Source organism: Pristiophorus japonicus, chromosome 4 (genome assembly GCF_044704955.1).
Source record: "Pristiophorus japonicus isolate sPriJap1 chromosome 4, sPriJap1.hap1, whole genome shotgun sequence".
Lineage (NCBI taxonomy): Eukaryota > Metazoa > Chordata > Chondrichthyes > Pristiophoridae > Pristiophorus > Pristiophorus japonicus.
In genome coordinates this window covers 257,552,916-257,625,004 of record NC_091980.1, presented here as the reverse complement: position 1 = coordinate 257,625,004, position 72,089 = coordinate 257,552,916, and the positions used below count along the sequence as shown (strand labels likewise).

Genomic DNA, 72,089 nt, shown 5'->3' with positions numbered 1-72,089 from the left:
TTAACTTTAACGGGATGAGACAGAGACTGATGACAGCAAACTAGTCAAAATGATTGTTGGATAAAACTACAGATGAGCAGGTGTTCCCAAAAGCATTTAGCTTAATACAGAACCAGTATATACCTCGAATGGGAAAAAGCTCTACTTACCAATAAAATAGCCATGCTCGACAAAAGAGGTGAGAGATAACATAAAACTAAAGGAAAGAACATAAAAGTACAACAAATAGTGTAACTCCAGGGGACTGGGAGCAATATAAAGTATAACAAATAGTGTAACTCCAGGGGACTGGGAGCAATATAAAGAACAACAAATAGTGTAACTCCAGGAGACTGGGAGCAATATAAAGAACAGTAAAGGAAGACAAAAAGATTTGCAAAAAGGGAATATGAAAAGAAATTTGCAAGAGATATCAAGAGTAACAAAAAATTATTTTGCAATTATATTAGAAGAAAAAAGGTAGTCAAGGGTAATAGGCCCTTTAAAACAGATGGGGTAATATTGCAAATGAAAATAAGGAAATTGCAGACTTGTTGATAATGACTTTGTGTCAGTCTTCATAGTAGAGGTAGAGGATTACATAGCTGACATTCCAGGGAAATTAATAATGAATCAAGGATTGGAACTCCACTAAAGATAAAGTAAGCGAGGAAACAGTATTAGAAAAATAATGGCACTAAACATAAGAAATAAGAGCAGGAGTAGGCCATATGCCTCCTTGAGCCTGCTCCATCATTCAATAACAGCATGGCTGATCATCGACCTCAACTCAACTTTCCTGCCTATTCCCCATAACTCTTTTGATTCCCCTATAGTTCAAGAATCTGTCTATCTCAGCCTTGAACATATTCAATGATCCAGCCTCCACAGCTCTCTGGGGTAGAGAATTCTAAAGATTCACGACTCTCTGAGAGAAGAAATTCCTTCTCAGCTCCATCTTAAATGTGTGACCCCTTATTCTGAAACTATGGGCTAGATTTTCCACTTTTGTGCAGATCGCCCAAAAATGGGTGTTATTTCCGGCATGGGTGGTAAATATGGGTTTTCAGATCGTTGGATTCTCGCCCATTTTCAAACCCCCTAGTTTCCATTTTTTAAAGTGGGCGTTACCACGAGCGATCTGAAATGGGCGGTAGCGTTAAATCTCTGACCTTCTGCCGTAAAGTGTCGCCGTCCTTAGCAATGGCATGGAAACGCTCATTTCCCGCAATTCAAGAGGTCAGGGGTCATCATTACATGCACATAAGAGGAGACAAAGAGGGAGGGAGCAGAGAGGGAGTGAAGGCGTGTGTGGGTGTGGTGTGTGCTTGTTTGGCTGCTTTGGGAGGTAGGAGGGAGAGTTTCGAGTTTTATACAAAATTGTGAGAAAAAAGTTAGCTGTTACCTGCCAGATATTTTGTCTAATTTGATGCCTATAATGGAGGGAGTGGAGGAGGTGACCCAGCATGCTGTGGATACTGACGCTGACAAGAGCAGTGAGCTGGGAGAGGAACAAATGGGAGGACGAAAGAAAGTGAGGAGGTTCTCGGACGAGGCAAATGCCTCTCACATGCAGGAGGTCGAGTCACGCTGGGGTCAATTGACCCAGGGAGGATGTGGGAAGCCCACCCCAAAGGCCTACCAGACGATATGGGCCAAGATAGCCGAGGTGGTCTCGTCGGCGGCCAAGGAGGTGCGTGAGGGCAACCAATGCCGAAAATGATGGAACAACCTTGTCAGATCCGCCAGAGTAAATATTACATTTATTTATATGTACTTATATATTTATATAATTTGATTTGTAAGTGTCATGAGTGACTATAATCAAATGAGAGGTCTTTCACTTTTACCAGGAATGTTGTACTCAAAGCCTGCTGTCACAGTGTACTTTTTTAGGTAAAGAATGATCATTTTCATTATAATCATGATTACATCTGTCAGTTATGTGTTGTATCAGTCTCTGTGACAGTACCTAGCAATGATATCATGCAGTGATCTCATGCCATGTCGTCCTGTTGTTGCCTTTTACAGAAGAAGTTTTCGAGGAATAGGGCCGAACAGAGGCAAACGGGTGGGGGCCACCAGTCATCATCGACCTAACTGACATCGAAGAGTGGATGCTCGCACTCATGGGGTCCCACCCCCAGTCGGCCACGCAGGAAGCTGTAGAACCTGAAGTGATGCCACGTGAGTAAGGTATACACCATTGTGTGATGTAAAGTCAATAGATGCCACACCCACTCATCCGAACAATAATATATGATAGATAATTGCTAAAAGTGTCCTCTAAATAGTGCTGACCTCATGAGAATCATTGCAATTCAGAATGTGTTGATTGTCATGAAATGTGATGTCTATGATGATTTTGATAGCGATGGTGCTTTTGTCGTGCATATGCTGTGTGTAGCGCTGGACTCACCTTGTGATCCTAGCACCCCCTTCTCCTCTAATAACCTCACTTGTGTTTTGCAGCTCAGCCAGCAGCGCTTCCCCTAGCAAGACCACCGAGCCCAGAAGGTTGGGGCCTGGGGCTGGACTCGCTGAACGATCCTACATCTGGTGCTAAGGAGCACCGATTCTCGCCCGTCAATCTGCTGGGTCTGTTCTCTACGGATGACAGCGCGGACTTTGAGGAGCCTGCATCGCCCGGCTCCAGAAGGCATTCGACCCCAAGGCCATCTAGCGCTCCTCTGGCCATTCCCACCTCCACTCTGGAGGTACCGGGCCCAAGCACCTCGCCACAGTGCACCCCAGTTGTCCCCAGGACAGCGCCGACCCCGCGGAGGTTTTGTAGACGCGGCAGGTCTGCTCCATAAGTGCCAGATGAGACCAGCGACATGGTAGAGTTGTCCAGAAGGACTATAGACATAGGTTACCAGATCCTCCAGACACTGGGGGGCATATCCCGATAGCTGGCCAGCACCTCCGGCACCATGATGGAGTACGTTCCATGGATGGCAGAGGCCCTGGAGGCTATAGCCAGGAACACTGGTGGCACAGGCCTCCCAGTGGTCCCGGAGCGCGACACTCCATCCCTCGGTTCCGCACCCCCTGCGCCAACAACACATGAGAGGCAGGAGCAAGATCTTGCTTCTGGATCTAAGAATGTTCCCACCTCGGTACCCCCCCGCCACCCCCCTCCTCCCGTATCCATGCAACTACCAGCTCTGCCTTCATCCCCTGCAATGAGGCGCCGCCTAAGGAGCGCCTCGGCCAGGCGCGTGGAGAGAGGAAGGGAAGGGGTAGAGGTGAGGGGAAGGGGTAGAGGTGAGGAGAAGGGCGGGGCGGGAAAGTGAGGTGCATGTCCGCAGGTGATGGCTTGTTATATCTCCCTCTGGGTGTATGCAATTTGTTGTAAGGTATGGGGGGAGGGGGCCACCCTGTTGGTTTGCATTTGTGTTCGGTGTTGCTGGACATGTTGACCATTTGATTGATCTCATTGTTCTAAAATGTGTTGTGGGGTGGGGTGTTTTTGACCATTATACTTATGATTTCAGACCAATGGTCGTATTAAATGTTTTTTATTTAACATAACCTTGCTGCGCATTGCCTCAGATAGCTGGATCGTTACACACTTGTGATTGCTTAACATGAAAGGGTATAATTAAACTTAACTTGAATCAACTTAAACTTTAACTGGCACCAAGGTGATGCCCGCCATTGATATCTGAGCTGCACACACAGCAGTGTGTCAGCTTTGTCAATAACAGCAACGTTCTTTCAGGCAAAGTGCTCATTTATGAGCTGCTGACATAAGAGTCCTGCAGCTGTGTAGGCACCACAGGCCCTTTCCTGCGATCTAGAGGGGGGCATGGGCATGGTTGCAGATTCAGCCTGATTGTCTGGCCTGAGGTCAGCGTCCAGCTCCTTGTCCTCTTCCTCTCTCTCCTGAGGTGGACCATCAGTCCCTTCTGGCAATTCTTGCCCCCTCCTGATCGCCAACTTGTGCAGCATGGAGCACACGACCACGAATTGAGCTACCTGTTCAAGGTTTTTTGTAGCTCTGCTCCTGAGTGCTCCAGGCATCTAAAGTGCTGCTTAAGCATACCAATGGTTTTCTGGACCACATTGCGTGTTGCTCTGTGGCTCTCCTTTGTATCGCTTCTCGGCCTCGATGTGGCTGTCACGCAGGGTGGTCATCAGCCAGGTGGCTAGGCCATATCCTTTGTCACCAAGCATCCAGCATTGACCTTATGGCTGACTGTTAAACATGTCAGATACAGTGCTCTGACGCAGGATGTGAGACTCATTGATGCTGCCCGGAAACTTGGCATTCACTGCCATAATTATCTGGTTGTGGTTGACAACGAGTTGGACCTTCAGGGAGTGAAATCCTTTTCGGTTGCGAAAAACCTCTGCATCCCGAAAAGGTGTCCGCATGGCGATGTGCGTACAGTCTATTGCTCCCTGCACCCTTGGGTAGAATCCTAGAGCCCTGTCAGTCTGAGCCTCCGTGGTTATAGGGAAGCTGGTAAACTCCATCCTACATGCGTACAGGGCTTCAGTGACCTGTCTAATGCAGCAATGTGTGTGTGGCATGCTGAGATATAATGCAAATGTCGACCGCGGAGGCCTGAAAGGAACCCGACACGTAGAACGACAGTGCCACGGTAACCTTGACCTCGACGAACAGTGAGGTTCTGAAAGTGCTGGCAGGCTGCTGATCTACCCTAATGAGTTGGCATATCTCACTGATAACTATTTTGTGGAAGCGCAATCTCCGAAGGCAGGTGTTCGCGGATAAGTTGAGGTAAGACCACTTCTCCCTGTAAGTGCGGGGGGTGTATCGTCTGGTCCTCCTCATCAGTCCGGCACATCTTAGATTGGGCACATAATGCTGTGGATTAGACGTTGTGCCAGTTGTACTCTGCAGTCTCTGCATTGTCATCAAGGCAGGCTGAGAAATGGCTGGCCCCATTCTAATAACTATAAGTATAATGCCGATTGATCCCAAGCAATAAATTTCCTCACGAAGACACCTAAAGTAAAATCCAATCGTCCACAGTATGATAAGATGCCTGTTCAGATGGTCACATCATCTGAAAAGAACTCCAGAACTCCAAACTCCCCCGAAGTTGAAGCAGTCTTTTCAATGAAGTGACCTGCGATTTATAAAATGGCGTCCACACTGCTGTGATTAGTTCAGATCAGTTCAAGTTTTTCAGAGCGGTGTTTTCGGCGAGCGAGATTGTGGGCGATATGTGTGAGGGGTGCTGAAAATTACGCTGGGCGATATACTGGGCGTTAGTTTCGACAAACGTGATGTTTACGACAAAAAAAAGTGGGCGGTCGGTTATTATTGAATCTTGGCGTTCATGACGTGCCGAAAGTAACGCTGGACGATATTATGGGCGTTGGGTTCGCCCATTCTGATGATTCCATCCAAAAAAAGTGGGCGGGCAATATTATTTTTTATCAGCGTTACGTATATGCAAAAGTAATGCTCGGCTATAAGTGACCGAGAAATGGGCGTCAGTTTCCAGTTTGTGGCTAAATGGGCGATATATGGACATTACACCTCATTTCAGCATTAAAATGTTTTAATAAGATCATCTCTCATTCTTCTAAACTCCAATAATTACAGGCCCAACCTACTCAACCTTTCCTCATAAGACAAGCCCTTCATCCCAGGAATCAACCTAGTGAACCTTCTCTGAACTTTCTCCAATGCAAGTATATCCTTCCTTAAATAAGGAGACCAAAACTGTACACAGTACTCCTGGTGTGGCCTCATCAATACCCTGTACAGTCGCAGCAGGATTTCTCTACTTTTATAGTCCATCCCCCTTGCAATAAAGACCAACATTCAATTTGCCTTCCTAATTACTTGCTGTACCTGCATGCTAACTTTTTGTGTTTCATGAACGAGGACACCTAGATCCCTCTGTACCATAGCTTTTTGTAATCTTTCTCCATTTAATGTGGTCACAGTCCCCAAAGGTTTAGGAAAGGACAGTAACTGTTCATAAAATCCTAGTGCCACACATGATGGAGGGTGCCCTCAGTGTGAAGACGGGACTTTGTCTCCACAAGGACGTGCGGTGATCACTGCTACCAATCATCTTCTTCTTAATCAGTCCCCCGGAGTCGAGGATGACTTGCTTCCACATTAAAATGGGTTCTAAGGTGACTGATGAGACCGATGTGGGATCTACAGGCTATGTCACAGGTGGGGCAGACGGTGGTTGAAGGGACGGGTGGGCAGGGTGCTTGATTTGTCTGTTGTTTGTACTTGGGTTCCGTGTGCTCCCGGCGAAGTGTTCGCCACCTTCTCGGATGCTTCTCCTCCACTTTTAGCGTTCTTGGGCCAGGGATTCCCAAGAGTCGGTGGGGATGTTATATTTTTTCAAGGAGGCTTTGAGGGTATCCTTGAAGCGTTTTCTCTGGCCTCCAGGGGCTCGCACTGTCATGACGTAGCTTGGAGTAGAGTGCTTGTTTCGGACGTCTAGTATTGGGCAGTGGACAATGTGGCCTGTCCATCGGAGCTGATCGAGTGTGGTCAATGCCTTGATGCTGGGGATGTTGGCCTGAGAGAGAATGCTGACGTTGGTGTGCCTATCCTGCCAATGAATTTGCAGGATTTTGCAGAGGCAGCGTTGGTGGTAATTCTCCAATGCTTCGAGGTGCTTACTGTATATAGTCCATGGCTCTGAAGCATATAGGGGGGTGGGTATCACCACTGCTCTGTAGACCATGAGCTTGGTGCCGGGTTTGAGATCCTGGTCTTCGAGCACTCTTTTCCTCAGGCGGCCGAAGGCTGCACTGGCACACTGAAGGTGGTGTTGGACTTCATCATCGATGTCTGTCCTTGCTGATAGTAGGCTCCCAAGATATGTAAAGTGGTCCACATTGTCCAAGGTCTCATTATGGATTGATAATCAAGGAGCAGTACTGTGTGGCGGGGGCAGGTTGGTCGAGAACCTTTGTCTTACTGATGTTTAATGTAAGGCCCAGACTCTCGTACGCTTCAGTGAAGGTGTCAACAATGGTTTGGAGTTCGGACTCCGAGTTTGCACAAACGGAAGTGTCATCTGCGTACTGTAATCCAATGACAGAGGATGGACAACCTCGGAACTGGACTGGAGGCGTCAGAGGTTGAACAATTTCCCCCTTGTCCTGTAGATTAACTCCACTCCAGCTTGGTAAAGGTGAGATGAAGCATTGCAGCGAGGAAGATTGAGAAGAGCGTTGGTGCGATAACACAGCCTTGCTTGACCCCATTCTGCACTATGCTACCAATACTGTCATGGACAGATGCATCTGCGACAAGTTGGTGAGGATGAGGTCAAGTAGGTTTTTCCCTCGTGTTGGTTCTCTCACCACCTGCCGCAGGCCCATCTGGCAGCTATATCCTTCAGGACTTGGCCAGCAGTGGTGCTACAGAGCCATTATTGGTGATAGACATTGAAGTCCTCCACCCAGAGTACATTCTGTGCCCTTGATACATTCAATGCTTCTTCCAAGTAGTGTTCAACATGGAGGAGTACTGATTCATCAGCTGAGGGAGGGCGTGTTGTGTCCGAATCCGATGCATGGTTTTATTCTCAGTTACAGCAGTTTGATACAACTGAGTTGTTTGCTAGACCATTTCAGAGGATAGTTAAGAGTCAACCACATTGTTGTGTGTCTGGGGTCACAGACTGGGTAAGAACGGCAGTTTTCTTTCCCTAAAGGACATTAGTGAAATAGTTGGGTTTTTATGACAATCATGATGCTAGCTTTTTTAATTTCAGATTTTTTTTATTAACTGAATTCAAATTCAGAAACTGTTATGGTAGGATTTGAACTCATGTCTCTGGATCATTATTCCAAGTCTCTAGATTACTAGTCCAGTAACATAACTACTTTGCTACCATACCGGTAAAAATTGTTTCCAAATCCCAGGTCTGTTTGTCACTTTCATTTCTATGCATATAATGTACTGACATATCTTACAACTCACCAAAAGCAATGCCATGGATAGCCATAGTGTGCTATTATTTATAAAGAGTTTTCAGGATCAAGTTTTAGGATTTAGAAACATGTATTTGTATTGGCACTAAAGTACCATTAAACAACTGGAATATGTTTGGCTTTTTCTTTTAAACTTTTAATGCATCATAAGCTTTTATTTTAGAGCCACAATAAGTCCAGCAAAATATTTTCAAAGATCCTGACCCGAGAAATGCAGCAATCAAATTTAATAACTGGCTCACAAAAAAATAAAGCAATTCAGAAACAATTTTAATATAAGTGTGCTTGGATATGGAAATGACAGAATCTGTAAGGCCTTTACACAACAAAATTACATTAAATTTAAAAGAACAGGTTTTGTGACATTTTAGTGCACAGGTTTCGGAAAATTCCACTTCCTTCGTGCATAGCTTGCAATTCCCAAATCAACAGGTTCAGACTTTAAATATCTTGGCCACCAGGCAGAATAAACAAAAGGGCAATTTAGTAATAGAAGGGAATATGGATGACTCTGATGTTGAACAAACACACACCTCAAAAACTTGTACCTAGTTCAAAGGCTGCTAGCCTTACATAATATGCATCGATCATACCACTGAACTGCGCTTTAAGAATCCCTCTGGCTAGCTATTGCTTACCTTTCAGTGAGTTATGTGGCATTCTGTCTAGCCAGAATACAGTAGACTTTAAACATCAAATCGTGTGTTTATTTTGAGAACTCTAGTGGCCAACTAATCAAGCGGTGATTATTTTCGTGTGATGCCATGTTTCATATTATTTCACTTCTGCTCCTTAATCGTTTATTTTAATCTTTTTTTATGCGTTAGTACAGAAATATAAAAATTTAAATTGGGATCGAATGCTTAAAGAAGCTAAACATTTCCTCCCAGCTTCTGGCACATTGACAAGTAATATTGTATAAATTATAGTTGTGATTGTTTTAAATTAAAACCACAATATAACAGCAAAGAGGCTACTGCCAGTTTAAATCACTGCCAAATTTACTGATTCTCCAAATTCCTTAAAAATCATAATCATGGCATTCAAAGCATGTTGGCCTAACCATCACAAGAAACTTATCCCGATCATTTCTGTAGTATTATTTTGGGATGTTTAGGTTATGCAAAGAAATTAAGAACAGACTGAGTTATTGGCCTAGAATTTGAGGCAGCACAGGGAGCAATCACTGTGTCTGAATATCTAGGCCTGAGGCACACACAATATTGGGCCTCAGATTTCATTATCATAGAGCTGGCGAGCTGTAAGCACTTAATGAGCGTCCCCAGGCAGCTCACCGGATAAGAGGACATGAAGGTTGGGCTGCTGCGATGGGGGTGGAGGGGGGGTGCGGGGGACCGGTAGTGGTGACTAGCAGCGACCCACATGCTTTGTGTTGGGTAAGTCCTTTACCTTTAACAGATTTATAAAGCTAAAGACAGTGATATGTCTGATAATTCACTTCATTTATTATTGACAAAACATTAATCCTAAACACTCATACAGAGCAGAGTTAGCCTCACGTCCGACACTTGCGTGTGAAGATTTTAAGAGGAATCGTGAAGATGACATCTCCAAGCCTGTTCATGCCACCAGGTCTCGAAGGTAGCAAGAGGTCTCTTTCCTTCTAAGTAAAAACATTGCATCACTTTTATACCATTTTTATTATGGTCTTCTTCCTGCTGGATGCAACATTATCTGATGTTTTATGTTGTTTGAACCGATTGCCAAATCGAGATGAGAGGCCCATGCCTTTTCACACCATGCTATTAATTCTTATCATTGCTTTTCCCCGAACTATAGCTTTATTGTAAACAACATTTGAAGCATGCTCTTATAGCAACAGCCAACAGCCTTTCATATTGTCACAATCTCTTATAGCGTTTTATATAGCAGGAGCAATTTCCTGCTCATACACTACGCCCTGCTGTGGTGAAAAGTTTGTGTTTCAAAAGCTTATGTGTTTCAATTTTAATAATTCTTTATGCTCAATATTTCTCCACCTAGCTTAATTATTCTTATGTGCCTATCTTTACGGTAGTATGACCTTGGTCCTGAAATTCATCTTTCTCCAATGTTATCAGCAACATTGAGGGGAAAAGACGGGCTTTTCAAGAACACGATTTAAATCAATTCTGTCTACATTAGTGTTCTGCCTTTGTTAGAAATAAAAGCAATGTAAAAACATATCAATATCCTTACAGTTTGAATCCCCATGATTCTATGGGGATGAAATGCAACTTCGGAAGATGAAAAATGGGTGGTTGCAGATTGACGTCAATGGGAGGAAAAATCAGACAGTCTGCTTCCACCCGTTTTACACCCCCGTTTTGAATTTTACCCCTTATGTTTTTGTTTGCGAAGCTAACACTGCCTTTCAGAAATTCGGGTAGATGGTCCCCAGGTACATGGCAGCATTTGCAAGGGGTCCCCCACACAGAAAAGTTTGAAAATCATTGGTCGAAAGCCAAGCCAACTGTACTCGTGCAAAAATATTTGCTTGATTTTGCCTCTAGATGTCAGCCTACCCATAGAACTCGGTGTTCAAAGGAAGCATCTCATTTACACCAGCATCTTTTGGAGTATGAAAACAAGACCAATAATTTCAAATAGGTATTACTATAAATAACTATGTATCAGGAATGTTTCCTCAGTTCATTTTACAACAGAAGATGACTTACTATTACTTTTTGTAGGAATAGTTACTGATCACTTTCTTAAAGATTTGCACCTAACAGCTATAGAAAAACTTAGTTAAAGCATGAAAAAATATGTAATATTTGTAAATTGGAGCTTATTCATTACACAAAGAGAGTATTTAACTTTAGCAACCTGGAAGACTGAAAAACTACTTGCTAGAGAAAGTGAAAGAAAAATGGGGGCCTAGAACTCAGCCGCACAGCGCCTATTTTTCAGACACTAACTGGCTGACTAAAGTCCCAATATGGTGGACAGGAATTTCTTGCCAGAAGTCTATCTCCTGCCATATTAGTGAAGGCAGATGCCCTAGAGTCACATCCGGATTATTTAAAGGCAGAATATTTTATTTAAATTAGGGTCCTGTGCTTCTTGCAGGTCCCGTTTTCAATTTTTGAATGTCTAAGCGCGTCACTTGCCAAGTGGTGAACTTACACGCACAACATGGCACTAGCAGGTGGGTAGGCCCCCTCACCAGTGATGTCACTGAGCTATGTCACCTGCAACAGGCACAATTCGAGCCTCGTACCAGGGCAAGGACAGCACTATCTATGGCTGTCCAGGTCACCATGGCCCTTAATTGTTATGACACGGGCTCCTTTCAGGCTGCAACAGGTAACATCAATGATATCTCCTCCAGTTGCCACTTGCCACAGGCATGATGCTCCCCCTCCCCATGATGGGCAGGGGGGAAGAGGGTATGCAGGCAAGCTCGGCCTCTTCCAGTGGCAGCCTCCTGGCACAGGTTGTGCGGGACCTTCTCCTGCAGGAAAGAACCGTATTAGTGACGGGCTTGTGATGAATTTTGAGAATGTGGCTTTCACGGTGGACTTGTTGGCATGCAGTGTGTAAGATGTGAGGAATTAGGGTTGCAATAGTGGTGAGTGTGAGAGTATGAGGAGAAAAAGGTGTAGTGAGCAATATTCTTACCTTGACAACTCTGGTGAGGTTACTGAACTTATTTCGGCATGTCTTGGATTCCGGCATGTCCAGGGAGTTAAGCTCCTTGCACTGACCTCCTTTGTGACCTCTAGTGTCAGCTGTGGCTCAGTGGGTAGTACTCTCGCCTCTGGGTTAGAAGGTTGTGGGTTCAAGTCCCACTCCAGGGACTTGAGCACAAAAACCTAGGCTGACACTCCAGGGGAGTGCCTGGGCCCTGTCTGCTCCTTCAAGTGGACATAATAGATCCCACGGCACTATTTTTAAGTAAGAGCAGGGGAGTTATCCCCAATATCCTGGCCAATATTTATCTCTCAATCAACATAACAAAAACAGATTATCTGGTCATTGTCACATTGCTTTCTGTGGGAGTTTGCTGTGCGCAAATTGGCTGCCATGTTTCCTACATTATAACAGTGACTACACGCCAAAAGTACTTCATTTGCTGTAAAATGTTTTGAGATGTCTGGTGGTCGTGAAAGGAGTTATATACATCCAAGCCTTTCTTTTCTCTTCCCACTGATGGCGGAGGTGTTGCCAGGAGGGCTTGCTGCCCCCTGGTGGGACCAAGATTTTGCTCTTCCTGACCACTACCTGCACCAGGACCTCCAATGCAGCATCAAAGAACCTGTGGAATTCTCTCCCACAAAATGTTGTTGAGGCCAATTCACTAAATATATTCAAAAAGGAGTTAGATGTAGTCCTTACTACTAGGGGGATCAAGGGGTATGGCGAGAAAGCAGGAATGGGGTACTGAAGTTGCATGTTCAGCCATGAACTCATTGAATGGCGGTGCAGGCTCGAAGGGCCGAATGGCCTACTCCTGCACCTATTTTCTATGTTTCTATGAGTGCCTTGCCTGGACCTTTAGGAATCCTATCTAGCCCTTTGACAACATTTCCTGTTGTCTGCCTGAGTGCACCTCCCCTTTAAGAGGGTCTGGCTGCCTTTAAGTGGCATCAAAGTTGCCTGATTTTGTCTCCCCCACCCTCACCCCCACCACCCCGCAAACCACCACCACCACCACCAACAACACAGGGTTGCAGCCATTAAACAGTATGGGTATGTTTGCTGCATAGTTAATAAGGACCAAGTACCAATTTAACGTGCTACCTGGAATCACATGTACAGGCACATACAGCGCGCGCCCCATGCGGCCCGTTTTCAGATGCAATCGAATTTCTAGGCTGCCATCTTTTGGATGAGACATTAAACGAACACTTTATCCTAACCCTTCGCATGGATGTAAAAGATTCCACGGCACTATTTCGAAGAAGAGCAGGGGAGTTATCCTGGTGTCTTGGCCAATATTTATCCCTCAACCAACATCACTAACACTAAAAATGATTTGGTCATCTATCTCATTGCTATTTGCAAGATCCTGTTCTGTGGAAATTGGCTGCTCTGTTTTCTTCCATTACATCAATAATCTATTGACTGGGACATCCTGAGGTCATGGATGGCACTATATAAATGCAAGTTCTTTCTTTCTAATTTCACTTGTCTCCTTTTGCAGTTATTTGTGTGGATTAACTTATCTCACATTATTGGCTGGGATTTGGACCTATGAGTCCAGAAATATGGAGTTAGCCTCGTGACACAATTCTAACTGAAGGCTTGCTGAGTAGCATACTAAATGAACAATTCACCTTGCAAATAGACATCACTGACTACATAGTGCCATTTATTCAATGCCACTGCATTTAAGTACATTGTATGACAGTCAAAATTAAGTATTTATTTGGCCAATGGCTCTTAAATTAAGTCTTGTATATAATTCTGAAGCAAAATGAACGCTGTCACAATACTGTTCGGCTGTCATTAAAGTAAAGTGCCAAGTTACGTAAATACATGAACATCTTAAGCACTTCAATGTTTTAACGTTTATAGATAAATATATTGCAGCATACTGTATAAACTATGAATTCAGACTCAAATAGGATAGTTGTTTTACTTCCAGTAGATTTTTACACAATTAAAAGGGGATTTAATTCTTTGCTATCACCATTCTGCAGGTTACAAAACCGTGGGAATTTAAAAATACCATCATGCCAAATCTTGTTCAAAACCTTGGACTAATACTTCACATATTTATAAACATATACATGTATTTATGACAAATATCAGAAACATTTAAACAATACAGGTCAAGTTGTTAATAAAATGCTTGATTATGCTGTAACAATTGTAAACATCCTTAAATAATGCAACACACTATCAATGTTTGATTTACAAAAAACAATAATAAAACTTCAGATAGATGTATAATTTTTTCCATTGTTTGTCAATTTATTCATGTTTGGAAATATAATTTTGACCGAAAGGTCTTCGCTTCTGTCTTGGAGGAGATGTTTTCTCTGTTTCCAGAGGAGATGCCGATATTTAGCATTTTCTAGCCACATTTCACATTTGGAGAAGTAGATGATCCCTGTAGTCCCCAGGATCACAAGACATGCCAATAATCCAAGCACAATAAAGCAGATCACTTGACTACTATTCAGCAGGGAGCTGGATGTGTGGATGGTTTCTTTGACTGTGATCTTGAGCATGCCATTACCTTGCTGGTGTGTTGATTTATGAGGGGCATGCAGTGGTGGATGGAAAGGCTTGCCACGTCTGACCCAAATTTCTCCTGCATGCTTGGATGCATTTTGCTTCACATCCCGAGTAAAGCTCTCAAATGCTTGGTGTTGACAGGTTTCTCCTCCATACTCAGGCAAGCACGTGCAATCAAAGCCTCCCCCAGGATGATCATGGCAAGTGCCTCCATTTTGACATGGATGGCTAAGGCAAGATGTGACCGAATAATCACAGGATTTGCCAGTGAACCCACCAGGACAAAAACAGCTGAAGCTAGAAACAAGATCTGTGCAGGTTCCATTATTGGCACAAGGGTTTGGATTGCAGTTATTGATGCTTATTTCACAGTAGTCCCCAGTAAAACCAGGCAAGCATAGACAGTAAGCCTTGATTGCAAACCCATTATCATCAAAGCAACTTCCTCCATTCTGACAAAGTGGCCTGCAAGCAAATAGATAACAGATAATTGAATTGGTCTATCTATAATTTGTCATTATCTTTAAAACCAGTCCATTTGAAATCCATGGTTAGCATGTAAAGGTAATACCTGCTATTTTTACTTCCTCAAAAAATGGGCATTGTTACCTTAAAAAAAAATTGGCAGAGATTTTGCTGTTCGTATGCCTGGGCAATTTGATCACCTGGGCACAGTCAATGCAGGAAAGTTGGGCGGGGACGAGTATATTCCGTGAACTGAGCCATCCATTTTTTTGTCCATTAATTTAAATACGTTTTTTTTTTAATCACACTGGCTCCCTTAGGGTCATGAACTTCTCTATGCCTTGTTTCCCGGCATTAGGAGCATCTAAGTGAACCAATTGCTGCAGACACAGGAAAAGGAAAATCTGCTCTAATATTACAAGAGCGTCTGCTATTCTTCCTTTCTCCAGAGGTGGTGCTGTAACCTCTCTCAGCCTGTTGCAACAAACTCGAAGTTGTACCATTGTTTTCCGATTAACTGTGGGCAAGACTATGGGAGATTCACTACTAATATATTAAAAGTATTGCGTATAGCACCTACATCCTGTAAGTGTCACACTTTCGATATCACACTTTAGTATATCTTCTGACTTATAGGATTATAGAAACAGGAGTAGGCCATTCAGCCCCTCGAGCCTGTTACGACATTCAATGACATCATGGCTGATCTGAAACCTAACTCCATATACCCGCCTTTGGTCCATATCTCTTAATACTTAGGGGTATTAAAATTGAAATTGGGTATCGCGCCAGGCGCTAATCATTTCAAACTTTTAAAAAATGTGATGTTTGCGCTCCAATAAGGAAGTGGAGAGTTCAATCAAGCTAAATCAAGCACTCCACTTCCTTCCTGGAGCACAATCGGCAGCAGGCGGGGCGGTGAATTCAGCAGCGCTACCATGTTGAAAGGCTCCTTCCTTCCTTTAAAGGGAAGTGCCATTGCTGCAGGCGCTGCAAAGGAAAAGCAACTTACCTTCTCCACAAAGGCAGCTGTGACCCTGCGCGATCAGCCCAGTCCAGCAGGAACCCGGGAAAACAGCTGTAGGAGAGAAGGTAAGTTCTGTTTTACTTACCACGGACACTCGGCTTTAAGCATCGCAGCCAAAACAACCGGGCACCCGATGCTCGCCTCCTGCAGCTGTCGGTGTTTTTGTCCGGCGATGCGGCAGGGGACGGAACGTAATTTCGGGCCCGGTGCATGACCGGGGCAATGCGCACGGTGATGACATCATGATATCCGCAAAACTCCCGCCGAATTTAGCGGGAGTCGCTGATCTTGCCACGCCTGTTCGCAAAACCATTTGTGCGTCAGTGCCGCCCCACCCCCGGAGAAGCTAACGGGAGGCGCAGAGTAACCCAATTTCACCCCTTATCAATTGCCGATTTAAAACTAACAGTTGATTCAACATCAATTGCTGTTTGCGGAAGAGAGATCCAAACTTCTACCACCCTTTGGGCTGGATTTTCAGCTTTTTTCCGTTTTCACCCATTTCCGGACACGATTCGCGGCGGATTCAAAAATTTAGCACCGGGTTAGCGTTAGCGCCAGAGTGTGCAACTTTCGCTAAATGAAAGTTCACGAGAAGTGTTAACTCCACATTGCACCACACAATTTGTGTGCCGGAGCCGAAAATTCCGGCGCTAAAAAATATCGGCCGTTCTGCGCATGAACAAATGTTTTTTTTTCCCGCGCTTCTGGTCTGCTGTCTGAAAGCAAACACTAATGCAGGGCACGGCCATGCACATGCGCAGTACACCTGGGGCTGAATCAGCCATTTTACAGTGGGATTTTGATGATGGAGGATGACGATTCCAGACAGAGTGCCAGGCAATTCAGCTAATGAAGCTCAAACGGGGGCTGTGGAAAGAAGATGGCAGGAGTTGCATTGTAGGGGTGGATCTAGACCACTGCCATCCAGTTTTAAAAGGATTTGGAGGGAAATCGCTGAGGTCTCTGCCTTCAAAGGATGTGCAGAAAAAGCTTTACTCACCACGTCTCTGATGAGTTGGCTGATCACCGGAGCTCCGACACAGATGAAGGTGAAGTTGCTCAACCCATGGAAGAAGAGTATGGAACTCATACCTGCTCCACCGGAAGTTCTCCGTGGACGATGAAAGTAGACGTCGATGGGGTCCCAGTTTCTATGGAGAGCAACACAGGGGCGAGCCAGTCTGCAACGAGCCAAGCGACCTTTGAAAAACTTTGGATGAATCCCGCCAATCAACCTCGAACATGGATCCATCACTGCATCCGGAGGTTCCACTGTCCAGCTCGACGGCACGGCGACAACTCCACAGCATCCCAGCGAAATCTCCAGGACTGAGGATCCAAACTCCACTTTCCGGGCCGAGGCAGGACTCCAAGAAGTGAACATCGACAAAAGAAATGGATTCCTAACATCCAGGATCGAACCTGTGGAAGAAAAGACCACTACAGCCTACCTGCAAAAGGGCCAGAAGATGGCTGCCGCACCACAAGCAGCAGAACCTAAAATCAAAATGGCCACGGCCATACCACAAGGAGCATTGGAGGAGCATCACGTGACACCGAGCAGCCAATCAGATTTGAATGCTCCCTTAAAGGAGACCAGTAACCAAAAAAATTTAAAGGGGAAGTTTCAACTATTTGAGTACACGGACTTTAAAACTAAAGATGCAATTAAAGGGTGCAAATATGAAAATGTATGCAATGTAACCATGAATTGTGATGCTTGTTTGACTAATGTGACTAATGAGATGAATGCAGCTGTCAGTAAGGTTAAGAACAAATTTATTATGCTTAACAATAATGATAGAGAATGTGATGCCCCTTGCAGGACACACACACAGCCAGTGGGAGCACACCCACTATAGGGACAGTGGTCAATGGGCAGCCCAGCCACCACCAATGGCAACTTGCGCTAGACCAGCCCTACAACCCCTGGCCACCAGGGCCAACACCAGGAGCATGAGGCCAATATTTTCCAGCTTCCCTGACAAACCCTGGGATGACCTGACCCTCATCCCAATTTGGTGGACAAGGAGCCCACCCTGTCTTGTGGCCCTGCCCACCACCCCACAACAACAGTGGACAAGGAGCCCACCCAGTCTTGTGGCCCTGCCCACAACTACCCACATCACAATGTATACACACCACCCACTGCTGCCATGGCTATCCCCGCTGAGGGATCCCACAACAGCAACACCCACATGGTCTGTGTGTGAGGGAGGGGAAATGTACGGGGCCAGCCTCAAGCACAGGGGTCACACCTGGCAACCACACAACCCTCACCACAACCTCCCATAGCCCACCACTGATCACCTCCCCTGGGCATGACAAGGATATGAAAAATGCTTAGGGGGGAGTGTTGTTGTGGATGCATGCTTGTTTACTGTCTGATATCTGTAACACTGTTATGCCACACTGAATGTACCCTTATACTGTACACACCTTACCTGTACACCAGAGGGTGCTGCTGCTGGAGACCTAAGGGTTACCTGCACACTGGTAACCCAGTATAAAAAGGAACTCATAATTTGTTGTCCTCACTCAGGTGCTGCAAATAAAGGACTACAGGTCTACACAGTTTAAGTATCATACCCTGCCTTGTGGAGTCATTACTAAAAGTGCCTACATACACAACAGGTTCCTCGCCAGGCTCCTCTTCCTCATCTTCCTCCTCCTCCTCCTCTCCCCTCTCTCCTGAGGTGGTCCTTCAATCCCCATTGGCAATTCACGTCCCCTCATGATGGCTAAGTTGTGTAGAATGCAGCAAGGAGGTGAGGCCGTCACTTTTGTCCCCAAGCATCCAGCTCTAGTCTTGTGGTTGACGCTGGAACATGCATGAGACACTGCTCTCACGCAAGATGAAAGCATCATGGATGCTCCCTGGATATTGGGCATTGACTACCATGATGCGCTGAGTATGATTGCAGATGATCTGTACAATCATGGAGTGGAATCCCTTTCCGTTTCAGAAAACCTCTGCATTCTGTAAAGGTGCTCACAGGCCGATGTGTTTACAGTCAAGGGCACCCTGAACCTTGGGGAAGCCAGCAAATCATTCAAAACATATAGCCTTCTCTTTTTAGATCTGCTTGATCATTGGGAAGTTTATGAAGTCCATTCTGCATGCGTACAGTGCATTAGTCACCTGGTGAATGCAGCAATGTGTAGCATGCTGTGAGATGAAGCATATGTCCCACGCTGATGCATGAAAGGAGCTGGAGGCATAGAAGGCAAGTGCCACAGTCACCTTCACCTCGACGGGCAGTGCAGTCCTGTTGTCGCTGGTAGGCTGAAGGTTTGCCTGTATGAACTGGCATATCTCTGTGACCACCTCTTTTCAGAAGCGCAGCCTTCTAACACACTGTGCCTCAGAGAGCTAGAGTTATGAGCGATGTTCCCTGTAAACTCGTGGGGGGTAAGTCCTCCTCCTCATACATCTGTGACCTCTTCGATTACATTGCAAATGATCAGCAATACACCTTCCTCCAGCTTGAAGCCATATTAATATAGCAGCCAGGTTACTGGCTCCTGACCTAGCATGGCCCCCTCTTTTAAAATATCCTGAAATGTCCTTTAAAACAAACTAGAATCTCACATAAACTTCAAAATCAAAAGTATGCAGTAATGCAGCGTTCTTCTCTCAATCCTTTTAATCACTTACAATTGCGACTTCCTCCTCCGTTTACAAGATGGTGCCGTTAGCGCCTGGTATGCCCTGGTTCTGACTGTTTTTTCTTGGCGGGTTCTCGAGCGGACGCTAAATCAGGCAAAATGCTCGAAAGTTCTGCCCGGGGCGCTAGTACAGCGATGCATGACAATTTACGTCATCCAAAAAGGTCAAAACAGTGGCGGGGCAGTAAGTATTAAAACCATTGCTGAAAATTCTATCTGGGCGCAAAATCTTGTGCGCCTTGTGTCACACCCAAAAAATAATTCTAGTGTCCCGCCGAGGCACTAAATGGGGCGCAAATGAGCTGAAAACCCAGCCCTAAGTGTGTAGAAGTGTTTCCAAATTTCGTTCCTGAAAGATCTGGCTCTAATATTTTGACTATGCCCCCTAGACCTAGAAACCCCAACCAGCACATATAGTTTCTCCCTATCTATCCTATCTGTTCCCCATTGATATCTTGAAAACTGCAATCAAATTATCTATTAACCTTCTAATTTCAAGGGAATACACCCCTAATTTGTGTAATCTCTCCTTGTAACTTAACCCTTGAAGTCCGCGTATCATCCTGGTAAACCTATGCTGCAATCCTTCCAAGACCAATATATCCTTCTTAAGGTGTGGCACCCAGAGCTGGTCACAGTACTCCAGGTGTGGTCTATCCAGGGTTTTGTATAGCTGCAGCATAACTTCTACCCCCTTATATGCTAGTCTTCCAAATAAAAAGGTCAACATTCCATTAGTCTTTTTGATTATTTTCTGTACCTGTTCATGGCATTTTAATGATCGATTTACCTGGACCCCCAAGTCTCTTTGGATCTTTAACTCACCGCTCCACTCCCACTCCGACATCTCCATCCTCAGCCTTCTACACTATCTCAATAAAACTCAACGCAAGCTCGAGGAACAACACCTCATCTTTCGTTTAGGCACTTTACAGCCTTCTGGACTCAACATCGAGTTCAATAATTTCAGACAATAAACTCTGCCCATATTTGGCTCCCTTCCCTCCTTTTTTTAACCCCCCCCCCACCCCCTCTATCTTATGTAATTTTTTTTTCTCTGTCTCCCATGGCAATTGTAATTATTCCACCATTTACCTATCTAGAATAACCTTTTTCTAACTTCTGTCATTACCATCTCAAGTCGACCATCATCCCTTTTGTCTCTCTAATATCTCCTGTCTTCCACCCTATCACCGACCTTCCCTTTTGTTCTTTCCTCCCCTCTCCCTTTCAGTGCTCCTTAAGAATCTGTTCATTTCGAACATTCACCAGTTCTGACGAAGGGTCATTGACCTGAAATGTTAACTCTGATTTTCTCTCCACAGATGCTGCCTGACCTGTTGAGATTTCCAGCATTTTCTGTTTTTATTTCAGATTCCAGCATCCGCAGTATTTTGCTTTTGTCTCTTTGGACCTCCACTGTTTTTAGCTTTTCACCATTTAGGAAGTACCCTGTTCTATCTTTTTTAGGTCTAAAGTGGATGACCTCACATTTGCCTACATTGAAATCCATTTGCCACAGTTTTGTCCATTCACTTAATCTGTTGATATCCTTTGTAATTTGATGCTTTCATCTACAGTGCCGACAATGCCGCCTATCTTTGTGTCACCGTCAAATTTGGATATATGACTTACTATGCCATCATCTAAGTCGTTAATAAATACTGTGAATAGTTGCGGCCCCAACGCAGAACCCTGCGGGACACCACTAGTCACATCCTGCCAATTTGAGTACCGACCCATTATCCCTATTGCCCGTCTCCTGCCACTCAGCCAATTTCCTAACCAGGTCAATAATTTGCCCTCCATTCTGTAGGCTTCCACCTTAGTTAACAGTCTTTTATGTGGGACTTTATTAAATGCCTTCTGGAAGCTCTTATAAATAAGATCCATAGACAATCCCCTGTCCACTACTTTATTTACCGCCTCAAAAAATGTAATCAGGTTTGACAGGCAAGAACTACCTTTCACAAATCCATGCTGGCTCTCTCTGATCAACTGAAAATTTGAGCTGTCCAGTAACCCTGTCTTTACTTATAGACTCATGCAATTTCCCAACAATAGATGGTCTATAATTCCCTGGTTTCCCTCTCTCACCATTCATAAATAGCGGAGATACATGCATAATTTTCCAATCTAAAGGTACAGTTCCTGAATTGCAAGAACTTTGGAAGATTATAGTTAGGGTATCTGCAATGTGCTCACCTACTTCCTTTAAAACCCTGGGATGGAAAGCATCTGATCCTGGGGATTTATCACTCTTTTAGTGCCATTATTTTTGTCATTACTGTTAATTTACTTACATTCATTTTATTGAGTCCCTGTCTCTGATTCAATATTATTTTCCTTGGGATTTCTGGCATGCTATCCTTTTCCTCCAGTGTAAAAACTGACACAAAGTAATTATTCAATATGTCCACCATTTCCTTATTATCATTGACAATATTATCACTTTCAGTTTTTAAGGGCCCAACATTGCTGCTGACTACCCACTTTTTCCTAATATAATTGTAAAAATTCTTTGTATTGATTTTGATATCCTTTGCAAGTTTCTTTTCATACTCCCTTTTTGGAGCTCTTACTGTCTGTTTTGTGACCCTTTGCTATTCTTTGTATCTTTTCCATTCACCAGGATCTGTGCTGATTTTTGCATTTTTGTATGCTGCTTCCGTTAGTTTTATGGGGCTCAAATTTCCCGAACCTGTTTTTCTGGCGCCCTCACTCGAGCTGCACCACTTTTGTCCGCCTCCATGCCGTCCCTAGCCCTTGCCGAATGGGCTCCCTCATCAGTGGCCAGAGTGTGCTCTGCAGGCTGTATCATCTGATTGTTTTCTTCCCTTCATGTCAAAAGATGATTTGATTCCTTTCAGCCTTGGATTAGGGGATTTACAGATTAGAAACACTTTAAGAAAATCAAGATGGAACTTTGGCCTGGGAGGGGCAAGTGGTGATGGTTCTTGAATCCACCAGTGGCGACGCCTCTGACCTGATTGTAAAACTCCTGAAGAGTTTCTGGGGGTCTGGGTTTGTAACTCTCGACCAGATGAACTGGGGATTCATGCGGGTGTTTGATGCCATGCAGGACATCAGTCTAGACGTGCTTCGCAAGAGGGTACTTCCACCTCCCCCCCTCCTCTCTACCCCCTCTCCTTTCCCCCCCCTCCTCTCCCCCCCCCCCTATCCCTGGCTGAATGGGTATCCTCATCGGCGGCCTACTGCGTTCCCTAAGGTAGGAGTTCTATTTTTTATTTGTTATTTACTGATTGATTTTGGTGCTTTAGGAGCAGGGTTCCTTCTATTTTTTTATGTTTTATTTATTGATTGCTTATTACTTTGGTCTTGGTGATTTAGGGGCAGGGTTCCTTATATTTTATTTGTTAATTAATTGCTTATTACTTTTTGTGCTTTGTTTGGTGCTTGGTGATGCTTTAAATCTAGTTACTTGCGCCGATTCCTTAACTGTAAGTAAGGTCTTTCTGTGCGGACAAAAGTGGACACGTACGCTGCCCTAAGTTAGTTTAGTACAACAGTTTTCTGGCCAAATTGGCATAAATGGCTGGGAACGCCCCCTTTTGAAAAAAAAAACTGACCTAACAAAAAACCTAACTAACTCACTTACACTGGTGCAAATTAAATGGCCATATTTGCAACTAAAAAGATACACCAGAAAAATCAAGTTACACCAAAAAAAAACGATGCAACTCATGGGGAAATTTGGGCCCATGCTATCTGTCATCGCTTTAGTCGTCCATGGCTACTTTTTTTGGCAAGTAGAGCTTAATTATTTTTTGAACATCTCCCATTGATCTTCTGTCATTTTACCCATTAACAGTTTTGCCCAGGTTACTGTGGACAGTATCTGTCCATCCTGTTAAAGCCAGCCCTACCCAAATATAGCTGTTTCGCATTTCTCCCTTTCAAATGCTACATTCAACTCAATCATGTTATGATCACTATTGGATAATTGTTCACACATAGTTAGGCTGTAAGGCTGTTAACTAAATCTGGCTCATTACTTATTACTAAATCTAATATGGCATGCCCCTTTGTTGTCTCTACGACATATTTTGTCGAAATCCATTACCTTTCTGACAGGTGCTCGTCTGCTTAGCCCAATCTATATGATAGTTAAAATCCCCATTAAAACTACATACTTGTCTGATCTCTGCATTTATACAATCTAGCACTTCACAACTTCTACCAGGGGCCCTATATACAACTCCCACTTTGGCTTAAATCCTTTCCTATTTCTTAATTCTATCCATAAAGTCCCCTCTGCCTACTTAATGGACATAAAAAAGCTGCAAAAGGACATAGACAGGCTAAGTGAGTGGGCAAAAATTTGACAGATGGAGTGTAATGTTGGAAAGTGTGAGGTCATGCACTTTGGCAGAAAAAAATCAAAGAGCAAGTTATTATTTAAATGGAGAAAGATTGCAAAGTGCTGCAGTACAGCAGGATCTTGGGGTACTTGTGTATGAAACACAGAAGGATAGTATGCAGGTACAGCAAGTGATCAGTAAGGCCAATGGAATCTTGGCCTTTTATTGCAAAGGGGATGGAGTATAAAAGCAGGGAAGTCTTGTTACAGCTGTACAGGGTATTGGTGAGGTCACACCTGGAATACTACGTGCAGTTTTGGTTTCCATATTTACGAAGGGATGTGCTTGCTTTGGAGGCAGTTCAGAGAAAGTTCACTAGGTTGATTCCGGGGATGAGGGGTTGACTTATGAGGACAGGTTGAGTAGGTTGGGCATCTACTCATTGGAATTCAGAAGAATGAAAGGTGATCTTATGGAAACGTATAAGATTATGAGAGGGCTTGACAAGGTGGATGCAGAGAGGATGTTTCCACTGGTGGGGGAGACTAGAACTAGAGGGCATGATCTTAGAATAAGGGGCCGCCCATTTAGAACTGAGATGAAGAGAAATTTCTTCTCTCAGAAGGTTGTAAATCTGTGGAATTCGCTACCTCAGAGAGCTGTGGAAGCTGGGACATTAAATAAATTTAAGACAGAAATAGACAGTTTCTTAAACGATAAGGGGATTAGAGGTTATGGGGAATGGGCAGGGAAGTGGAGTTGAGGCCAGGATCAGATCAGCCATGATCTTATTGAATGGCGGAGCAGGCTCGAGGGGCCGAATGGCCTGATCCTGCTCCTATTTCTTATATTCTTATGTTCTTATTTACCTCTTGTTTTATCCTCTATCATTGAAGCAATTTCATCTTTACTCAATAAGGCTACTCCTCCCTCTCTGCCATTTTCTCTATCTTTCCTGTAGCCGTTTAACCTGACAATTTTAGTTCTCAGTCCTGACCGTCTTGCAGCCACTTCTCAGTAATGGCTACCATGTCATACCCTCCAATTTGAATTTTCACCTGCAGTTCATTTAATTGATTCCTTATACTCTATGTATTGATGCGTTTGAGTAAAGATCACTTATTTGGGCCACGCACCCTTGCCTGTCCTTCAGCTCTAATGTTTCACTCGCTTGTTTCTTATTTCTCTCTCCTGGTTTAATCACTTTACATTGTTTCGTTTTTCCTTTAGATGTAGTGCCGAAAGCACAATTTCGGAATGTTACTCTACTCTCTTCCCTTAATTAGCAACGTCATAGGAGATCTGCACAATTTATGGTAAGGTTCCAGCATGTAATCTCTAAAAACATTGTGGCAGGTTCAGATTGCCTGGAACCTTACTAAATTGTAACAAAGTCAGGATTTAAAAAAAAATTTGGTTCAAAATACTGATGGCAATGGAGGCACTAAACAAAATTAAAAAGGAAAAAATATGCTTTTCAAGTAAGTGTGTTTATATAATTTGTACTTTGTCATATGTTTATACAACAAATCAAAAATGTTTCAGTGTGATAACTTCCTAACCAGACCTACATTTTACCATAGGAACACAAAATTGCAAGAAGTTGAGAAGGCTATAGCTCATGCCACCTGTCACAATGCACTTAACTCAGAGGGAAAGTGCAAAAATACAAACATAAAATAAAGGTAGTGCAGAAGTCCCCTGTGGTCATCCCCCTCCAAAACAGATACACCGTTTTGGGTACTGTTCGGGGGGATGACTCATCAGGGGAGAGCAGCAGCAGCCAAGTCCATGGCACTGTGGGTGGCTCTGCTGCACAGGAGGCAGGAATAAGTGGGAGAGCTGTAGTGATAGGGGATTCTATTGTAAGGGGAATAGATAGATGTTACTGTGGCCACAATCGAGACTCCAGGATGGTATGTTGCCTCCCTGGTGCAAGGGTCAAGGATGTCTCGGAGCAGCTGCAGGATGTTTTGGAGGGGGAGGGTGAACAGTCAGTTGTCGTGGTGCATATAGGTACCAAGGATATAGGTAAAAAAAAAAGGATGAGATCCTACAAGCTGAATTTAGGGAGCTAGAAGTTAAATTAAAAAGTAGAACCTCAAAGTTGGTAATCTCAGGATTGCTACCAGTGCCACGTGCTAGTTAGAGTAGGAATCGCAGGATAGCTCAGATGAATACATGGCTTGAGGAGTGGTGCAGAAGGGAGGGAGTCAAATTCCTGGGACATTGGAACCGGTTCTGGGGGAGGTGGGACCAGTACAAACCAGACGGTCTGCACCTGGGCAGGACCGGAACCAATGTCCTAGGGGGAGTGTTTGCTAATGCTGTTGGGGAGGGGTTAAACTAATATGGCAAGGGGATGGGAACAAATGCAGGGAGACAGATGGAAGTAGAATGGGGGCAGAAGCAAAAGATAGAAAGAAGAAAAGTAAAAGTGGGGGGCAGAGAAACCCAAGGCAAAAATCAAAAAGAGCCACATTACAGCAAAATTCTAAAGGGGCAAAGTGTGTTAAAAAGACAAACCTGAAGGCTCTGTGCCTCAATGCGAGGAATATTCATAAGAAGGTGGATGAATTAACCGCACAGGCAGCAATTAATGAATATGATATAATTGGCATCACAGAGACATGGTTCCAGGGTGACCAAGGCTGGGAACTCAACATCCAGGGGTATTCAACGTTTAGGAAGGATAGACAGAAAGAAAAAGAGGTGGGGTAGTGTTGCTGCTTAAAGAAGAAATGAACGCAATAGTAAGGAAGGACATTAGCTTGGATGATGTGGAATTTGTATGAGTGGAGCTGCGGAATACCAAAGGGCAGAAAACTTAATGGGAGTTGTGCACAGACCACCAAACAGTAGTAGTGAGGTTGGGGACAGCATCAAACAAGAAATTAGGGATGCGTGCAATAAAGGTACAGCAGTTATCATGGGCGACTTTAATCTACATATAGATTGGACTAACCAAACTGGTATCAATACGGTGGAGGAAGATTTCCTGGAGTGTATTAGGGAAGTTTTCTAGACCAATGTGTCCTGGAACCAACTAGAGGGCTGGCCATCCTAGACTGGGTGATGTGTAATGAGGAAGAACTAATTAGCAATCTTGTTGTGCGAGGCCCCTTGGGAAGAGTAACCATAATATGGTAGAATTCTTTATTAAGATGGAGAGTGACACAGTTAATTCAGAGACTAGGGTCCTGAACTTAAAGAAAGGTAACTTCGATGATATGAGACGTGAATTGGCTAGAATAGACTGGCAAATGATACTGAAAGGGTTGACGGTGGATAGGCAATGGCAAACATTTAAAGATCACATGGATGAGCTTCAACAATTGTACATCCCTGTCTGGAGTAAAAATAAAACGGGGAAGGTGGCTCAAACGTGGCAAACAAGGAAAATTAAGGATAGTGTTAAATCCAAGGAAGAGGCATATAAATTGGCCAGAAAAAGCAGCAAACCTGAGTACTGTGAAAAATTTAGAATTTAGCAGAGGAGGTCAAAGGGTTTAATTAGGAGGGGGAAACTAGAGTATGAGAGGAAGCTTGCCGGGAACATAAAAACTGACTGTAAAAGCTTCTATAGATATGTGAAGAGAAAAAGATTAGTGAAGACAAACATAGGTCCCTTGCAGTCAGATTCAGGTGAATTTATAATGGGGAACAAAGAAATGGCAGACCAGTTGAACAAATACTTTGGTTCTGTCTTCACGAAGGAAGAGACAAATAACCTTCCGGAAATACTAGGGGACCGAGGGTCTAGTGAGAAGGAGGAACTGAAGGAAATCCTTATTAGGTGGGAAATTGTGTTAGGGAAATTGATGGGATTGAAGGCCGATAAATCCCTGGGGCCTGATAGTTTGCATCCCAGAGTACTGAAGGAAGTGGCCCTAGAAATAGTGAATGCATTGGTGATCATTTTCCAACAGTCTATCGACTCTGGATCAGTTCCTATGGACTGGAGGGTAGCTAATGTAACACCACTTTTTTAAAAAGGAAGAGAGAAAACGGGTAATTATAGACTAGTTAGCCTGACATCAGTAGTGGGGAACATGTTGGAATCAATTATTAAAGATGAAATAGCAGCGCATTTGAAAAGCAGTGACAGGATCGGTCCAAGTCAGCATTTATGAAAGGGAAATCATGCTTGACAAATCTTCTCGAATTTTTTGAGGATGTAGCTAGTAGAGTAGACAAGGGAGAACCAGTGGATGTGATGTATTTGGACTTTCAAAAGGCTGTTGACAAGGTCCCACACAAGAGATTGGTGAGCAAAATTAAAGCGCATGGCATTGGGGGTAATGTACTGACGTGGATAGAGAACTGGTTGGCAGACAGGAAGCAGAGAGTCAAATAAACGGGTCCTTTTCAGAATGGTAGGCAGTGACTAGTGGGATGCCGCAGGGCTCAGTGCTGGGATCCCAGCTATTTACAATATACATTAATGATTTATATGAAGGAATTGACTGTAATATCTCCAAGTTTGCAGATGACACTAAGCTGGGTGGCAGTGTGAGCTGTGAGGAGGACGCAAAGAGGCTGGAGAGTGATTTGGACAGGTTAGGTGATTGGGCAAATGTATGGCAGATGCAGTATAATGTGGATAAATGTGAGGTTATCCACTTTGGGGGCAAAAACACAAAAGCAGAATATTATCTGAATAGCGGCAGATTAGGAAAAGGGGAAGTGCAATGAGACCTGGGTGTCATGGCAATAGTTATCATGGGTGACTTTTATATGCATAAATATTGGGCTAACCAAACTGGAAGCAATACAGTGGAGGAGGATTTCCTGGAGTGCATAAGGGATGGTTTTCTAGACCAATATGTCGAGGAACCAACTAGGGGGGAGGCCATCTTAGACTGGGTGTTGTGTAATGAGAGAGGATTAATCAGCAATCTCGTTGTGCGAGGCCCCTTGGGGAAGAGTGAACAGAATATGGTGGAATTCTACATTAGGATGGAGAATAAAGCAATTAATTCAGAGACCATGGTCCAGAACTTAAAGAAGGGTAACTTTGAAGGTATGAGGCGTGAATTGGCTAGGATAGATTGGCGAATGATACTTTAGGGGTTGACTGTGGATGGGCAATGGCAAACATTTAGAGACCGCATGGATGAACTACAACAATTGTACATCCCTGTCTGGCGTAAAAATAAAAAAGGGAAGGTGGCTCAACCGTGGCTATCAAGGGAAATCAGGGATAGTATTAAAGCCAAGGAAGTGGCATACAAATTGGCCAGAAATAGCAACAAACCCGGGCACTAGGAGAAATTTAGAACTCAGCAGAGGAGGACAAAGGGTTTGATTAGGGCAGGGAAAATAGAGTACGAGAGGAAGCTTGCAGGGAATATTAAAATGGACTGCAAAAGCTTCTATAGATATGTAAAGAGAAAAAGTTTAGTAAAGACAAACGTAGGTCCCCTACAGACAGAATCAGGGAAAGTCATAACGGGGAACAAAGAAATGGCAGACCAATTGAACAAGTACTTTGGTTCAGTATTCACGAAGGACACAAACAACCTTCCAGATATAAAAGTGGTCAGAGGGTCTAGTAAGAAGGAGGAACTGAGGGAAATCCTTATTAGTCAGGAAATTGTGTTGGGGAAATTGATGGGATTGAAGGCCGATAAATCCCCAGGGCCTGATGGTCTGCATCCCAGAGTACTTAAGGAGGTGGCCTTGGAAATAGCGGATGCATTGACAGTCATTTTCCAACATTCCATTGACTCTGGATCATGGAGTGGAGGGTAGCCAATGTAACCCTACTTTTTAAAAAAGGAGGGAGAGAGAAAACAGGGAATTATAGACCGGTCAGCCTGACATCGGTAGTGGGTAAAATGATGGAATCAATTATTAAGGATGTCATAGCAGCGCATTTGGAAAGAGGTGACATGATAGGTCCAAGTCAGCATGGATTTGTGAAAGGGAAATCATGCTTGACAAATCTTCTGGAATTTTTTGAGGATGTTTCCAGTAGAGTGGACAAGGGAGAACCAGTTGATGTGGTGTATTTGGACTTTCAGAAGGCTTTCGACAAGGTCCCACACAAGAGATTAATGTGCAAAGTTAAAGCACATGGGATTGGGGGGTAGTGTGCTGATATGGATTGAGAACTGGTTGTCAGACAGGAAGCAAAGAGTAGGAGTAAATGGGTACTTTTCAGAATGGTAGGCAGTGACTAGTGAAGTACCGCAAGGTTCTGTGCTGGGGCCCCAGCTGTTTACATTGTACATTAATGATTTAGACGAGGGGAGTAAATGTAGTATCTCCAAATTTGCGGATGACACTAAGTTGGGTGGCAGTGTGAGCTGCGAGGAGGATGCTATGAGGCTGCAGAGTGGCTTGGCTAGGTTAGGTGAGTGGACAAACGCATGGCAGATGAAATATAATGTGAATAAATGTGAGATTATCCACTTTGGTGATAAAAACAGAGAGACAGACTATTATCTGAATGGTGACAGATTAGGAAAAGGGGAGGTGCAACAAGACCTGGATGTCATGGTACATCAGTCATTGAGGGTTGGCATGCAGGTACAGCAGGCGGTTAAGAAAGCAAATGGCATGTTGGCCTTCATAGCGAGGGGATTTGAGTACAGGGGCAGGGAGGTGTTACTACAGTTGTACAGGGCCTTAGTGAGGCCACACCTGGAGTATTATGTACAGTTTTGGTCTCCTATTTAGAGGAAGGACATTCTTGCTATTGAGGGAGTGCAGCAAAGGTTCACCAGACTGATTCCTGGGATGGCGGGACTGACATATCAAGAAAGACTGGATCAACTGGGCTTGTATTCACTGAAGTTCAGAAGAATGAGAGGGAATCTCATAGAAACGTTTAAAATTCTGACGGGTTTAGACAGGTTAGATGCAGGAAGAATGTTCCCAATGTTGGGGAAGTCTAGAACCAGGGGTCACAGTCTAAGGATAAGGGGTAAGCCATTTAGGACCGAGATGAGGAGAAACTTCTTCACCCAGAGAGCGGGGAACCTGTGGAATTCTCTACCACAGAAAGTTGTTGAGGCCAATTCACTAAATATATTCAAAAGGAAGTTAGATGTAGTCCTTACTACTAGGGGGATCAAGGGGTATGGCGAGAAAGCAGGAATGGGGTACTGAAGTTGCATGTTCAGCCATGAACTCATTGAATGGCGGTGCAGGCTCGAAGGGCCGAATGGCCTACTCCTGCACCTATTTTCTATGTTTCTATGTTTCTATGGTACATTAGTCATTGAAAGTTGGCATGCAGGTACAGCAGGCGGTGAAGTAGGCAAATGGTATGTTGGCCTTCATAGCTTGGGGATTTGAGTATAGGAGCAGGGAGGTCTTGCTGCAGTTGTACAAGGCCTTGGTGAGGCCCCACCTGGAATATTGTGTTCAGTTTTGGTCTCCTAATCTGAGGAACGACGTTCTTGCTATTGAGGGAGTGCAGCGAAGGTTCACCAGACTGATTCCCAGGATGGCAGGACTGACATATGAGGAGAGATTGGATCGACTGGGCCTTATTCACTGGAGTTTGGTGGATGTGAGGGGCTCTCATAGAAACATAGAAAATTCTGACAGGACTGGACAGGTTAGATGCAGGAAGAATGTTCCCGATGTTGGGGAAGTCCAGAACCAGGGGACACGGTCTAAGGATAAGGGGTAAGCCATTTAGGACTGAGATGAGGAGAAACTTCTTCATTCAGAGAGTTGTTAACCTGTGGAATTCCCTACCGCAGAGAGTTATTGATGCCAGTTCACTGGATATATTCAAGAGGGAGTTAGATATGGCCCTTACGGCTAAAGTATTCAAGGGGTATGGAGAGAAAGCAGGAAAGGGGTACTGAGGTGACTGATCAGCCATGATCTTATTGAATGGTGGTGCAGGCTCGAAGGGCTGAATGGCCTACTCCTGCACCTTGTTTCTATGTTTCTATGAATTTTCAATGGACTGCAAAACTCGCTGCTTACATACACAGTACAATAAACACTCAAAGTGCACTCCTCACTGCAGATCATACATGGAAATAACAAACATGCACAAAGTAATTATACCAAAAATATTATACAGAAAGAAAGACTTGCATTTATATAGCGACTTTCACCACCACCGAACATTTCAAAGCGCTTTAGAGCCAATGAAGTACTTTTGGAGTGTAGTCACTGCTGTAATGTGGGAAATGCGGCAGCCAACTTGCGCACAGCAAACTCCCAAAACAGCAATGTGATAATGACCAGATAATCTGTTTTTGTTATGTTGATTGAGGGATAAATAAATATTGGACAGGACAATATTTGACAATTTGTAATATTTGACAATTTATACATGAATTGCATCTTGCAAAACAAATCCCATAAATCCAGTTGCATAAGTAGACATTTTAATGGCAGCAATTTGATTGCACGCCATTTGCTATTGTGAGGCAGACCTGCATAACTCAGTCACTTGATAAGTTTGGGCCTAGAAATTCTGGAGCGCATGAAAACATACGCGGGGGACGGGGGGCCGTGCGCGGATTTTCCAAGCCAGTTGACAGCAATGCAGGCAGCACATAAAACCTCTGCTGTCTGCTTAGTATAAATATTCATGCGTGCAGCCAGCGCTACACGTGCTGTTTATTGGCTGACGCCTCTTGGTGGGGGGCATGATATCAGGAGGCAGCCAGCACCTCTTAAAGAAGAGATGGACTCTGCCTGCAAGACCTGTTGTGCTACATAGCCAAAATGCTTTATTTCAAGTGACTTTTGAAGCCCAGGCTGTAACATCATTTAAGTGGGAATTGGATAAGAATTTGAAGGGATATGGAGAAAAGACAGTAAAATGGAATTAGACTACAGAGCTGCAGTTGAAGAGTAGCCCCAGCATAAGAAAGACCTCCTTCTGTGTTCCAATTTCAGTTTTCTGTGAGTGCTGATCACTTTATTGAATACTATTCTGTGTACAGACCTCGGAAAGTGTTTTTCAAACCACTGTTGCTGTTCAGTGAAAACCAATTAAAAATAGATTTTTTGCAGGTTTGAATTTATTCTTCAATATTACTTTTTTGGCAATGTATTAAAGCATTTAAATTAGTTCTGGCACTTTATCTGCCACAAACAGAGGTAGTACACGACATGCCATGCTCCACCCCACAGTTGACAAGCTCCTCGCTGGAGTGGAACTAAACTACAGAACTAGTGGAAACCTGTTCAACCTTCGCCATCTCCAGGCCAGGTCCAAGACCACCCCAACCTCTGTCGTCGAGTTACAGTACGGGGACGACGCCTGTGTCTGCGCACATACAGATGCTGAACTCCAGGACATAGTCGACATATTTACTGAGGCATATGAAAGCATGAGCCTTACGCTAAACATCCATGAGAGAAAGGTCCTCCACCAGCCTGTCCTCGCCACATAGCACTGCCCCCCAGTCATCAAGATTCACAGGGCGGCCCTGGACAACGTGCACCATTTCCCATACTTCGGGAGCCTTTTATCAACAAGAGCAGACATTAACGACGAGATTCAACACCGCCTCCAGAGCACCAGTGCAGCTTTCGGCCGCTTGAGGAAAAGAGTGTTTGAAGACCAGGCCCTCAAAACTGCCATCAAGCTCATGGTTTACAGGGCCGTAGTAATACCCGCCCTCCTGTATGGCTCAGAGACATGGACCATGTACAGTAAACACCTCAAGTCTTTGGAGAAACATCACCAACGAGGTCTCCCCAAGATCCTACAAATCCCCTGGGAGGACAGACTCACCAACATTAGCGGCCTCGACCAGGTCAACATCCCCAGCATGGAAGCACTGACCACACTTGATCAGCTCCGCTGGGCAGGCCACATTGTCCGCATGCCAGACACGAGACTCCCAAAGCAAGCGCACTACTCGGAACTCCTTCACGGCAAACAAGCCAAAGGTGGGCAGAGGAAATATTACAAGGATACCCTCAAAGCCTCCCTGATAATGTACAACATCCCCACTGACACCTGGGAGTCCCTGGCCAAAGACCGCCCTAAATGGAGGAAGTGCATCTGGGAGGGCGCTGAGCACCTCGAGTCTCATCGCCGAGAGCATGCAGAAAACAAGCTCAGGCAGCGGAAAGAGCGTGCAGCAAACCAGTCCCACCCAGCCTTTCCTCCAACGACTATCTGTCCCACCTGTGACAAGGACTGTGGTTCTCGTATTGGACTGTTCAGACACCTAAGGACTCATTTTAAGAGTGGAAGCAAGACTTCCTCGATTCCGAGGGACTGCCTATGATGAGAAATATCTAAATATTTTGGGACTCGGGTCTCTCTTCGGCATGTGAACAGATTGGAAATCAAAATGAGCAAGTTGAAGTGGATACACTTTTAAATTAGTAAAAGACAAATTTAGGACTGATGTCAGGAAGTTCTACTTTGCATACAGAATGATCAACATATGGAATGGATTGTGACGGAAGCAAAAATGCTGCAATTATTTAAGAATCAATTGGACGCTGCAGTGAGTAACTTTAGGGTCATTCTGGATGGATGAAGTCAAATGAGCCAAATATAATTCACTTGTAATATCTCTGGTATGAATGGGGATAGTTGAATGTATTCATGCTGCCTGGAAACACTGTAGTTTAGATTTTAACAGCATGTATCGTTTACCCATTTGTGTAGCAGGGCCCTTTCCTGAGTTGACAATGGCTTCCTATAGACTCCTGTCCACAGACACACACGTAACCACCGTCTTCATGCGCTAGACATGTAGAATTATTAGCACAAGGGTGCTCAGGTGAGCAGCTGTGGGAGGCTGTAATTAAAAATGTAGTTAATTAAAACAGAGAAACCATTCTGCACCATGAATACTAATACATTAACAAAGTGAATGTTCAGTTTTTAATGGCTTTTAATTCAAATTATTTTACATGAAAGATAACTCAAAATTTACTAATACATTGCTTTAAAGGCACATGAACAAACACATCAATAGTTCTATATGCAGGAAGTTATACGGAGATGTAAATGAGTACAGCAGGGTTCTAAAACTGTGGCTGGCCTATACTCCCCTCAGAATGCCCTTAGAATCATAGATCATCCTAGTATTGAAGGGAATTTAATCTTTTTAGAAATAATACATTACATTTTTAATCAGTGTGTTATTACTGTCTAACTTGATGTTTAAAAAAAATCAATCCAATAGCAATAATTAACCATGAAAGCGTTCATAAATCTAGAGATTTTTTTAAGCTAGTGGGCTGAATTTCTTATCCCGGTGATGGGTTAGCAGCGGAGCAGGAATACCACCCACCAATGTGAATCCATCGCTAAACCTTTAGGGGCTGAAATTGGTCGATACCGATGGTCCGCCCATTTCTCAGCGGTATGCAACGACATACCACCTGTACCGCTGGGCCGGAGTGTGTGCGATTTTCATGATTTTTACTTGGCAGTATGCCGAGCAGAGTGCAGCCGGCGGTGTGCGGGCGGTGAGTCCTTTTCACTCGGGAATCTTCGGCTCCCGAGTTAAGTGCACGGCATGCTGCTGCGAAGCTCCGCCCACCCCCCCCTCCCCCCGAGAGGCACCGACGAGGGTCCACAGAGACTGACGGTCTGAGAGCACTGTGGGGCGGCCCGGGGTCACTGTGGGCGGGGGGAGAAATCGCTGTGGGGGGGGGGGGGGGGTGGGGGTGGGGGATGGGAGAAGAGATCGCTGTGGAAGGGATAGGGATATCGCTGTTGGGGGGAAGGGGGGAGAAGAGATTGCTGGGGGGTGGGGAGATCACTGTGGGGGGCGGGGGGGAAGAAGAAGTCGCTATGGGTGGAAGAGATTGCTGTGGGGGATGGGGGCAACTGGGGGGGTAAGGCAACATTTTTATTCCAGCTAAAGTTGTATACCACCGACTGAAGATCGATCACCTTTTCCATGGCGGTCTGCAGGGTCAGCGGTATGTCCGTGGTAAGTGATGAATTTTGAAATTTTGGGCGGTATGTTGGAGGTCTGCATGGGCGGATGGTATGCATACTGCCCGGCGGTATATTGCCGATGAATTGTCCACCGGACGGTATGTGGGTGGTATGTAGGTATTTTTTAATGAATTTTGCGATTTTGGGCGGTATGTCGGCAGTCCACGGACGGTATGCCGACCAATTTCGGGGCCTTGCAGTTTTCTCCCAGAGACATATTTGTCAAGCAGGGTGGGTTTGGAACATTAATACCACTCCTGATATACTTATTACCACTGGGAAGGAGGGAAATAAGGCTGCAGCCAGCTAAAGGGCAGCATCACTTTCTGAGCAGCAGCAGCCTTAGGGTGGGAGTGATCAGGAGCTAAAAGAGCTTACTGTTTCTCAGATATGTCACTGAATGTGTTGGAACCATAAGTAGGGTGCAGAAGAAGCACACCGTTGAGAATGAGGGCAGTAAGCTCCATAAGTGGGTGGTGCAGGTTTCCTGGAGAGAGATGGCAGAGACAGTCAGTGCAACCTGTACCATCCCAAGAACTGCCACACAGTGCAAGAAAAGGTTGGTCAAGGTAAGTCAAGGTTCTGTTGCCAGTATAAATCCTCTACCACTCACTGGGGTTCATTTTATCTCCTTTTATCTTGGCATTAATGGGGCGGTAATGGTTTCAAAATGGAGTTGATGGTCGCGCCATTTTAACATGGTCCTATATCTGGATGTCAAAAGCATGCACCTCGTTCAGGCGATGGACCCCTTTATTATGGAAATTGAGGTCCTCTGATGTAAATAGAACCACGATTGCCATTTAAGGTATGAACTGGTCATGGAGTGTGCGGCGAGGGCACTCAACATCAACTCCAGAGCTCGGAGTTCATTTCTGTGCATGCTTTCTCTTCTTTGGCGTTTAGATGATTGTAGCAGATAGACTTCTGTCTTATGAAGGAATTTGACAGAAGTTTTTGACAGTGATGGACTTTGTGGGGGTGTGGTAGGGAGAACAAACAGGTGTGAAATGACCTTTATTTATTGAAAGTACTGGGCTATCAGATGTGCCCTCCATTATCTGGCTTCTAGCGTGTCTTGTTGCATGTCCTATTCTTCCTCGACTCTTTCTGGAAGCAGCAAGTCTTCTTCCATTGACTTCAATGGAAATGAAAATAGAGAGAGATGTATAATGGGCGGTTGATTCGATATCAGCTGTTTTACACTATTACCAACTTCAAAATTACCCCCAGTATTTCAGTTCTCCCCTCACACCAGCGAATCCCTCCATAATGCCAGCTGCCATTGGCAATTGTGCTCCAAAGTGTGATAGCACAGGGAATGCTGCCACTCGTGTACACTAAAGCTAGGACAAATCATTACTGGCTGAGTACTGCTGTGCACCAGTCCGTTCTGGATCCTGAATTCTGTTTGCATGTTAAACTGAGATCAACAGAGTGGTACTCTGAATGAGCGGAGACTAAGATGGAAAATCTCCATAGGCTGAAAATCACCAACTAAATTAGCAATGAAGGGATTAGAGTTTAAGAATAAAGAAGTCTTACTACAATTATATAGGGCCTTGATGAGACCACATCTAGAGTACTGTGTACAGTTTTGGTCCCTTACCTAAGGAAGGATACACTTGCCTTAGAAGGAGTGTATCATAGGTTTACTAGACTGATTCCTAGGCTGGGGGGAGTATCCTATGGGGAGCTATTGAGTAGACTAGGCCTATATTCTCTAAAGTTTAGAAGAATGAGAGGCGATCTCATTGCAACATACATAATTCTAAAAGGAGTTGACAGGGTAGATGCTGAGAGGAAGATTTCCCTGGCTGGGGAGTCTAGAACTAGGGGTCACAGTCTCAGAATAAGGGATCAGCTATTTAGAACTGAGATGAGGAGAAACCTCTTCACTCAGCAGGTTGTGAATCTTTGGAATTCTCTGTCCCAGAGGGCTGTGATGCTCAGTCGTTGAGTATATTCAAGTCATACATGCATAAATCTTTGGATACTAAGGGAGTCGAGGGACATGGTGGTAGTGTGGGAAGGTGGAATTGGTTTAGAAGATCAGTCATGATCTTACTGAATGGCTGAGCAGGCTCCTATTTCTTACGTTCTTATGTCCTACATGGTAGGATAATGATTAAATGGAAAATATTATACAATCACATATATTTAAGTAATAATATTAAAACAGAAAATGCTGAAAACACTCAGCAGTCAGGCAGCATCTGAGAACAGAGAATGTTAGGGTTAACATTTCAGGTCAATGAGCTTTCACAAGAAACATTCACAAGAATCTATGTTTTTCTCTCTCCACAAATTCTGCCTGACCTGCTGAGTGTTTCCAGCATTTTCTATTTTAATTTCAGGTTCCCGGCATCTGCAATCATTTTCTTCAAGTAATCGTGTGACTGTTTGGGGTTGTGCCTATGGTTTGTGCCACCATTTGAATACCTCCATTATGTTGATTCACAGCTGTTAATCAGGCATTAAAAATGCTGATATCCCCAGGACTCCTGTAATCATGCCAATATAAACAGCTACATTTTTCTCCATCAATCAGGAACATATGAACAGGAGTGGGGCATTCAGCCGCTCGCGCCTGTTCTGCCATTCAACGAGATCATGGCTGATCTGTACCTCAACTCCATTTATCCACCTTTGCTCCATATCCTTGATACCCTTATCCAAGAAAAATCTATCCATCTTGATCTTGAAAACTTCAATTGACCCAGCATCCATGTCTTTTGGGGAGAGAGTTCCAGATATCTACTACCCTTTGTGTGAAAATGTGCTTCCTGATTTTGTTACTGAATGGCCTAGTACTAATCTTAAAATGATGTCCCTTTGTTCTTGATTCCCCCATCAGAGGAAATACTTTCTCAGTAACTACCCTATCAAATCCTCTTAACATTTTAAACACCTCAATCAGATCACCCCTCAATCTTCTATACTTAGGGGAATACAAGCCAAAGTTTATATAACCTGTCCTCATATTATAATCCTCTAAGCCCTGGTATTATTCTGGTGAATCTGCAACCATACTCCTCCAATATATTCTTCCTGAGATGCGATGCTCAAAACTGAACTCAGTACTCCAGATGGGGTCTGACCAAGGCTCTGTACAAGTGAAGCATAACTCCCCTTTGTATTCCAGCCCCCTTGAGATAAAGAAATTAACAAATAAAACAATAAAATTGTTCCAAAAACTGCCTAGAGGATTTTTAGCCCCATAATTTCTATGGCATTGTTTCATTGTTGAAATGGGTGTGAACAGCATTTAATCATTTGTTTGTATGCTATCTAAGATTCTCGAGGTTCATATATTATAAAAAGGCAAGAACAAATTTTCTCCCTATTAATAAAAAATATTTATGTGTACTGGTATTATAGTGGTGGTTGCTGGATATTAGATAATATTCTCAACTCTCAAAATAAGGCTTTAGATGCATTCCTTTTGTGCGATCAAATAAAAATGTTTTAGGTTACTGGACAGCATAAAGAAGGAACCTAATCCATTGAATGGGACTGACAATAGAAAAGTCACCAGGCCCAGCGGGTATGAAACCCAAAATACTGAGGGAGCTTGTGGAGGAGATAGTGGAAGCACTAGCCACAATGTTCTAAAAAATCTTTTAAAACAAGATTCGTCCCAAAGGACAGGAGGATGGAAAATATTACACCTCCTATTGAAGAAAGAAAAGGAATAACACAGAAAATTATAGATCTTGGTTGTAGTTAAACTTCTTGGGTAAAAAATCCATAGCCCCTTTTAAGGGGCAAATGTGTAGTATGGCCATACTTCCGTTCACCACTTTAACAGGCCCTTGACTCTTTCCCAAATCGCAGGGAGAGGATCGTTTACATACACAGGGCGGATGACCCAAGCAAGCAGGTACAGGTACAAAGGAGGCACCCGCCCAAAGTCAACCGTGGCTCAGTGGGTAGCACCCTCGCCTCTGAGTCAAAATGTTGTGGGTTCAAGTCCCACTCCAGACACTTGAGCACAAAAACCTAATCTGTCATTCCAGTTCAGTACTTGAGGGAGTGCTACACTGTCGGAGGTGCCGTCTTTCGGATGAGATGTTAAACTGAGGCCCCCGTCTGCTCTCTCAGGTGGATGTCAAAGATCCTATGGCACTATTTCGAAGAAGAATAGGGGAGTTATCCCTGGTGTCCTAGCCGATATTTATCCTTCAACCAACATAAGAAAAAACAGATTATCTGGTCATTATCAATTGCTGTTTGTAAGAACTTGCTGTGCTCATATTGGCTGCTGTATTTCCTACATTACAACAGTGACTACACTTTGAAAGTACTTCATTGGCTGTAAAGTGCTTTTGGACTTTGGTGGTCGTGAAGAGCGCTATTTAAATGCAAGTCTTTCTTTCTTTCACAGTATTGTCAGAAAGAGAGTTCCATTCCAAGAAGGAGTACCTAAGGCTTTTATCAGCCTGAGGATTAAATAATGTAAAAATAACTTTACTCCCTGCAGGAAATATCTGGGCACCAGGATTTAAGTAATCAATCCATTTTCACTGAATCTGAGAAGGTTAAACCGAGAGAGTTTTTCAAGATAAAAATAGTCTTGAGCGGATAAATAGTCTAAAGATTGCTCCCGCTGGTTGGCAAATTGGCAAATGAAGCATAAATTCAACATTATTATTAGAATAACAAAAAGAGAAGGTAGAATATTTTTTCACAGAGAGTTATTCGAATGATTTACCATAACTAGTTATTGGGGAAGGAACTATCATCACTCAATATATATTTGAAAAATAAAAATATAAAAATGTTACAGGGAAAGGGCATTAAAGCAGATAGCTCCAGCTAAGGATACACAGGCACTGCAGTCTTGTCATTTCTGAGTTTCTATAAAATGCTAAAAATATGGAACAAAAGTAGTAGAAAATAGAACTAATATTAAACCATTTTTGTTAAAAGGACATGTGAGTATTTCTAGAAAAATCTCAAAATTAAAAATTCCCCTAAAAATAAATTTACTAGTATGTTTTCAGAATCCAAATTGTTTATCAGGTTCAAATATAATTCTGGATATTTGCCAGCTGTTTTAATTTACTTTTTGCAATTGCGTGCACTGCATGAGTGAACAGACCTGTGTCGCAGAGACTGCCTGTCCAGCTCTCGTCACAAATACATTCCCAAGATTTGGTGCAGGTCCCATGTAAACAGCCAGGAAAAGGAATGCACTTATCACACAGCTCTCCCTGCCAGCCAGACTTACACCTGCAACAGAGAAACAGCCATCAGGTTCAAGGCAAAGTGTGGTTAATGGTGCCCAACTGTCAACCATAGAAATAAAGAAACATAGAAAATAGGTGCAGGAGTAGACCAGTCGGCCCTTCGAGCCTGCACCGCCATTCAATAAGATCACGGCTGATCATTCCCTCAGTACCCCTTTCCTGCTTTCTCTCCATACCCCTTGATCCCCTTAGCTGTAAGGGCCATATCTAACTCCCTCTTGAATATATCCAATGAACTGGCATCAACAACTGTCTGCGGTAGGGAATTCCACAGGTTAACAACTCTCTGAGTGAAAAAGTTTCTCCTCATCTCAGTCCTAAATGGCCTATCCCTTATCCTAAGACTGTGTCCCCTGGTTCTGGACTTCCCCAACATCGGGAACATTCTTCCCGTATCTAACCTGTCCCATCCCGTCAGAACCTTATACGTTTCTATGAGATCCCCTCTCATCCTTCTAAACTCCAGTGTATAAAGGCCCAGTTGATCCAATCTCTCCTCATATGTCAGTCCAGCCATCCCTGGAATTAGTCTGGTGAACCTTCGCTGCACTCCCTCAATAGCAAGAAGGTCCTTCCTCAGATTAGGAGACCAAAACTGAACACAATATTCCAGGTGAGGCCTCACTAAGGCCCTGTACAACTGCAGTAAGACTTCCCTGCTCCTATACTCAAATCCCCTAGCTATGAAGGTCAACATACCATTTGCCTTCTTCACCACCTGTTGTACCTACATGCCAATCTTCAATGACTGATGAACCATGACACCCAGGTCTCGTTGCACCTCTCCTTCAGATAATATTCTGCCTTCGTGTTTGTGCCCCCAAAGTGGATAACCTCACATTTATCCACATTATACTGCATCTGCCATGCATTTGCCTACTCACCTAACCTGTCCAAGTCACCATGCAGCCTCTTAGCATCCCCCTCACAGCTCACATCGCCACCCAGTTTAGTGTCATCTGCAAACTTGGAGATATTACACTCAATTCCTTCATCCAAATCGTTAATGTATATTGTAAAGAGCTGAGGTCCCAGCACTGAGCCCTGCAGCACTCCACTAGTCACTGCCTGCCATTCTGAAAAGGACCCATTTATCCCGACTCTCTGCTTCCTGTCTGCCAACCAGTTCTCTATCCACATCAGCACATTACCCCCAATACCATGTGCTTTGACTTTGCACACCAATCTCTTGTGCGGGACCTTGTCAAAAGCCTTTTGAAAGTCCAAATACACCACATCCACTGGTTCTCCCTTGTCCACTCTGATAGTTACATCCTCAAAAAATTCCAGAAGATTCGTCAAGCATGATTTCCCTTTCATAAATCCATGTTGACTTGGACCGATCATGTCACTGCTTTCCAAATGCACTACTATTTCATCCTTAGTGATTGATTCCAACATTTTCCCCACTACTGATGTCAGGCTAACCGGTCTATAATTACTGTTTACTCTCTTCCTCCTTTTTTAAAAAGTGGTGTTACATTAGCTACCCGCCAGTCCATAGGAACTGATCCAGAGTCGATAGACTGTTGGAAAATGATCACCAATGCATCCACTATTTCTAGGGCCACTTCCTTAAGTACTCTGGGATGCAGACTATCAGGCCCTGGGGATTTATCAGCCTTCAATCCCATCAAGGTTTGTAACCTTCATCATTTGATATAGTTTATGGACACAAGCAATAATTATTGAATAGCACTGAATTGAATTCACGACTTTTGATAACTCTGGAGAAATACCACTATATTTTTCGCAATAGTGTCTTCAATATTTCTTACAGCCCTGACTTTATTTTTTCATTTTCTATTTCTATTTTTGCTCTGTTCAAGTTTCATTTTCCTCTGTTATCTTCTCGTATTTCTTTTCCGTTTCAAATGTGGTAAAGTGAGAATGCCTGAAGACAACATAACCAGATTTCACTGACCTGAATGGTTTTGACAAGTTATTTTGACAAAGGTAACACTTTCAAAGTAACCGATGTCTGACTAATAGGAATGGATCCAAAAATAACTGAATGAAACATTAATGCCAAAGACTTCAAATTCAGGGATTTATTTGGTATGGTAATTGAAAGAATATTTTTTTTCTCCACTCCTCCAAGTATTGTGATACCCAATGTTATGTGTGCAACTCCTTGTAACCAGCATTCTACTGCCACCAGAGGGCGCATCTGTTGGAGTCCCAAAGGATCCCAGCATCCCTTGGGAGCACTGCATATAAGCAGGCCTCCCATGCTGTGCCAGCACTCTGGAGTCAGAATAAAGAGACTAAGGTCACACTTACTCAAGTCGACAGTACTCAGTCACATTGCTTTATTTGGGACTTAACACCCGACAACAACTCTTGGCTGACAAGGTGAGCAAGTGACTTGCTCTCAGATCTCTGCCAATGCTGCCCAGATATTATCTATTCGGTACACGAGTGGCCCCAGTGGTGTCCCTCTAATCCTTGCTCCTTCGCAATGGTAAAGGGCTTGGTTTCTTCTCATCACATGAGGAAATATAGTCACAGGACCATGCCCTACCTTCTATGTATAGTATGCTGGTGCTCCAGTGTGGTATACCTCTCCAACACTTCCTCAAATTCCATTAAAAAAATATATATTCTATTTAATTTTGACGCTTAGGGGGTGAAATGCATTATCGACTGTTTGGGGGCGTTGATTTTTGAAAGCTGGGAAACAGGTGCTCATGCTTCCCAGCTTTCAAAAACTTGGCTTCAACCCTCTAAATCAAGCGTTCTACTTCCTTCTTGAAGCGCTGTAGGATGCAGGTGGGACAGAGACCTCAGTAGCACTGCACACTGGACCATGCGGCACTGCTGCGTTCAAAGGGCCCTTCCCTCTCTTAAAGAAAGAGCCATCGCTGTAGGCTCTGCAATTTAAACGTCACCTACCTGGACCATCAAGGCCACGTCGATCCCGCGGGATCAGCCCGGCACTCAACCAGAATGCTGGGCTGAACAATTGTGGGCAGGAACCCGCAAAGAAAACGGCAACAACAAAGGTACGTTTTTTCTTTACTTACCTCGGCCACCTCGCCTTTAATCATCGCTCCGGTAGCGGCCGGCTGCCTGATCCACGCCTCCTGCAGCTGCCGCTGTTTTCGTCCAGCGCTGCTGCAGAGGGCAGAAATTAATTTCGGGTCTGGTGCACTAGCAGGGCGATGCGCATGGTGATGATGTCACGATCTCAGGGTACAGGAGATTGGGGTGCAACACTGACGCGCCGCCGCTAAACTCCCACCCAATATGACAGGAGTCGATGTCAGCGCCGGACTCAGTCACAAAGGCTTTTGCATTCCATTAGCAGCCCTGGGGGCACTAATGGCAGGGGCAATTGCACCCAATTTCTCCCCTTAGACAAGTAAAAATATATCTTTGGTTATTGATGCCTAATCACACAATCTTCCTTCTAGCCTCACACATTGCTCAATGCAAGGCCCCCAATCACTCACCTACCAACAATCTGCACCAATGACGAGGCAAATCTCCCATTCCTAGTCTCACCTCACCCCCTTAGAGGAGACAGTGCAGGCCATTCTTGGCAGGGGCATGGTTAAGCCCTTGGCCAGCGGCGGGGCTGAAAGGATACAAGATGCAGGTATCTTCATACATTATCCTCCTTCTGGCATGCACCTCTTGCTTTCCCGACCTTCAGTCAGCACAACTCCACCCGTATGTCTTCCTCATTTCAAGCACCCAAGAAAGGCAGCCTGCCAGCTAATGGGTCAACAAGAGGCAGCCTGCCCAGCCAATGGGAACGCAGATGAATGATTCCACCCCGGATATCCCGTCCACAAAGGGGCTGTCTGGACTACATCCTTCCATTTGATTTCTCCTTTTCGGCTTCCTCCTCTTCTGTGTCTTCCTTTTCTGCATCTTCCTCTTCCCTCTGCAAGCAGATTCTGTAAATATTAGATGACAGCATAAAATGCTGGAAATATTCAGTTGGTCAGGCAAAATGTCGACCTGAGACATGAACTCTGTTTTTCTCTTCACGGATGTTGTGTGACCTGCTGAATATTCACAGCATATTCTGTCTTCTCAAAAGCCTTCATTTACCATCCGAGCCCTTGCAAGCATCCAGCAGCACTCCCAACACTCTTAAAAACTTTTCACATCTATTGCAGCAAGCCACCACTTCAATAAAATCAAAAAACCCAGTCCAAACTTACCTGAATGATGTGTGTGTCCCTTTAAGAGCTGCTAACATTGCCACTGTCAGCCTGCTTGCACACCAGGTGTGCTTAGGACCCAGCGCTGATTTAAGTGCTTGGGTTGAATTTCATGTTGATGTCATTAAGTCGGTGTTGCATGCCGATTGACGTCACCACACCGCCATTTGTATTTGCAGGGAGCTGCAGTTACCAGCAGTGCATAGGGGAGAGCAATATGGCGGCCACCATGGGACCCATCACCAGCTGGTGAAAGAGCGCTGGCCGCCATTTTATTGCCATTTCATGGCACTAAGGAGTGTTAGCGAGTACATGAATTTCTAGCCCAAATAATTTAAACATTTATTCATTAATAAGCTACTAGAAAGCTACAGATGTCGATGCAGCTATGTAACTTTATCAAATGTAGGTCAAGAAATTTCATATAGTGGTGTGCAAGCAGGCTGGCAGTGGCAATGTCAGCAGCTCTTAAAGGGACACACACATCATTCAGGTAAGTTTGGACTAGGTTTTTTGATTTATAATTAGCAAGTGACAAGGGTTCTGGTTTAAAAGTTAAAATTACAATGTTCATTTATTTATTATTCATTCCATGAGATAATCTGCATCATTGAAGGAGGAAAGCATGGGAAAATTGTTTTTAATATAAAGTATCAACCTCATTTAGAAGATGTTAACATTAATTTAAAATATCCCATTTCAGGAAATCGTTTCAGTTTGAATGTTCTTTTCCTTCCCCTCGATACCTGCCATTTTAGATTTCTGCCCAGTAGTTGCTGAACTCTCACCTGTGATGAGTGGTCATCCAAACTGTCACATTTCCAAAGGAAAGGGGTAATGCACTGAAATGGCAAGTAGTGTATAAGGTTTGTATAAACAGTTATTCACAGTAGCTGGTTGGGAGGGAAGAACCATTGCTGTTGAATGTTGTGCTCATTCAGGTAAGTGGAGTCAATACTCAAGAATGGAATTTGCACTTAATGAAAGCAACAGCATGAATTCAACTATAACAGAACCAGATAAAATATAATGCTCCTATTTATCAAATGCTACAAATCATCTCAAAGTCATTTGAATAGACATTTTAATGTTATTCTAACTGTGCATAATTACAGAAGAGGCCATCCTATCTTTGAAACAATATTGATGCATAAGCGATGGTTCAGAAAAGAGTGACAAAGATCATTCTGGGACTCAAGCTTATGAGGAGAGACCTGAAGTGATGAACTTACTGCAGACAAGAGACTGAAGAGAAGATACGATCCAGATCCTGCAAATATTGATAGGCATCGTTGATGGAGTTTATGTAGGCTATTTGACTCAGACCGAGAGCACGGAATTAAAGAAATTTAAAATCCTCAAGCAAGATCCCTCCTTCCACAGAGGAGTGGATATTTTAGAATAGTCTTTCAGCTAAAGCAGTTGATGCTTGTTGGTTACCCCTTCAAAAAAAACTTGATAAATATCTGGAAGGGAAAGAATAAGTATGGACTGAAATTATCAAATATTCCACTGGATACAAACAGTGCTGTTCAACTGGGGACAAAGGAATGTTATCAATGAGGGCAGCAGCCAGATTTTAAATGTATAAATACGAAATGGATATTTATTCTAGGATTTGCTTGGTTACCTTTAGAGAATGTATGCAGAACTTTTGTTCAGAAGACTAAAGAGATTCAGCAAGCTCCATGATGAAGTAAATTGTACTGGCTCGCTTTCCAAATGTTTTGGATCCAGACATTGTTCAACTCAGCTACAGTACTTGTTGTCATGCAATACAAAATTAACAAGCTAACCATGACACAATGCAGCATGATTACACTGGGAGTCCCAGCAAGCACTAAAGAGGATAGAGTCGATTTGTATACCCTTCCTTGGACTTGGCAGCCTCATCATCATAGAAAAGAATGGTTATATGTTTAAATAGAGTGCAACTGTGAGGAAAAAAATCACAGCCTTCCCAACACACGAGGCACTGCAGGGTATCATCAGTGAAGCCATATTAGTATATGAGAAGTGGGACATGGATTTTTTAATTACTCCCTTCTCAACCAGTGGTTGAACATATACATACCAGAACGCATAGGAGCCAAAATTGATGCACTCACCACCGACTGCCGACGACATTCCTCTGCTTGAACCACCCAGTGTCACTTTCGACGTAGCCTGGAGTGGGCGGGAGCAGAGAGCCGCCGTGAAGCGCCCACCGACGTCAGCGGACGGCCAATGCACATAAGTAGACTCCCGCCCACCAAGATGCCATATCATCATCATCATAGGCAGTCCCTCGAAGCAAGGATGACTTGGTTCCACACCAAAAATGGATGAGTTCACAGGTGTTTCAATGTTATTCATGCGAGCAGCAATCGGCTGGAGTCGGCAGCAGGACGGCAGTGGACCGCTGCGTTGAGGCTGCTCCATCCTCAACGGTAAGCGTGAAGATGGGGGTAAACAGGTTAGTGACATTTTATTTATTTATTTATTTACAGGGACTTACCTATATGGGGTCCCCTGAAGGTCATCAGATTTTTTTTTTTGCTGCTTTTTATTTTCCATCCTCGGTGGCACTTGGGCAGCAAGCGCATTTGCCACCGAGAATGAGAGCTCCCGCTGGCACCTGCCCAGATTGGTGGCATATGTCGCTGCTTTGCCGCCCGCCAACCTTCGAGGGACCTTGCTGATGAAAACCCCGCCCAAAGAACCATCAGGGATCTCGGTGGCCATTTGTGGTCCTTTGGGCGGCACTTGGGCGGGTGGGGGCCTTCACCAAATTTGGGCCCTAGTTTTCTATAGCTCATCTGTAATCAACTGTCTTATAACCATGCTCCATGCCTCTCTTTTGAAAAAATATTTTCTCTTCTCCTTCCTTGAAGGTACTAAATCATGCTTGCTTATGGTCCTATGGGTAGCAGCACCCCTTCAATCGCCAAATGTAAACATAGGCTGAAACTTTGCTGCCACTCAGTGGACAGGATGGGTGACAGGTCAGCTTTTAAATTTTAAATGATTGACCACTGTCCAAACTGCACACACTGGACTTTCATTGGTCTGTCAGCGCTGAGCGGACCCGACAGGCAGCAGTGGGGGAGTCAGTTCAAATCTTTAGTGGCTTGCTAACAGCCACTTATCAATGGTTTTGCCCCCCACCTTTTTGGATTTGACAGGTCGGCCACCAGTTTCCTGCTGTGCCTAGACCTTGTCTGTGAAGCTGAGGTAGGAGGTCACTGCCATTGAATGAGCTGATGTGTTGATAGCTTCAAATGTCAAGTCAAAGCTCCCAGCTGATTGAGATATGATCCCTTAACCATTAGCTTCTCTAAACTGCATTTCCACCACAGATTCAGCATGCTGCAACTCTTTACACAAGTCTCCATCCAGTCTGACCTCATTACCTCTCCGACCATTGACAGATCACTTCTGTCATCTCAAGCTCACCTGCCATCTATTCCATCAGCATGGGTGCCCTTGAAACTCTCTCACTTTGGTCCTCAGAATCCCACCACGATCAGCCCCAACACCAGCATCACCAGGCACATCAACAACACCAACAACAACACCAACCTTCTCCGCAATCACCTGATACTGCACAGGATATAGGGCATGAGCACCCGACCACATTGCTGCTTGGGAGACCAGGGATGGCCTCACCATGGCCACATTTACTTCACTTGACTCTATACACCCTGGCTACCACATGATGCACGAGGCACCACTCCAAATCAATAACATAAAGCATCCCTACAATGCCCAAGCCATGCCTTTCACACTCACGATCTTTGCTGGGAGGGGGTGGCGGCAGTCTCACCATTCACTGCAATTCACCAAGCCACTTCCCAAGGTGCACACAAATCTGTCCAAGAATGCGAAGTGTTGAAAATAAAGGTTTCAATGTTTTACACCACATTAACAGAAACTTTACATGAACTTTGGCTAAAATACCCAAGTGCCTACCCTTGTGTGTTGTTAGTTGGTGTGATTACACTAGGATGAGGGTGAGTGTGATGGGTGGCTAGTGAAATGGGGATGTAATAATGTAGATAGAGTTGGGTGGAGGTGCAAGGTAAGTTGGTGTGAGTAAGGATGTGCAGGAGTAGAGTAGGGAAGGCAGAATGATGGGAATGTGATGAGAGACATAGCAGGATGAGGTAGAGTGTGGCTTTGTTCTAATGGGTTTCATGATCTGCTGAGGTCATTGAAATGTTTGCGGCACTGCACCCAGGCTCTCCTGGCCACATCTCTGCTTGGGCCCTCCTGTGCAATGTTCAACCAGGCTGTGTTGATTGACTAGTGAGGTCTCTTCCACCCATGGAAGGGCAGAGAATCTCTCTGAATGCTGTGGCTCCCTCCATAAGCAGACAGAGGGATTTATGAGAGAGCCTGGGTGCAGCCTTGCAACTCTGTGCAGTGCTTGACAGTATTTGCAGCAACTCAATGCTGCAGAACACTGACAACACAAATGTCAAAACAAAGTTGGCCATGGTCCCTTTAAGGAAATCGGCTGATGAATATCCTGCTTCCTCTACTTGGCTGGGAAATGCACTGCGCGGGCTTAACAAGCCCAATCATGGGAAATTCATTTTAGAGGCCAGGATGGAGACAGTTGCAGGATCGGGACCCGCCACTGACGTCACCTGCCATGGACCCACCGAGGCTAGTGAACTTCTGGCCGTAGACTGTCTCTTTCCCTAAACTCATCCATCTAGCAGCTTCTTTCCACACCTTTAAAAGCCTCTTCAAAACCTGTCTTGTCATGCTATTTTTCCTAACTCTTCTATTACTACCTTAATCATACTATATAAATGAAAGTTGTTGATGCAGTAGAGTGCAAGTGGCACTAGGTTTTTAGCTATGATCCTCTTTTCATGTGACATCCATACCAGCACATTTTTCAACAGGGCCTATTAGACAGCAGTCAGTAGCAGGAACATAGGTTGAATTTTATCCCCTCCCTTAATCAGGGTCACAGAGGCCAATTGTAGTGCCCCATATGATGCTTTGGCTAAGATAAATCAACACCTGTGAATTGAACCTGGTGTGTATGACATAGTGCCACACCAAGCAATGCCTTTACCTATTGGGCCATCAGAAACCTGCAGGCATTTGTTCAGTGACTCACGCTCGCTGGTATGTTAAAATGAAAATAAGGTTGAAGAAAGAAATGCTATTTACTGATGCAAACAGTCAAAATGGACTTCAGCACTGACAGGTCCGAAGACTAAAAGGAAGTGTCACACCTGGAAGTACTGATGGACATCAACCACTTCAAGATGTCAATAGTATGTCATAAATGCTTGTATGGCTGACAGATCCATTCTCCAAAAAGCAAAATACTCTACTAATTGCTGAATTCCACCTCCTCTACAGTTGGGGGAATATCAGGATTATATTTGAGGAATGATGTAGAACATTGAAAAAGAGATGTCCTTTCAAGTCTGCAGAATTGCCCACAAAAGTACAAAGGTGCACATAAGATGAGAAATTAAGTTTGAAAAGAAACTAAGAATGGTCCGACAGTATTACTGGTTATGCTGCAGCTGGAATGCTCTGTGTGGTTCTGGTCATCACATTACAGGAAAGATGTGATTGCATTGGAAAGGGTACAGAGGAGATTTACAAGAATGTTGCCTGGACTGGAGAATTTTGGCTATGAGGAAATATTGAATAGGATGGATCTATTTTCTTTGGAACAGAGGAGGCTCAGGGGAGACCTGATTGAGGTTTATAAAATTAGGAGGGACCTGGATAGAGTGGAAATGAAGGACCTGTTTCCCTTGTCAGAGGGGTCAACAACCAGAGGGGCATATATTTAAAGTAATTGGGGGGAAGTATAGAGGAGATATGAAGGGGAATTTCTTCACTCAGAGGGTAGTGGGATCTGGAACTCACTGCCCGAAAGGGTGGTAGAGGCAGAAAGTCTCACCACATTAAAAAAATACCTGCATGTGCACTTTAAGTGCCGTAAGATACAAGGCTACGGATCAAGAGATGGAAAGTGGGATTAGACTGGATAGCTCTTGGTCGGCTGGCGTGGACACGATGGGCCGAAATGGCTTCCTTCCATGCTGTAAATTTCTATGATTCTATTACTCCTCCATGCCATCCATGGGTGCTCCTTTGTATCCAATTGAACATGTATTCAAACTGGGAAAACCAATAATGAAATAAACAACTAAGGATTAAACCCTCTCTGAGAAATGGAAAATCAGGGTAATTGAAATCTAATGTATGAGTGACCTACGGTTACAAAGCGGGGTATTATTTGGTAAGGTTTCTTGAAGATGACTCCAGGCATGTATATAGGAAGCTTTTGAAAGAAATATAGGAGCCTAGTTTTAACAAAGATCAAAAGGAAGAAACAGCATCTCGACATGTGGAGGTGCGAGATGAATTTCCATGGGATACCTTCAGCGGGCGAGCTGTGGAAACTCTAGTAAAACGATGCGTGGGAGAAAACTCCCACGAAAATTTACCTCTGGGATTTCTTGAACAATTTGCAATTGGAGAGTAACTGGCTCCTGTACAAACAGATTAGGAGTAATGTGTAGCTCAAATTGCCTAAATAAACTGAAAATATTCTCAATACTCAGGGAGCAAGGTGTCCAAATCCGTGGTGTCAATCTCAGTATGATTGAACTTAAACCCCAGCAGAACACCACGCTGCTTTATATAAGCTAGAACATCAGAAAAGTAATACATTACTTTCACAGAATTAGATTTTATGCTGCTGATTAATAACCACTACCCATGTACACTCTGGTTCATCCATATGTAGTTGGCTATGGAGTCTGTTGATGTCATTGTATCTCTAGATAAGACAAAGGTGAAAAATATTTAATTACTGGTGACCCTGGTTTTAAATGGAAAACAGCTATTTTAAAAGAACAATTTGTCACAGATATCTTTACAAATAATTAAAATCAATATTTTCTATTTACACCTATTATCCTAACTCAGATCCACCCTTTGAGTAAATAACACATTCATTGGATGCACAAGATATTTCTTGTACATTTGACTACAATGTTCCCTTGTTGATTACATTAAATGGATTAAAGTTAATAAAATTTTAAATTATACTCTCCTCTCCGTTGTGAAGGAGTAGATTAAAATGCAAGGAAGATAAAACTGTAATAAGAATCAAATCAAAGTAAGCCAGCTCCAAAACTGATTGAAAGCAGATGGAGGTAACCATTTGACAAACAAATACTTCAGAGCTGCCCAATTAAAGCTTTTTAAACAACACCGAGGTAAAACAATTTTAGCACGATTTTAATTATGATCCATCAAGATATCTATGTTATTAAATCTCATTAGTTCAGTATTGGACACTTTAGACAACAGCAGTCATTTGTAATTATTAAAAAAATAATGTATTTATCTTTTTTACAAAGTGCTCAGTAACTGGAGTTTAGCCAATATTTCCCCAGTTGAATGTGTAGTTGCATTTGTACCTGCATTCACCAGTGATCGCACAGAATCCATTTAATGAGTGACAGCCAGGTTTGCATTCAGTCCCTACAGGTGCAGAAGAAAGATGTAAATTAATAAATAATTGGCCAAATAAGGAGCAGAGTTACCGTCCCTAGCTAACATTTATAAATATCATTTCTGCAGTTTTCAATGGACTGTTTGACTCTGTTATATTTCCATTACTATCTACAATGGACATTTAATATTATAGTTAGTAAGGGGTCGAAATTGCCCTCCACCCTGTTTGGTGCGAATAATTTGAATTAACTGAAGATTTAGCGCCCGTAGAGATGGGGCGGAGAATGGAGCGATATTCGGCACTTTGTCCCAAAAAACGATCGGGCGGTGTTGGGGCAGAAATGGCCTCTGCGGGGTGCTGCGGGGGCGGGAGGAACAACTGAGCACCCAATTTCACCTGACTCTCATTCAGTCTTAATGAGACACCTGGTCCCTGGCCTTCTTAAAGGGCAAGTCTTTCAGGTAGGTTATGGTCATTCTCATCAGTTCTATTGCATCATCTGGTGTATGTTTCAAGCATCAATGGGAACTCCGAGAGCCAGCACAAGGGCAACCAGATTTTCAGATGCCCAAATTGAAATGCTGGTGCAAGCTGTGGAGGACAGGACGCGCCTCCTATTTCCAAAGTCTGGGAGGCCCTCTCGGCAAGTCTTCCGCGAAGCTTGGGCAGAGGTGGCTGTTGACGATAGCAGGCATTAATGGCCATGATTTGGCATCTGTGGTCACACACCAACTGCACATTGAATGAGTGGTATCCCTTTCGGTTTCAGAAGATCTCTGTATTGTTCTGCGGAGCCCTCAATGTGACGTGGGTGCAGTCTATGGCGCCCTGCACCATGGGGAAGCCCGCTATCCTGAGGAAGCTAGTTGATCGCTCCATCTGCTTTTCTCTGGTCTTGTAGAGAGCGTCTGTGACCCGGTGGATAGAGGAATGGGCGGCACACTTGGAGATGTTAGAGATATCTGCTGTGGATCCAGTAGAATTTGAGGGTGATGGTGACCATGGCTGCCACTGAGAGGGCCGTTCTCACCCTTGTTTGAGGCTCCAGGTCTGCCTGCCGGAGATGGCAGAGCTCCATGACCACGACTTTCCAGAATCGCTGTCTCTGGAGTCACTGCTCATCAGTCAGGTCGCTGTACGGAAACTGTTGTTGAAAGACCTTTGCCACATAGGGCCTTCCGCCACCATGTCTGTGTCTGCGTCTTGGTCTGACCACTTCCTCGTCGCCTTTGCATCCTGGTCATGCTGATTGTGACCCTTTGGATGCACCTGCTGCTGGCCAAGTGCCTGATGCTGCTGCTGTTGCCTTATCCTCTCTATGTCCCTTTCTCTCCGGCTGTGTTTTTCCGTGTTCCTGCCCCTTCTCGCTGTATGTCCAGCCTCATGGCCTTCTTCTCACCCATCTGCAGGACCTTCTCCACGCCCTTCTCCGCCACCCTGTGTATGGCCAGTTGCATGGCCAGCTATATGCCCGTCTCCATGGCCATGGCAGGCAGTGTCAACTGAGGGCCAGTAATCAGTGAAGGCAGCTTCAGCCGCCAAAAGTACAAGCCCTAAACTCCTCAGAAACATTTTGCCAACAAAAATGGAAGCAGCCACAGCATGCCTTTAAATAGCGCTGGTGGTTCAGCTTGCCGATTTGACAGTGACAGGAAAAGCTGTCATTGGCACCGACAAGCGCTGCTTAGATGATTTCGGGGCACTTCCTCTTCCAGAGCAGTGACTAGGCGGTGCGGATAGTGATGGCATCTTTATTGCTGTGCGCGGACAAGCGGGGAGATGGTGGCGGAGCAGGTCAGTAAGCTTTTGCGCCTCCTCAGAAGAGGAGGGCAATGTTACGATTGTCGCTGCGGTCGACCCGACCGGGTGGTAACTCCTTCCGCCCCGTTATCGCCTCAACGGGCCTTAAAAAAAACAGGCAATTTCGGCCCCATAAAGTTTAATTATTCCTAGCATGCTGTTTGTATCTCAAAGGTATAGTTGAATTGATTACATCTACATTTTGTTTAAATTTCAAATCAATTTCATATTTAAAATCCACTGAGCTAAATTCAAAGAATGGACTGAATTAAAAAATGGGAATGTCAGGCACGAAGGGCCGATGTTCCTCTACTGGCGAATCTTGAAGAAAAGTACATTGGAATAAAAAGTGGTGGAATGTCAATTAATCATCTGTGTTTAGTGCTCCTCTGAGAATTCCTCTTCTTCAAACAGAAGTACAAACAACGATGAAAAGTTTAAAGTATCAATTTAAAGGTTCTCAATGAGGAATTCGAACAACATTCCACAATTGCACGAGCACATCACTAGGCAAGAATTTAACTCCAGCCCAGACATGGCATTAGTGAGAGTAACAAAGGTGAAGAATGTGAAGAGTAAGAGAGCAGTGAATACAAAGGAATTTTCTTAGCTAGAGCATGAATGAAGTACTCATGGCTGCACATATCATAATGGATGAGAAGAAGGAGGTCCAGCAGTGCACGAAGCATTGAAGGTTTATTAGTAGGATCCCAGTCAATCTATCTGCCTTCCTATAGTGAATTCACTCTCCCACCGTGTCATTTTAGATACTCCTAATGTGTTGCTTGCTTCATTCTGGTTACTATTTCTGCCTCAGTAAAATTTTGTTGCAAATATTTGCACAATGTATCAAGTGAAGTTACGTCCTCTGCTCCTACTTTGTGCTAATATACATGCCTCGTCATTGTGCTTCTCTAATCCTGCACTCCCTCCCCCAATCACCTCCATATCTCTGTCAGGCCCTGGACAAAAGGGCAGCACGAACGCCTGCCGTCATGTACGAAATTCTTTGAGCCATATTAGCATGGCGAGTGTCCGGCCGCCTCCGCCGGAGTGTGCTCACACTGCTGTTTACAATCATCTGTAGAGTCTCGCTACTAAAACTCGTGTTGCACCTAATGCTATTGAACCATTTCCGTTTACAGTTGTAGCTACCACAACTGGATTCTAGGACGTCGATGTTGATGTGACTCCTTTCAGAAGTGTGGAAAGACCATTATTGCAAGTGTCTTATGATGAGCAATGTGATTCCAGCAGCAAATATATTCACATGTCATTACAATGGGTGAGAAACATGCCGCATCTCTTTTTGTTAAAACTAAGAATGTCGGCCGCTAAGTTTCTGCCATCAAACTGTTTGGGAAAGGGACATGGCCATAACTAGATGGACAAGGTATACAATCAAACGAGGGGCTGAACATTTGAGAAGTTGTAATGCTGACAATGAAATGACACCTGATATATAGATTGTATGTTGTGGTGAGGGTGTATCGACAGCAAGGCGGCACTGCGTTCACTTGCGAGGACACAAGGCGGCAGGTTGTCTCCACACAATAGGGCTGAGGAGCATCTCAACATCTTAAAGTTCAACATACGACACATCATCTCGCCCGTTTTGCAGAAAAGCTGTTTATAAACGGTCTGTACCGCGGTTTAACATTCTCCTCACACTGTCTACAACAATCACTTTTCTGTCTGTTTTTCTACAGGGGACGGGGATGGTCGGTAGATTTGTATTCGGCAATGTCCCAGGGACTGTGGGGTGGATTATTGGAAGCTCATTGTGTCCAGCTCTTCTTCTGTTTAAAAAAACACACGCAACACTTGCTGCAATTTGGATTACAGTTGTTAAACCACTGCTAGTTTCACTGGAGTTGCCTCTGCTACGAATGTATATATAGGTATGATGTACATGTCTGCGTGTATGCATGTGTGTTTCGTCTTGTTATGTTTGTGATGGTTAATTCGCTTTAGTATGGTATTGTTTGAATAGTGGGTCTCACCAATGATGAAATATTTCAAAATGTCACTTATCACACTGTCGGTGCGTTCCGTGTCCGAATAAACACGTCTGAACGATCTGATTTCAGAAATGCACTGCACGTTTAATGTAACATGTGTCCTGCTTTATTGTACTTTATAATCAACACTTTACTAAATGAAACGTCGTCTGTGATCGCTATTGTTCAGTCAAGATATTCTAAACACGCCCAGGCACACGGTAAGTTCTGATAGTATCGTGAACAAAATAAATGTGCAGGAACTTTACATCCAGTATTTGATCTTAATCAGATCGAGCTTCTACATTTTTATTTCATTTTGTTTTCCCAGATGCGGAATTAATTCATTTCCTACAAGTTGCTCTATAAACTAGTCCGAGTAACCGCCAAATACAGAAATCTGGTCCCCTCCTTACAGTGAGACCGTCTCTCATTCCGCAGTCTCAGAGGTCATATCCAGCAACTGTACTTTGTCACCACAGAAAGCAAATCAATATCAGGGTGGCCATTGGCGCTGTTAATGAAAGTGTACGTGTTGCTGCCTTTCTGTACTGCCAACAATCTGACCCTCACCTCCGCGGGACATGGGTAAAACACATTGCAATTTACCTTCAGCAAAAGCGCCAACAGCGAGGGTTAGAATGCAGCACGCGAACATCGCAGGAGCAGAGTGCTGAGCCATCGCAGTTTCCAAGCCGAGAGCTTCTTCTTCTAACAGCCTAAACAGTGGTTAAGAAAGATTTATAATTCAGATCGGAATGAATTAGCAATCCGCCCAGTCGACAGCTCGCACTGAGTTGCTGTGACTAGTTTCATCCGTCTCCCTGTGATGGCAAAGTTGTGTGTTTCCACGAGCATGGACGGGCTGGTATCACAAATTGCCGGCACAGCTCACCCTTAAAGGTATGCTAAGGGTTACAGGTCCGCAGAGGCAATGATGCTCTCCTGCCAGTGAGGTAGAAAAGAGAGACTCCTTACTCTCAAAGGGCACCTGGGTGCGGTAGACCAGAACTAGTATTTTACCTTTCTGGATGTTTTTTAATTACCTTTCTGGATGCTGGGGCAGTTACTCTTTCACACCCTCTTTTGTTCGCCAGATCTGGGAGTGGGGCGGAGGAGGAGATGATGAATCACTTTAGTGTAAGGGCAGCTTACCCGAAGCGTCCCAGTTTTTCCCGTTCGTAATTCCTTCTGGCTCCCGGCAAGGCTGCTGTAATTTGACCTCGAGTAGATGTTGTCATGGATTGCTGAGTTTAAAACAACTGCTTCGCTAGACTGTTGGTGTTTACATCCCAACCACCATGTCACGTCCGAGAGCATGAACACGGATCAAATTTTGAGGAGATAGCTGTCCAACCTGGAGTAAGAGCAAGGTGAAGGACGCATGCGTCCACTCCAACACAAGTTCCATACCGAAGTGCAATCCAATTTCTTAAAGGGGGCTTCGTGTAAGAAATCAGTTCTCCCTATAGCAAAGGATAACACCTCCCCTGTAAGCTTATTCGTTTATCGTCATCATAGGCAGCCCCTCGGAATCGAGAAGACTTGCTCCAATCGCAAAATGAGTTCTTAGGTGGCTATACATTCCAATACTTGAACCACAGTCCCTGTCACAGGTGGGACAGACAGCCGTTGAGGGAAGGGGTGCGTGGGACTGGTTTGCCGCATGCTCTTTTCGCTGTCCACTCTTGATTTCTGCATGCTCTCGGCGACGAGACTCGAGGTGCTCAGCACCCTCTCGGATGCACTTTCTCCACGTAGGGCGGTCTTTGGCCAGGGACTCCCAGGTGTCGGTGGGGATGTTGCACTTTGTCAAAGAGGCTTTGAGGGTGTCCTTGAAATGTTTCTTCTGCCCACTTTTGGCTCATTTCTATACCACAATCATAGAGACTTGAAGTACAGAAGGAGGCCATTCAACCCATAATGCCTGTGCCAGCTCTTTGAATGAGCTGTCCATTTAGTCCCACTGTTCCACTCTTTCCTCATAACCTTGCAAATTTTTCCTTTCCAAGGTAACAGAGAGAGTAACAATGGTAATGCAGTAGATGTAATTTATCTAGATTTTCAAAAGGTCTTTGATATGGTACCCCAAGACAGACTAATGAATAAGATCAGAGAATGCAGAGCCAGTGGAAAAGTAGCATAATGGATAGCTAGCTGGCTTCAAGACTGAAAGCAGAGTGGGAATAAAGGGTAGCTATTCACGATGGCAGAAGGTGGGTAGTGGTGTTCCACAAGGATCAGTGCTGGGACCACTGCTGTTCACAATTTACATTAACGATTTAGACTTTGGAATCAAAAACGTAATTTCTAATTTTGCAGATGAAATCAAATTGGGGGGATAGTCAACAATGAGGACTCCAACAAATTAGAGGAGGACACTAATAAACTTGCAGAATGGGAAAATAATTGCAAATTATGTTCAATACAAATAAATGTGAGGTAGTACATTTTGGAAGGAAGAATAGGGAGGTCACTTATTACTTGGAGGGTGCGAGTTTAGGTGGGGTAGAGGAACAAAGGGATCTTGGAGTACAAATACACCAATCACTAAAGGTTGCGCCACAAATTATCAAGGCCATAAAAAGCAAACCAAGCACTAGGGTTTATTTCTAGAGGTATAGAATTGAAAAGTAAGGAAATTATGCTAGGTCTCTTTTCACTTGAAAAAAGAAGGCTGAGGGGTGACCTAATAGAGGTTTTTAAATTCGGAGTGACTTTAATATGCACATAGATTAGGCTAGCCAAACTGGAAGCAATACGGTGGAGGAGGATTTCCTGGAGTGCATAAGGGATGGTTTTCTAGACCAATATGTCGAGGAACCAACTAGGGGGGAGGCCATCTTAGACTGGGTGTTGTGTAATGAGAGAGGATTAATTAGCAATCTCATTGTGCGAGGCCCCTTGGGGAAGAGTGACCATAATATGGTGGAATTCTGCATTAGGATGGAGAATGAAACAGTTAATTCAGAGACCATGGTCCAGAACTTAAAGAAGGGTAACTTTGAAGGTATGAGGCGTGAATTGGCTAGGATAGATTGGCGAATGATACTGAAGGGGTTGACAGTGGATGGGCAATGGCAGACATTTAGAGACCGCATGGATGAACTACAACAATTGTACATTCCTGTCTGGCGTAAAAATAAAAAAAGGGAAGGTGGCTCAACCGTGGCTATCAAGGGAAATCAGGGATAGTATTAAAGCCAAGGAAGTGGCATGCAAATTGGCCAGAAATAGCAGCGAACCCGGGGACTGGGAGAAATTTAGAACTCAGCAGAGGAGGACAAAGGGTTTGACTAGGGCAGGGAAAATGGAGTACGAGAAGAAGCTTGCAGGGAACATTCAGGCGGATTGCAAAAGTTTCTATAGGTATGTAAAGAGAAAAAGGTTAGTAAAGACAAACGTAGGTCCCCTGCAGTCAGAATCAGGGGAAGTCATAACGGGGAACAAAGAAATGGCAGAACAATTGAACAAGTACTTTGGTTCGGTATTCACTAAGGAGGACACAAACAACCTTCTGGATATAAAAGGGGTCAGAGGGTCTAGTAAGGAGGAGGAACTGAGGAAAATCCTTATTAGTCAGGAAATTGTGTTGGGGAAATTGATGGGATTGAAGGCCGATAAATCCCCAGGGCCTGATGGACTGCATCCCAGAGTACTTAAGAAGGTGGCCTTGGAAATAGCGGATGCATTGACAGTCATTTTCCAACATTCCATTGACTCTGGATCAGTTCCTATGGAGTGGAGGGTAGCCAATGTAACCCCACTTTTTAAAAAAGGAGGGAGAGAGAAAACAGGGAATTTTAGACCGGTCAGCCTGACCTCAGTAGTGGGTAAAATGATGGAATCAATTATTAAGGATGTCATAGCAGCGCATTTGGAAAAAGGTGACATGATAGGCCCAAGTCAGCATGGATTTGTGAAAGGGAAATCATGCTTGACAAATCTTCTGGAATTTTTTGAGGATGTTTCCAGTAAAGTGGACAAGGGAGAACCAGTTGATGTGGTATATTTGGACTTTCAGAAGGCTGTTGACAAGGTCCCACACAAGAGATTAATGTGCAAAGTTAAAGCACATGGGATTGGGGGTAGTGTGCTGACATGGATTGAGAACTGGTTGTCAGACAGGAAGCAAAGAGTAGGAGTAAATGGGCACTTTTCAGAATGGCAGGCAGTGACTAGTGGGGTACCGCAAGATTCTGTGCTGGGGCCCCAGCTGTTTACATTGTACATTAATGATTTAGATGAGGGGATTAATTGTAGTATCTCCAAATTTGCGGATGACACTAAGTTGTGTGGCAGTGTGAGCTGCGAGGAGGATGCTATGAGGCTGCAGAGTGACTTGGATAGGTTAGGTGAGTGGGCAAATGCATGGCAGATGAAGTATAATGTGGATAAATGTGAGGTTATCCACTTTGGTGGTAAAAACAGAGAGACAGACTATTATCTGAATGGTGACAGATTAGGAAAAGAGGAGGTGCAACGAGACCTGGGTGTCATGGTACATCAGTCATTGAAGATTGGCATGCAGGTACAGCAGGCGGTTAAGAAAGCAAATGGCATGTTGGCCTTCATAACGAGGGGATTTGAGTACAGGGGCAGGGAGGTGTTGCTACAGTTGTACAGGGCCTTGCTGAGGCCACACCTGGAGTATTGTGTACAGTTTTGGTCTCCTAACTTGAGGAAGGACATTCTTGCTATTGAGGGAGTGCAGCGAAGATTCACCAGACTGATTCCTGGGATGGTGGGACTGACCTATCAAGAAAGACTGGATCAACTGGGCTTGTATTCACTGGAGTTCAGAAGAATGAGAGGGGACCTCATAGAAACGTTTAAAATTCTGACGGGTTTAGACAGGTTATTAGATGCAGGAAGAATGTTCCCAATGTTGGGGAAGTCCAGAACCAGGGGTCACAGTCTAAGGATAAGGGGTAAGCCATTTAGGACCGAGATGAGGAGAAACTTCTTCACCCAGAAAGTGGTGAACCTGTGGAATTCTCTACCACAGAAAGTAGTTGAGGCCAATTCACTAAATATATTCAAAAGGGAGTTAGATGAAGTCCTTGCTACTAGGGGGATCAAGGGGTATGGCGAGAAAGCAGGAATGGGGGACTGAAGTTGCATGTTCAGCCATGATCTCATTGAATGGCGGTGCAGGCTAGAAGGGCCGAATGGCCTACTCCTGCACCTATTTTCTATGTTTCTATGTATGAGTGGTTTAAATAGAGTGGATACAGAAAGAATGCTTCCACCTCAAGAGCATAACTAGAGGCCATCAATATAAGAGAGTCATCAAGAAATCCAACAGGGAATTCAAAGTAAACTTCTTTACCCAATGAATGGTGAGAATGTGGAGCTGGTTACCACAGGGAGTGGTTGAAGTGAATAATATAGCTGCATTTAACAGGAGGCTGGACACGCATATGAGGGAGAAGGGAATAGAGGGTTGCGCTGATAGATTTAGACCAAGAAAAGCAGGAGAAGGCTCGAGTGGAGTGTCAACATTGGCATTGACTTGTTGAACCAAATGGCTTGTTTCTGTGCTGTATACCCTATGTAATCCTATGTAGGTATATATCCAATTCCCTTTTGAAATTTACTATTGAATCTGCTTCCACCATCCTTTCAGGCGATGCATTCCAGAAATTAACAGCGCACTGTGCAAAATATTTCTCATTTCCCTTCTGGTTCCTTTGCTAATTATCCTAAATCTGTTTCCTTTGGGTACTGACCCACCCACCAGTGGAAACAATTTCACCATATGGAACTAAAATATTTATTGGACAAATAACTGCATAAGTTTATGTACTCAAACTTTTCCATCTTGGCATCTAACTGTATTTTAAATGTTTTTAATACGGTTATCCCTACTCCCCGTTTGGCAGATTATTCCAAATATGATGGCCCCTTGAATAAAGTTCTTCCAAATATCGGTATTAACTTTACTTTCTGTTTATTTAAAGTTGCATAATCTAAGTCAATTTTCCTCACCTTCTCAATATTCTGGATTTACCTTATTTATACCATTTTCTATATTTTGATGACGTTTCCCTCCCAGAAGCATCATTTCTAATCATTCCTCATTTCTCTTCCCCTTTTTGGTTCCGTTGTTTTCCTCTTTGTACTTGTACATCTTTTCATGGCATGGTAACCAAAACAGAACAGAAATGTGGTCTGACCAGTGCATTTTAAAACCTTATCATAACCTCTAGACCTGCACTTCATTGTGCTGAATATATATCCCAGCTTTCCATTATTTTACATGCACTACTTTACATTCCCCAGTGTCAAATTGGATTGTCCAGTTGACTGCCTAGTTTCATAACTGGTCTAAAATCTGCAGCAACTATTTAGCAGCATCCTCTATCTCTCGGACATCAACAAATTTCACAAACTAACATTTGATTTCAGAATTCAGTCTTTCTTTGCAGCTTAGGAGGAACAGGTTTCCAAGTGCTGACCCTTGCAAGTTTCCGCTCTATCTCCCCTCAGTCTACCATTCCTTCTAGTGCGAGTAAAAAAAAAATCAACTACTTATCCGGTCTAGTGTTATACCCTGGATTTTAGTTTAATTAGAAGACTTTCCTATGGAACTTCCGCGAAAGCTTTATAAAAGTCAAAGTAAGCTATTCCACTTTTTCCTTCATGCCCTTAAAGACATCAAGGAGGTTTGACAGGCAGGAGTTTTCCCTTCTGTTTGCTGTTATATCTGTGTAGGTATTCTTCCAGTCTATGCTTTTAAACAGTTTCCCTTATTTTACCTGTTAAAAGGTCCTGTAGTTGCACGGGTCACATTTGTCGCACTTTAAAAAAATATAGGTACTGCTTTTGATCGCTTCCAGTCCTGGCAGGACCTTGCCAAACTCCAGTGATTCCTTCATTGCAATATCCAATATCTCACAAATTGCATCCCAAATCTCTTTCAGTATCCTCGGTAAGATGCCATCTGACCCAGGAGAATTGCTGGTCTTCAGTCTCTATAATATCAAATGCTTTTACCATACTGACTTCAAAATCCTTTAAGTTATTTTATGTTACCAAATATGGACAACATGTTAATTTTATTCTCCTTGGTGAATACTTGTGGAAAACCGGCTTTGATATTTCAACCAGTTTATCTTCTTTTATAGTTCCAACTTTCTCTCTAACTACTCTTTTCCTTATGATATGGGAAACATAAACATTTTATTCCAGATGCTCCAAGCATTTGGGTTAGGTCTCTTAATTGCCATCTTAATTGTAGCCCTGATTCCGGAGGAAACGGCGCCAGACCCATAGAGGACGTCGTATCATTTAGGTTTAAGCGCATGGAGCTTAACTACAGTCGATTTACAAGATGTTCAGGGCTCAGTTGGATCTCCCCACACTTTACACAACGTAATCAAGACTTACTTAAATGTATACATTGGGAGCGGAGCTCCATGCACGCGTGGAAATACATACACAGCGCTCCCTCTTGTATTTCAGGGTACATATCCCGATCAAATAACTACATTATAACTGTCTTTAAGTCAACCAATCCTCTTTTTAAAGTGATATATTTTCCAAAAGAATGATTATAACAAGCCCAGAGTACACGGAAGTAATCGATTCTGCTCAACACTGCTGGAAATAAATTAAACGTGTATTTACACTGTAAGAAGCCACAGCAGTGAATCGTATGAATGGGCCGAATCACAGTCTATTCCAGGAACTGTAAAGGCACATTGTTTTACCAAATGATAAACACATGAAAACTATCTTGAGATATTATAATGCACTCGTTTCTAAGGTTTGAACATTTTGCTTTAAATATGGTAATAATCCATCTGAAATGGCAGTCTGCAGCAGCAGCATTTCGAACAATTGGTGGTTCCACCATCCTGCTGATACTAACTGCAGCAGGCAGTCATCTATAGGACGGACATGACTATCCTCGTTTCGCTTTTCTTCAGGATACAGCATTAAAGTGCGGTATCAAAACCCAGCCCTCACCGTGTTTAATCAGGTCACTGGGTAACCATCAATTTATCCTCGTTTTATTCACCTCTTTTGCTTCTAAGCCATTGAGTTGATGATATCTTCAGTCTGAGAATAACCAGAGGCGTCACTGTTATTTCATGAATCTTTCAGAACCCCACTCTTCCGTAAATCAGTCTGGTTTTTAGTAGGATCAATTTATATCTGATAACGCTCCTGTGAAGCGCCTTAGGATGTTAAAGGCAAATTTTTGACAATAACTTGTTTAGTTCCTTCTATTGACATTTGATTTGCTTTGTTACTACCATACGGAGAAGACGAATTCCTTCTTGAAACTCATTAAGGATTTTTGTTTCACTACCTGTAATCTGTTCCATCTTAGTAGAAAAGTTCCTCCTGCATTTCCTATTTTTTTTGTTGTCCTTAATTCGTAAATATGACCCCTTTTGCTTAAATTCTGTTCATGGCAAAAAAGCTTACTTGGATCCAATTTTTTTTGAACATTTGTGTAACATCCCTTCGCTTCAAGAGAAAAAGAACCTGGGGTAGACAATCTTTCCTCATGTAATTTCTTTAAGTTATTGGTTCAATCATGAGTCCTTCTTTGTATCCACTCCAATAACTGAATATCCTTTTTTGAAATAGGGAGACCAAAACTGCACGCATCACCCGAGATGTGGTGATCAGGGCCAAATACAGATTTAAAATTATCTCTCTGGATTTATATGTAAGAATAAAAGTGTTTAGTAATGATACAATTGATTCTGTATATATTCATGTACATTATATGAAAAGAGAAGTTTGAAGAGACAAAATGGATACCTTCCCCAAGGTCATGTCTCCTGGCTGGGCAGAACTCAAATTACAAAGGAAGCATGGCTTTGAAACTCACCAAACTAGAAAAGATGTTAATTGGAAAGCCATTAACCTAATCAAGGAATGGCACTGGCCCTCCAGACAGACACATGTATGAGGAGAAGCCAATCAGGAATGGCCCTGGAAATAATACCCAATCCTGAGAAAGAATGGCATTAAGAAATATAAAAAGTCAAGCCAAAGATTGCTGGGTCTCTTCTCCTTAGCACATGGCAAAGCAGGAACCTCCCTCCCCAGCAGAAGCAAGGACGAACTCCATGTGCTTGTGCTTTGCCAGAGGGAAGTAAAGTATACCTTTTTATAAATCATTATTATAAAATCATTGTATCTGTTGTAACCAAGTAGATCCGTAGGCTAGCTGACGACTGCTGATAGATGTGCATGTGTGTGTGTTTAATAAACTATTCCAAATTGTTTTAAAAGATTCGGTCTTGCTGTCAATTTAATGACAGAGATTTAGAAATCTTACTATATGTTATACCCCTTCATATGCATTTCAAGATTCTTTTTGTTTTTTTAAGAGCCTGGAAATGTTGTGTTGGTCCAAATGACCCGTCCACTAAAACTCCAAGATCTCTCTCCTGCTCCAATGCCTCAAATACATTCCCAATTAGCACATCATAGAAACATAGACACATAGAAACATAGAAACTTAGAAAATAGGTGCAGGAGTAGGCCATTCGGCCCTTCTAGCCTGCACGGCCATTCAATGAGTTCATGGCTGAACATACAACTTCAGTACCCCATTCCTGCTTTCTCGCCATACCCCTTGATCCCCCTAGTAGCAAGGATTACATCTAACTCCTTTTTGAATATATTTAGTGAATTGGCCTCAACAACTTTCTGTGGTAGAGAATTCCACAGGTTCACCACTCTCTGGGTGAAGAAGTTTCTCCTCATCTCGGTCCTAAATGGCTTTCCCTTTATCTTTAGACTGTGACCCCTGGTTCTGGACTTCCCCAATATTGGGAACATTCTTCCTGCATCTAATCTGTCTAAACCCGTCAGAATTTTAAACGTTTCTATGAAATCCCCTCTCATTCTTCTGAACTCCAGTCAATACAAGCCCAGTTGATCCAGTCTTTCTTGATATGTCAGTCCCGCCATCCTGGGAATCAGTCTGGTGAATCTTCGCTGCACTCCCTCAATAGCAAGAATGTCCTTCCTCAAGTTAGGAGACCAAAACTGTACACAATACTCCAGGTGTGGCCTCACCAATGCCCTGTACAACTGTAGTAACACCTTCCTGCCCCTGTACTCAAATCCCCTCGCTATGAAGGCCAACATGCCATTTGCTTTCTTAACCGCCTGCTGTACCTGCATGCCAACCTTCAATGACTGATGTACCATGATACCCAGGTCTCGTTGCACCTCCCCTTTTCCTAATCTGTCACCATTCAGATAACAGTCTGTCTCTCTGTTTTTACCACCAAAGTGGATAACTTCACATTTATCCACATTATACTTCATCTGCCATGCATTTGCCCACTCACCTAACCTATCCAAGTCACTCTGCAGCCTCTTAGCATCCTCCTCGCAGCTCACACTGCCACCCAACTTAGTGTCATCCGCAAATTTGGAGATACTACATTTAATCCCCTCATCTAAATCATTAATGTACAATGTAAACAGCTGGGGCCCCAGCACAGAACCTTGCAGTACCCCACTAGTCACTGCCTGCCATTCTCTCTGCCAAACCTTACATTTCCCTGCATTAAACTGCATCTGCCATTATCCTTCCCTCTGATCAAGCTTGTCAAGATCTTTTTGAATTTGTGTCCATTGATATTTACACTATATGGCACAGGATTTGTATTTTGGTACAATGGATTGTGCCTATGTTTACCTCTTGCACAGCTGTTTGATATAGTCTAGTTTGCTTGAGAACCATGACTGGAACCCTAGCAACATCTGTTAGCTTCTCAAAGAATTCTGAGGTTTGTCAGTTATACTGACTGGTCTGTAATTAGTCAGATGAGCTCTGCCTCCATTTCAAAAATGTATCCTGCACCCATCACTTTGTGTGGTTGCGTGTGTGCGAATGCGCTTTGTCCGTTCTATTCAATGGCTGATATAACACACACTGTTGTGGGAAACAACACCGCTCAAAGTCACTTATAGTCCACGATTCGAGAATTCTGTAATACAAGCATGCAGAGGAGAGCATTCGGCATCCCGAAGTCTCTCAACTTTACAGTGGTTGTGACAATGTAATTATAAATAATCAAGCGGAAGCAGAACTTGACAGTTGACAAGGATGCTGACAGCTGCTCAATTCTTAATCACATAAGCTTTTTGCAGATGTATTATGTTACCTCAACTGTCTTATGTTTGCTCATTCCCTCTGTAACAAGCTTTTATCTTTACCCATTGTCTCTGTAACAAGGTTTCATCTTTACCCATTGTCTCTGTAACAAGCTTTCATCTTTACCCATTGTCTCTGTAACAAGCTTTCATCTTTACCCATTGTCTCTGTAACAAGGTATCATGAAAGTTGGTTTGTATACCAACTGTTACTTATTAACTGCTGACACTATGCTTCTGTCTGTTTTGGTCAAGCTTCCCATCATTCTTTGTAATTATGATGGCAGTCTAATACATGGCTTCCAACAAAGCTACAGTGTTTTAAAACAACATTCACATTAATCTTGTGCTTCCCTTATCACACACACACAGTCTCTCCTTCACTCACCTGCAGCGTACCCACAGCTCCACCAGCACCATTCAATCACGTGGTGAGTTAGAATCCATCCCATTGAATTTACTCATTCACTTCATTCCTGGTTGAAGTTTGAATAGAAAGCTCTGGACATTGGCAGCAAATTACACAAATTCTGCAAGAATTTTTCCCTGCAAGAAATCTTTCTGATTTGTCTTTCAGTTTTTCGTGCTTAGTTCAACTCCTCCCAATGAATTGTTTAAAAGCCAATTTGTATTATGCATGAGGTCTTATTATTGGTAAATATAAATATATTTAAAAAAAACATGGATCAATTTTTCATGTAGACTTTACTCGTACATTATCATCATCATCATAGGCAGTCCCTCGGAATCGAGGAAGACTTGCTTCCACTCCTGAAGTGAGTTCTTTGGTGGCTGAACAGTCCAATACGAGAGCCACAGACTCTGTCACAGGTGGGACAGATAGTTGTTGAGGGAAGGAGTGGGTGGGAACTGTTTTGCCACACGCTATTTCTGCTGTCTGCGCTTAATTTCTGCATGCTCTCCGCGTTGAGACTCGAGGTGCTCAACGCCCTTTCTGATGCACTTCCTCCACTTAGGGCGGATTTGGGCCAGGGACTCCCAGGTGTCAGTGGGGATATTGCACTTTATCAGGGAGGGTTTGAGGGTGTCCTTGTAGCGATTCTGCTGCCCACCTTTGGCTCGTTTGCCGTGAAGGAGCTCAGAGTAGAGCACTTGCTTTGGGAGTCTTGTGTCTGGTTTATCATAGATGAGTCAGATCAACGGTTTCTGCTCAAAATAAACAGAGCACTTAAGACGCTAAAGCCGGCAACTTTGAAATTGACATTAATGCTAATGACTAGTGGTTATCGGGCACTGGCTGATATAAGTGTTTGCCTGTTTTAAATGTGAACATTTTAAGTAGACCATTCAGCCCCTCAAGCTACAATTCAATTGGACATTGTCTTATCTTTATTTCAACTCCATTTATTCACCTTTTCTCCATACCCTTAGCTAACAAAAATCTATCAATCTCATTCGTGAAAATTTTAAGTGACCCCCAACATCCACAGCCTTTTGGGAAGAGAGTTCCTGTGTTCCAACACCTTTTGTGTAAAAAGGTCCTTCTTGATTTCACACCTACATGGTCTAGCTATAATTTTAAAAATGATGTCCACTTGTTCTGGATTCCCTCACCAGAGGAAATAGCTTCTCTGTGACTACCTTATTGAGCTCATTTATCATTTTAAACACCTCAATCAGATCACCACTCAACCTTCTAAACTCAAGAGAATACAAGCTGTGTTTATGCAACCTGTCCTCATCATTGGCGGGTATAGGTTAATTCTGAGGAAGACTGTAACAAAATACACAATATTAATAAACTTGCAGAATGGGCATGTAATTGGCAAATTAATTTCAATATACATAAGTGTGAGGTGTAGCATTTTGGTAGGAAGAATAAGGAGGCCACATATACCTTGGACAATGTGTCTAGTGGTATAGATACATAAATAACTATTGGTAGCGACATAGGTTAATAAGGCCATAATAAAGCAAGCAAGGCACTGGGGTTCATTTCTAGAGGGATAGAATTGAAAAGCAGAAAAATGATGTTAAACCTGTATAGCACCTTGGTTAGATCACACTTGGAGAAGTGTGCATAATTCTGGTCTCTATTTTATAAAAAAAGGATATAGAGGCACTTTGAGAAGGTGCAATTTTTTTTACAAGAATGATATCAGGGCTGAGAGGTTATACCTATCAGAAAATATTGAACAGGCTGGGGTTCTTTATGCTAGAAAAGAGTAAGCTGAGGGGTTCTCTTTAAGATTCTGAAAGGGTTTGATCAGGTAGATCTCGATGAGATGTTTTCACTTGTGTGGCAGACCAAAACTAGGGGCCATAAATATAAGGTAATCACTAATAAATCTAATAGGGAATTCAGGAGAAACATCTTTATTGAGACAGTGGTTAGAATGTGGAACTCACTACCATAAGAAATGTTTGAGGCAAATGGCATAGGTGCATTTAAGGAGAAGCTACATAAATGCAGTGGGGTGGGAGGAGCCTTGTGTGGAGCATAAACACTGGCACACATTGGGTGGAATGGCCTGGTTCTGTGCTGTACATCCTATGTAATCTTCCTAGCTTACTGTTTCTTTGTGGGAGTGTCATTTTCAGGTTGGCAGATTGTAACTAGTGGGGTGCCGCAAGTATCAGTGCTTGTGCCTTAGCTATTTAAAATCTATCAAAGACTTAGTTGAGATGACCAAATGTAATATAATCCAAGTTTGCTGGTGATACAAAACTAGGTAGGAAAGTAAGAGGACGCAAAGAGGCTGAAAAGGGATATCAACACGAGGTGATCGGCGTGGCTGAATCCACTCCATTCCGTATCCGGTGAGCTTCCGGCCGACTCTCGGAGAGAACAGATAAACATTTCTCCTTCCATGTTCAGGGGCTGATGATGTTCGGGTCCTGATCAAACGATTGACACTCAAGTCTTGGCGTGATGTTTGGTTTGAGTTTCCAGTCTGCAAATCCTCTCCTTCTAAAAGCAGTTTACAAAAGTCATAGGGCTGGATTTTCAGCTAATTTGCTTTTCATTTAACGCCTCAACTGTTTTTGGTGTGATGCCGGGCATCCAGGATTTACCACCCGGCCAGAAGATTAGGCTATTGGTTTGCCACGGCACAAAAGCTTAGTGCCCTGCTCTCCGTTTTCAGCATGATTATGACGTCAAATGTTGTGAAAGGTTGCGCTGGCAACCCGGGTGGAACTTTTAGCCTTAACGCCTCATTTAATGCCTGCTCCAGGAAATACCTGAAAAAAACAGGATGTCCCAGGGTGCAGCAGGCGCTATTGGTGGCATATTCAAAGGGAGGCTGGAGGATCTTATATCGCAGTTGTCAGTGACTGATACAGTTGTCCACAGAACACAGAACACTGAGTTGCAAACAGCACTTTTATGTGCCATGACACTTTGCATACAAGGTCACTGAGAGATTTCAATGGGGACAGTACTAGTTCACCAGCGTATCATATTGTTTGCAATTGGCAGGCGGCTTCAAGCTGGAAGAAAGGTTCTTGGCCATGTTGGGCCATGGATTTGAAGAGGTCGCAGATATATGGAGAGGTGGCCTTACCCCGCCATGGGTTTACAGGGAATATCACTCATACCTACAGATCGCTGAGGCGCAGTGCGTTAGAAGGCTGCAATTCCAAAAAAAAGTGCTGACAGAGATATGCCAGCACCTACACGCAGACCTACAGCCTACCAGCACCAATGGGGCTGTGCTGCCCATCGTGGTGAAGGTGACTGTGGCCATGGCCTTCTATGCCTCGACTCCTTCCAGGCAGCAGCAGGGGACATATGCAGCATCTCTCAGCACGCTGCACATTGCTGCATTCAGCAGGTTACAAGGGCACTGTACACATGCAGAATGGACTTCATAAAGTTCCCAATGAGCAGGGACAGCAGGAATGAGAGGGCTTTAGGGTTTGGAAGAATTGTAGGCTTCCCCAAGGTTCAAGGAGCCATTGACTGCACACACATCATCTTGCAAGCATCATTATACAATGCAGAGGTCTTCAGAAACCAAAAGGGATACCACTCCCTAAACGTACAGCTGGTCTGCGACCACACGCAGCTCACAGCGAAGGCCCGCTATCCAGGGAGCACACATGATTCTTTCATCTTGCGTGAGAGCAGTGCGCCAGGAATGTTTCAGTGACAAAGACAAGGGCAGGGCTGGCTGATCGGGAACAAAGATTGCGGCTTGGCCGCCTGGCTCATGACATCCCTCCAGAACCCTGCTACAGAAGCCAAACAGTGCTACAATGACAGCCATGTAGCCACCCGCAGCATAATTGAACAAACAATTGGGGTGCTCAGGCAGTGCTTTCGATGCCTGGACTGCTCTAGAGGCAGCCTTCAATAGCCTCTTCAAAAGTTTCCAAATTAATTGTGGTGTGCTGCATGCTACACAACTTGGCCATCATGAGGAGCCAGGCATTGCCAGTGGGGTTGCAGGGCCACCTCAGGAGGAGGAGGATGAGGAAGACGAGCCTGGTGAGGAACCCATTGCGGATCCACCACAACCACAGGGGAGGCAGCATGGAGATGCGGCCGCAGCAAGAGCCTTACGTCACCAGCTCATCATTGACCGGGGTTTGTTTGAATGTGGAAGGTGGGGTTGCAGTTTTCACTCGTGATTCTTTGCCACCATGATGACTCATCTACACTGAATTCTGCAATGAGACACAAGACAGCAATGGCAAAGGTCCAAGAAACATATTAATGAACATCAATAACGAACAATGCCCCCCCACGCCCCTCAACCACCC

At 43.8% G+C, this 72,089-nt stretch overlaps 1 protein-coding gene across 1 annotated transcript; it reads right to left on the bottom strand.

Moving 5' to 3' along the window:
• Positions 1 to 13,817: 13,817 nt before the first annotated feature.
• LOC139262774 (protein delta homolog 1) lies at positions 13,818 to 57,463 on the bottom strand. Its single transcript, XM_070877925.1, has 6 exons — positions 57,378 to 57,463; positions 56,833 to 56,941; positions 52,385 to 52,458; positions 40,611 to 40,741; positions 34,208 to 34,352; positions 13,818 to 14,586 (listed from the first exon to the last, which is right to left on the bottom strand). The coding sequence occupies exons 1-6, from the start codon at positions 57,461 to 57,463 to the stop codon at positions 13,818 to 13,820; spliced, it is 1,314 nt and encodes a 437-aa protein (XP_070734026.1).
• Between the last annotated feature and the right edge of the window lie 14,626 nt (positions 57,464 to 72,089).

Coding starts and splice junctions, on each gene's coding strand:
- LOC139262774 (XM_070877925.1), bottom strand. CDS start 57,463: ATGACAACATCTACTCGAGGTCAAATTACAGCAGCCTTGCCGGGAGCC. Junction 34,353..40,610: donor AGGCAGTCTCTGCGACACAG/GTCTGTTCACTC, acceptor TTTTAATTACAG/CCTCCCACAGCTGCTCACCT. Junction 14,587..34,207: donor GGGCCCTGCTACACAAATGG/GTAAACGATACA, acceptor ATTTGCTTGCAG/GCCACTTTGTCAGAATGGAG.